At 40.5% G+C, this 72,089-nt stretch overlaps 3 protein-coding genes and 1 non-coding gene across 6 annotated transcripts in view; 2 read left to right on the forward strand and 2 right to left on the reverse strand.

The window, feature by feature from the left end:
* Nucleotides 1-5,900, reverse strand: part of TTPA (alpha tocopherol transfer protein) — a 16,230-nt gene extending 10,330 nt beyond the window's left edge. Inside the window, exon 1 of the mRNA XM_072998983.2 lies at nt 5,568-5,900. Coding sequence (XP_072855084.1) covers nt 5,568-5,774 — 207 coding nt within the window. The 5' untranslated portion in view covers nt 5,775-5,900. The remainder of the gene's footprint in view (nt 1-5,567) is intronic.
* Nucleotides 5,901-15,036: 9,136 nt separating this feature from the next.
* Nucleotides 15,037-23,550, reverse strand: RNF4 (ring finger protein 4). Of its 2 annotated transcripts, none has more exons than XM_020811746.3 (2): nt 23,414-23,550; nt 15,037-17,713 (listed from the first exon to the last, which is right to left on the reverse strand). In XM_020811746.3, exon 2 carries the CDS (start codon nt 17,671-17,673, stop codon nt 16,822-16,824), a length of 852 nt encoding a protein of 283 aa, XP_020667405.1. In that variant the 5' UTR covers nt 17,674-17,713; nt 23,414-23,550; the 3' UTR covers nt 15,037-16,821. The 2 variants fall into 2 exon arrangements, with proteins under 2 accessions (XP_020667405.1, XP_020667395.3); XM_020811736.3 differs by having other exon boundaries at nt 23,230-23,508.
* Nucleotides 23,551-23,739: 189 nt separating this feature from the next.
* On the forward strand, nt 23,740-54,090 carry YTHDF3 (YTH N6-methyladenosine RNA binding protein F3). Of its 2 annotated transcripts, XM_020811704.3 has the most exons (5): nt 23,740-24,060; nt 25,613-25,637; nt 31,536-31,621; nt 35,117-36,721; nt 52,944-54,090. In XM_020811704.3, the coding sequence occupies exons 1-5, from the start codon at nt 24,037-24,039 to the stop codon at nt 52,965-52,967; spliced, it is 1,764 nt and encodes a 587-aa protein (XP_020667363.3). In that variant the 5' UTR covers nt 23,740-24,036; the 3' UTR covers nt 52,968-54,090. The 2 variants fall into 2 exon arrangements, with proteins under 2 accessions (XP_020667363.3, XP_072855085.2); XM_072998984.2 differs by lacking the exons at nt 23,740-24,060; nt 25,613-25,637 and adding an exon at nt 28,575-29,944.
* On the forward strand, nt 46,585-46,740 carry LOC140707128 (U1 spliceosomal RNA). Its single transcript, XR_012087104.2, has one exon. It is a non-coding gene; the product is annotated as a U1 spliceosomal RNA (small nuclear RNA).
* Nucleotides 54,091-72,089: the final 17,999 nt, after the last annotated feature.

Genomic DNA, 72,089 nt, shown 5'->3' on the forward strand with positions numbered 1-72,089 from the left:
TATCTTTGCAATTTCTCAAACGGTCAAAGAAAAGTTGCTACATCCAGTAGTGATAATAGATTTTATGTCAGTCTTAGTAATAAAAAATGGTAGTGCACATAAATTTGTTATTGATCCAATGAGGAGTTAGGCAGAAGACCAGGTTTATTGCTTTGCTTGGCTCCACATATGAATAAAATCAATGTTGCCATTTGTAGCAATAATAGTTGTAGCATTTTGTTTTGTTCCAACTGTGAATCAATAACCACAGTACAGTACAGTACCATGAAAGGTTTGCAAGGAGGGAATCTGAATGGCAACTCATGCCCTTTAGAACTCTATTTCTACCTGCATTCTCTAACAGATTCTTAGTATGAACCATCAAGCTTGCCTATATGCACACGTAGCCACACTTATCAAGGGGAATAAACTTTAACACCAGTGGAGCAGGGAGCAAATACCATAATAAACAAGCATCTTGAGTTAAGAGTGTGATCAGATGAGCGTTTAGCCTGCTGTTCGGACTAATGTGGAGATGGGTGGTTCATTCATTTTGACAACAATCACACAACATAATCACTGGAGCAAACCAAATCATTCCCAGAGTGTTCCTACCTGCACTTTCTGGCCTTTATCAGTAGCTTCTACTTTTTTATTTTATTTTTTTACTACAGATAGGATTGCTCTGGTTTGATCCATTTCCAGTGCATGTGAGTTCTGGAAATGGACCAAAAGTGAGACTTCCTCTAATTTGTCAGTACAGTGGTGCCTCGCTTAACGAGCGCACCGTTTAACGAAGAATCCGTATAGCGATCCCTTTTTGGGGATCGTTATGCGGATCAGCCCCAATCGCCGCACTCGCTTTGCGATGATTGGGGCCTCCAGCGGCCATTTTGGAGCCGCCGAACAGCTGATCGGCGGCTCCAAAATGGCCGCCGGATGACCCGAAATGGCCCCTATCAGTGTTTTCGCGCCCTCCCCTTGCTTACGGAGATCGCGAAAACGCTGTGGGGGGGCATTTCGGGCCATCCGCGGTCATTTTAATGGCCGCGGATGACCCGAAATGCCCCCCGCAGCGTTTTCGCGACCTCCGTAAGCAAGGGGAGGGCGCGAAAACACTGATAGGGGCCATTTCGGGTCATGCGGCGGCCATTTTGGAGCCACCGATCAGCTGATCGGTGGCTCCAAAATGGCCGCCGGATGCGAAAACATCGCTGGAGGGGTAAGTTTCGAAGCTTATTGGAACGCATTAAACTAAGTTTAATGCGTTCCAATAGGCTTTCCTTACCCACACAGCAATGTTTTCGTATAGCGAAGGTTAATCCGGAACGGATTAACCTCGCTATACGGGGCACCACTGTATTGTGAAGTGACTTAAGAAGAGAGTCATTTCATGGTATTAACAAATTCATCACTTCCTAAGCTCCATGGTGGAGCCAAGGAAGTGATTTTTTTTAAGTGTGTATGAGGACAGTGAATATGTGCTGTATCACTTTAAATACCTAAAAGACTAACGGAAAACAAATGTGATTTAGGAAAGCAAAAGCATATTTTGACAGCAGGCAGCGCTGCACTAATACACATCTGCTTTCCATTTGTCTTTTAGGTATTTGAATTGATGCAGCACATATTTGCTGCCCTAATACACAGTATTAACTTCCTTAGCCCCCTCACAGAGCTGAAGAAGTGATAATTTGCCAATACAGTATCTCTTCTTAATCCACTTCATAAAACTGGCATATTGGCAGCAGGCTGCTGTGGGCCAAATAGAGTCACTTGCGATCTGTATGTCATTTGGATGCAAAAATTGCTCTGAATAGCATATCACACTTCCTAGTGACCATATCCAGCCCACTCAAGATGCCATGTAGACAAACCCTCATTTCATATGGCATTAAATGGTACAACCATGAAACTCTTCCACTTCTACCACAGAGTTAAAGCAGAATCCTTGTCACATGTGCAGATAAATCCTACGCACAAAAGGCCTGAATGGTTTTAAAAAAATCAGAGAAATCATTCACTTAAAATTGCTCAGACTACCCCGAATAAATGCATTCAAGTGGTGCCCTGCTTGATGATTACCTCGTTAGACGAGGAAATTGCTTAACGATGAAGTTTTTTAAAATGATCATTTAATAGGGAAAAATTGCTTCACGATGATTGATTTCCTGCTTCGGGAACCAATTCTTTGCTTACCGACGATCAAAACAGCTGATCGTCGGTCTTTCAAAATGGCCGCCTGCTGTGTAAAATGGCTCCCCACTGTGTTTTAGGACAGATTCCTCACTTTAGAGGCACCAAAAATGGCCGCCCTATGGAGGAACTTTGCTGGGCGCTGAGGTATTTTGCCCATTGGAATGCATTGAACCAGTTTTCAATGCATTTCGATGGGATTTTTACTTTCGCTTGATGACGATTTCATTCTACAGCGATTTTGCTGGAACGGATTATCCTCGTCAAGCAAGGCACCACTGTATATGTTTCAGAAAAATTTCAGATTATCCATACAACAGAAAAGATTTCTTAGTCACATTAGGTATATGCCTTGTTAGCATCTTCCATTCTTCATGACACCTCAAAAAACAACCTCCTCCTTTAATGGAGGTTATGTATTTTTTTTTTTTTTTGGTGGGGAAATTGCCTGCATCCTTTTCTATCCAAGCAGTAGTTATGATGTGGATGGTGATAAAGACAGGAGATTGAGGAACAAGAGAAGAAAAAGAGGGAAGACTGTAAGGTGTAAGTGAAATGTCAAATGGCTACTGGCAAAGGAAGAGAGAGAGAGAGCAAATGGGAGAGAATACTTTTGTCAAAGTCCAAGATATCACAAGCAGCCTCTCACTATGGACAAGGGCACCAGAACCCTGTCCACCATGCAGGGTATCCTTTAAACCTTCCCTCTTTACCACAGTCTTTGCATCTAGACCTACTTGGCCTGAGCCAACCTTAAGCCTACCTGAATGATATCAGCTCTATTGCTGGATGGACATTAAAAAGGTATTTTTTTACTCTCTTACAATAGGCCTAGTGAATAAGCAGGACTTTAATTAGTCAATCAACTCCGTTCTTTACTAATCTGAATGCACACCAATACTTTAAACACTAAAGCCAAATTAAATGTCTATTCTCTTCCCCACAATTATACAAAACATACATTTCCCCACAAGAGCCCCAATCATAGCACAATTAAAAGTTGTAATTAAGTTCTTCCTGTACTCTAATATACCATTTCCTGGTTTTATACCAACTTAGTATTTTAAACAAAATACTAAGAATTCTGGTGAGCTTATGGCAGGCTTAGGGTAGAGCCAATGGTATACACAGGAACTGAGGCAGTAGGAATTTTACAACTGTTTAGTCAGACTCAGGTTTTTTAATCAACTCAGTGGGACTTTGCTCTCATCTAAGTCCACACAGACTGAAGGCACAAGACATGTAGGTCACTCCTCCCTCCTCCATCATCTTTCCATGTATTGTGTAAGATTCCTGCCCACCTATACAGTTAGTATATAAGATTTTCATATGCGGGAAGATTATGACCAAAATGGACAGGGATAGACTCTGAAAGACACTTAAAATACTGAGTCCATTGGGAACAAATGACATATTTTCAGTTGCATATGTAAGAGGGAGCTTGCTGGATAGCTCAGTGGTTTAGGTATGTTGGGAGTCTGATTCCCCACTGTGCCCTTCGTAGGTAGAGCCAGCCTATGTAGCCTTGGGCAAGCTGCACAATCCCAGAAGAAGGGGATGGTGAACTACTTCTGTGTATTTTCTACCTAGAAAACCTTGGAAAGAGTTGCCATAAGTCAGAATTGATTCGACTGCACATGATGATGATGTAACAAGATGTGCTAGGAAAATAAGGTTGCCCAAAGACAGTTCCCTGTTGCTTAAGGATTAATTGGCCATCCATTCTAAAGTATTTAATGTTGATTGAAATGCATCAGATGCTCTGGGAATACAGAGATACCGTGTTTCTCCAAAAATAAGATGGGGTCTTATATTAATTTAACCACATTAGGGCTTATTTTCAGGTGATTTTTTTTCATGTACAACAATCTACATTTATTCAAATACAGTCATGTCATCTTCTTCTGGTTGCTGTACAAGGGTGGAGGGTGGGGTTTCACTTAACTGGAGCTTATTTTTGGGGTAGGGTTTATATTCCAAGCATCCTGAAAAATCCTACTAGAGCTTATTTTCAGGAAAGGTCTTATTTTTGGAGAAACAGGGGATGAAATATTTGCTATTTCTCTGCATTTCTGTTTGCTTGTTATATGCTATTACGCTTCATCCAACTTATAGCACTCCTAACAGGTACAGTATGTGAGATATTTAAGGAGTGGTTTTACCTCTGTCTCCCTTAAGTGAATTTGCAGGGCTGAGCAGGGATTTGAACCCTGGTCTCCTGAATCAGAATACATCATGCGAAAGGCCGGACTGGAGGAATCCCAAGATGGAATTAAGACTGCCAGAAGAAATATCAACAACCTCAGATATGCAGATGATACCACTCTGATGGCAGAAAGTGAGGAGCAATTAAGGAACCTTGTAATGAGGGTGAAAGAGGAGAGTGTAAAAAATGGTCTGAAACTCAACATCAAAAAAACTAAGATCATGGCCACTGGTTCCATCACCTCCTGGCAAATGGAAGGGGAAGATATGGAGGTAGTAACAGATTTTATGTTCTTGGGCTCCATGATCACTGCAGATGGTGACAGCAGCCATGAAATTAAAAGATGCCTGCTTCTTGGGAGGAAAGTGATGACAAACCTCGACAGTATCTTAAAAAGCAGAGACATCACCTTGCCAACAAAAGTCCGAATAGTCATAGCTATGGTTTTTCCTGTAGCAATGTATGGAAGTGAGAGCTAGACCATAAAGAAGGCTGACTGGCGAATTGATGCTTTTGAATTGTGGTGCTGGAGGAGGCTCTTGAGAGTCCCCTGGACTGCAAGGAGAACAAACCTATGCATTCTGAAGGAAATCAACCCTGAGTGCTCACTGGAAGGACAGATCCTGATGCTGAGGCTCCAGTACTTTGGCCATCTCATGAGAAGAGAAGACTCCTTGGAAAAGACCTTGATGTTAGGAAAGTGTGACGGCAAGAGGAGAAGGGGACGACCGAGGATGAGATGGCTGGACAGTGTCTGCGAAGCAACCAACATGAAATTGACACAACTCCGGGAGGCAGTGGAACATAGGAGGGCCTGGCGTGCTCTGGTCCATGGGGTCACCAAGAGTCGGACACGACTATACGACTAAACAACAACTCCTGAATCACAGCCCATCACACTACCCACTATACCATCTTGGGACTATTCTCTGGATTTAGGCACGCCGACGATGCCCACGCTGGAGCGGGAAGGGAGCCTAGGCCAAAGGAGGGGAGCCGCCACCAGGAAGACGGGCTCTGCTTTGCTCGCTTAAGGCCACGCCACACAGGAGGGTTTTTGCTGAAGGGGGAAAAAAAGACCCTCCACGGCAGACGCGCCTCCGAGTCAGCCCGGAGCGGCTGCTCGCCGGAGCGCGGGTGCGAGTGTGCGTGCGCGTGCGCGTGCGCCTCGGTCTCGCGCTTTTACCTTCCACGCCAAGTCGCCGTCGAAGTCTCGGGCTCTTAGGAAGCGGACCAGGTGCGTATCGGAGAGGAGGAAGGGAAGGGTCCGGATCCTCTCCTCCTCCCTGGCTTTGCGCCGGAGCTCAGCCACGGCGGCTCTCACGGGGGGCGAGTCGTCGGGCAGATGGCTGAGGTTTACCTGCGGCGGGGCAGGCGGCTCAGCGTGGCTCATGGCGCCGCCGCCGCCGCGTCCCGGGGGGGAAACAACGAGGTGTTTTCCGCCGCCCTCGCTCCCAAATGCGTGGAACCAGCGCAGAGAAGGGAGGCTCCCTCTAGAGCCGTTCGCCCGGCCGGGTTACATAAGAAAGAGGAGCAACTGGCACAGCCGGACTGGTCGCCGACCCCGCGGGCCAAACACTAGGGCCAAGGCCACGCCGCCGCCCCGAATTGAGCCGTGGCGTCAGTGGATCGGCTCCTCTTGCGCTTTGGCCGGCTCGGCGCCTTGCCAGGCTGCCTCCGCTCCTCTTCCCAGGAGAGAAACAGGGAAGGGGGATCCTGGACCGGTGACAGAATCTGGGGAGCCCCCCCGCAACCCCGGGCACGGGTGGGAGGGAAGAGAGGCTCACCTTCCCTCCCATAGGCAAGGCGAGCCGGACCGGAGTCGGGCCGCTCTGCTGGCGCGAACTGCACCCTGACACCCACTTCAGGATACTGTACCTCTGTCAGCGTTTGTCCCATAAGACGGGACAGCACTAGGAGCTAACCACTAGGCTTCCGGAGGGGCGGCGCTGCTATACGGGTCTTGTCAGGCAGGCCTCCGAGGGACATGTTCGCGATCTAGCCTGGGATCCGGATCGCCAAGATTTAAGTCTTCGCTTCCCCAACCCTCCATCAGTATGTGTGTGTTGGGGGGGGCTGTCAAAAGAGTGCCTCAGATCTGCTGAAGAGTGTTTTCTCCTTAACCAACTACCGCCAACACCATCATCAACAACAAAACTGCTCCGGGTTAGGCAACGCTTTTCTGAGCTCCCTAATTTTTGTAAATTTTTAGTGAGCCAATAAACATGTTGTCAAACTCAAAACCTTTCCCCCTTTAACCTGCTTTTGGGACAGGACTTTAGAGCAGAAGTCTACTTAGCAGAGTAAGGGGTAATGTTCAGGAAATGAGGCAGGATGGTTGCCACATTTTGAAATAAATTGAAGTAGTATATTATCATGCATCATTATGGTCTAAAAAGTGGGGGTGGCAGAGGTTGTAAGGCCATGGGGCTCTAAAGTGTTTTGGCCTTTGAACCCAGGAGTGAGGGATAGGATGGAAGGGCAAGAATGTATTGCTATGGGACTTTGAAAAGGAAGTTCATTTTTGTGATAGAGACTCCCAGCCAGGTGCTTTTCATCAGGAAAAAAAAATATAAATGATGCATTAAAAACTGCTGGGTAGCTCAGTGGTTTAGCTCTCTGGCAGGAGAAGCAGAAATTGAGAGTTTCAGTGGGGCTGGACCTGAAGATCGATAGGATCCCTTCCAGCTCTGCACTTCTAAGATTAGTATTAGTACTGTTATTAGCTCCAAAAACAAAACACCTCCAAGGAAGTCTGTTGAAGTGTTTTCTGCAACAAATTACAAGGACGTCCTAAGGAGAAGTGGTTTTAAATATATTTATGCGCTAACCGGCATAAATCTTCTGTCTGGACACACACACACCTCAATAAATAAATCTTGATACTAATTTTTCTGTCACACGCAAGCACTGTTTTCTTTATGCCATGATTATGATTGATGACGAGTGGGATAAGGGAGGTGCTGTGCTTCTCTGACCCTGGCACTTGGGTGCACATTTTTCCGTTTTCTCATTAAATTGTTGATCTGCAACCTTTTCACAAAACCTTTGATGTGGCAACTATGGTGTTTCATTCAAAAGTTTAGCATTTCTCTAATTTAAGAGGATATTCATTTGAGAACTGCTGTGTTCATATAATTAGATGGGAGGACACAGCAAATAAAAGTCTAAGCTGCTTGAATAACACTCTACCAGATTCTTTTTTATTCCCTGCATCTGTGCGTTTCACTCTTCATTGTGACGGTGTGCTTAATCTGACTAGTTTAGTTAATATCCGTGGGAACTCTTCTCAGAATTCTTTCCTGCCTCTGCAACTCCTCAGGCTTTCTGCTGCAGAAGAATCCAGTCAAACACGACTTAGGGCCCATTATTGGGCCTATTTTGTGGCAATACGGCCGGTGAAACAGCAATATTTCTCCAGCCGTATTGCTTTTTCAGAATGTCATCCATCAGAGCTGCTTTGAGTGGTCCGGGATCTTCTTCAACCAGGAAATCTGGTGAAGGCCCCGGACTGCTCATCAGCTTGCTGATGGGGTTACACTCCCCTTAAGGGAAAGGGTCCGCAGCCTGGGGGTGCTCCTGGACCTCAGTCTAACTCTGGAAGCCCAGGTGGACTCGGTGGCCAGGGACGCCTTCCTTCAGCTGTGGAAATTGTACCAGCGACGTCCCTACCTGGATGAGCGGAGTCTCATGACAGTTACACACCCACTAGTAACATCTCGTATAGATTACTGCAATGCGCTCTACATGGTGCTGCCTTTGAAGATGGTCTGGTGACTGCAACTGGTCCAGAATCGAGCTGCGCAGCTGGTGAGTGGTGGGGCCGCTAGGGAACATATCAAGCCTATTCTGTTTAAATTACATTGGTTACCAGTTGCTGCCCGGGCCTAATTCAAAGTGCTTGTTTTGACATATAAAGCCCTAAATGGCTTGGGCCCTGGATACCTGAAGGACCGCCACCTTATATATGAACCTACCCGGCAGTTAAGATCTAGCCAGGGGGCCCTTTTGAAAGAGCCATCCCTCAAGGAGGTAAGAGGGATGGTTTGTAGACAAAGGGCCTTTTCGTCACCTGCCCCCAGACTATGGAACACACTCCAGAGGGAGATTAGTCTGGCGCCGACACTGATGACATTTTGCGCCAGGTCAAAACCTTCCTGTTCCAGAAGGCTCTTAATTGAAATAATAGCAACTGTGGGTCCTGATGGCAATTTTTAGAGTATATATTTTAATTGTATTTTAATTATTTTATCTTTTTTACAATATTTTAATTGTTGTAAACCGCCTATATACCTTTGGGTAGTGTGGGTGGCATATAAATAAAATAAATAAGTAAAATGTTGCAGATGTTAACTGAAACGTGGTCATGGGTGGTCGTGGTGGTGGTAACTTTGCATAAAGTAAACATAAAAAAGAAGCAAGCATGTGAGGAGCTGAATTTTGTTAATATAGCAATATCTACCTCAGTATGTCATATGTACATGACCTGGGTTCAAATCCCTACTTGGCCATGGAAACTTACTGGTGTGTATGTGTATAATTATGTGGCATAATATGGGAGTAATTGGCCTATATAAAATTGCAAAAAGAAAAGAAAAATGTTAAATAATAGATCCATAAGTGAGTTATGGATCTATCATATCTCCTCTCAAGTCTTCTTTTCTGAAAGTGAAACATGCCCAGTTCTTCCAGACTTTCCTCATAGGGCTTGGTTTCTGATCATTCTTGTTGCCTTCTTCAGAAGTTATTCTAGTTTGTTGCCATCTTTCTTAAAGTGTGGTGTGAAAAACTGAACACAATACTCTAAATAAGGTCTAACTAGTGCTGAATAGAGGCAAACTAGTACCTAATGGGATTTGGAGACCACATTTCTGTTAATGCATCCTAAAATAGCATTTGTGTTTTTTGCAGCCACGTATCAGTTGGCTCATATTTAGCTTTAGATCTGCAATTCAAATATCCTTCTCACTTATCATATTACTCAGCCAAGTATCCCCAATCTTGTAACCATGAATTTGGGCTTTTTCCCCCTGGGTGTAGAACTTTGCACGCATCCCTGTTAAATTCCATAGTTGTATCAGCCTATCAGCTCAAGCCTATCCAGATACTTTAGAATTTTGTTCCTATCTTCCAAGGTAATAGCTATTCTACCCAATTTTGTATCGTTTGCAAATTGGGTAAGTATTCCCTGCACTCCCTCATCTAAGCCATTAATAAAAATGTTGGAGGGCACTGGGCCCAGGACTGAACCTTGTGGTACCCCAATTGTTACTTCCCAGTTTGAGAAGGAGCCATTGATAAGCACTCTGATTCTGTAACCAACTGTTTATCTACCTGAGTTGTTCTATCCAGACCACACCTAGTTAGTTTGCTAATCAGAATATCATGGGGCACCTTATCAAAGGTTTTGCTGAAGTCAAAATGAATTACAGTGGGGTCTTGACTTGAGAACTTAATCCGTATTGGAAGGCGGTTCTCAAGTCAAAAAGTCTGTAGGTCAAGTCTCCATTGACCTACAGTGCATTGAAAACCGATTAATCCTGTAACAGGCTGTTTTTGTTCCATTTTGGTTTTTTTCTGGTCTGTAAGTCAATTCTCAGGCTGCAAGTCAAACCTAAATTTTGCGGCCAGAGAAGTCTGTAACTCAAAAAGTCTGTAAGTCAAGCCGTCTGTAAGTCAAGGGTCCACTGTATATCTACAGCATTCCCACCATCTACCAGGGAGATTACTCAATCAAAAATGAGAAAATTCCAGTGGCATCAGAAATGTAACATTTTATTTAGGTATGATGCTGCAATTTAGATGGATTACAATTAGGAGTCACCATGACTGAAACTGGCATTCTGATTTAAGAAACCTCCAGAACAGAATCATTATTATAGTGATTCCCAACCTTGGGTAACCCAGGTGTCCCTGGACTACAATTCCCAGAAGCCTTCACCACCAGCTGTGCTGGTTTTCTGGGAGTTGGCATCCAAGAATACCTGGGTTACTCAAGGTTGGGAAGCACAACATTTTTGTCATTAGCTACTAGGCCAACAAAAGTATCCTTGGCAATCAAATGAAAGGTGAGGTTGCTTTTGTAAGAAAAAGGAAGGCTGTCTTATAGTGATTCATAAATGAGAAGCCTATTCAAACTCTTAGATAAATAACATTTAAACCAATGATTATGCTGTAAACATTTAGGCTTCAGAGTCACCATATGAAATCCAAAAAGGCTTGGAAGTTTTCCTGCTTAAAATAATCTAAGAAACAAGTTGATAATTAACTGACATTGCAACACTTTGTCTCACAACCCCAGAAATTTTAGAATAGATCATGTTTACTTGTACTTTAGATCAGTCACTAGCCTTGTTGGGGATGAATCTGTCTATAGCCACTAACTGTATCTGAGAAATTTTTAATAATTTACCTACCTCATCTAAACCTAGATCTAAGTCACTGTTGTTAACTGACATCAAGGTAGTAATTGTTGTGAGTTACTGATACTGCATTCCTTCTCATAAACTCTATGGTAATATTTACCTTTTAGCTTCCTCAGGATAGAAACTGTCAATTTAAAAAAGGCAATTGTCACACACAGGTAGCTGTGCTTTTCCTTCAATCCTTACAAGTTGAAAATGTACAACTCAAATGGAGCTGCTGTTCCAAGAAATATTACATCCCAGGCTTTTGCACACATCATGCATATCCTTTAATAATTCTCTGTCACCCATAATTGAAAAATTGGGTGGGTCGTGGCCCAAAACCTATTCTTAGCCCCAACTACAGCACATGCAGTGAGTCAATGGGACTTACCTAAGTGGTTCATCATCATTTAGCAATTGATTTAATGGTCCACTCCAGTTAATATTAGCAATTGTATTATGGCCATTGGTGCTGGTATACAGGGTGATGGTAGGGATTTAAACAAAGGGACAAGATATCGGTGGATGAAATCTAGGGTATCAGTACATTTCATATTTGGTTTTCCTCTTTTCCTGCTACCTTCCACCTCTCCCAGCATTAATTGCCTTTTCCAGAGAATCCTGCCTTCCCTTAGTATGTCATTATATTGTGTAAAAATTGGGTGGAAAAGGGAGGCAAACTGATTAAATAAAGTAGACAAAGCATTTACCTGGACAGCATATTTAAGCCACTTAGCTTCTGGTCTTCTTCTGAAGAGCTAAATACAGTGGTGGCCCGCATGACGACTATAATCTGTTCCGGGAAAATCACTGTTTAGCGAAATCGTCATGCGAAATCAGTTTCTCCATTGGAATGCATTGAAACCTGTTTAGTGCGTTTCAGTGGGGAAAATACCTCATTATCCAGCGAAGATCGCCCATAGGGAAGCCATTTTGCGAGCGCCGATCAGCTGTAAAAATGGCTCCCCTGCAAAGCATGGGTCTGAAAAACACAGGGCAGCCATTTTGCAGAGCAGGAAAAATCATTGTCTTGCGAACAAGCGGTTCGTGAAGCACGGACCTAATCAATGTGCAGCGAAAATCCTCCACTGGAATGACTGTTTTGCGAATCGCTATAGCGATTGCAAAGTCATCGTAATGCGGATTCGTTGTTCAGCGGGGTCATCGTCTTGCGAGGTACCACTGTATAATACAGTAGTGCCCCGCATGACGACGATAATCCGTTCCGTTAAAATAGCTGTACAGTGAACTCGTCATGCGGAAAAAAACCCATTGGAATGCATTGAAAACTGGTTAATGCGTTCCAATGGGGGAAATACCTGATCATCCTGCGGAGATCCTCCACAGGGCAGCCATTTTGCAATCACTGTCTTGTGAAAATCGGTCCGGAAAACAGTGGGGAGCCATTTTGTGAACCGCCAATCAGCTGTTTTAAATTGTCATTTTGCGAACAATTGGTTTGCGAAGCACGGACCTAATCATCGTTAAACGAAAATCCCCCATAGGAAACATCATTTTGCAATCGCTATAGCAATCGCAAAAAAGTCATCATCAAGTGATTCTGTCGTCATGTGGGGTAAGCGTCTTGTGGGGCACCACTGTTATATCAAAATGTGCAAATTATGCTACTGCTGCCAAGCTCTAGAATGTTCTGTAGGACTGATTGCACAGACAGAGCACCTATTTGTGTGCATACATAGAGACCATGATGAAGAACTTAGCTACTGGTTTTTCTATAAGGTGAGGCCACCCATGTGACAGACAAGTCCTAACCAAAGAAATAACTAGGTTTCTCTTGGGTACATTCCAACTTCTGGGTTGCCTCCAATGGCAAACGTATAAGGAGAATTTCCTATCTTTCACACTTGTAACTTCCCTATTCTCCCCTAAATGACATCTACCCATCCACTAATGCTACACCAAAACATCATCCACTAGTGCCATACCAGATGAAAGTCCGCCATGTTTCCTTTAACATTTCAGGTTGAAGCTATATAAAAACTGTACCATTTACTTGATGCACAATGTTTTTACTTCTGGACTTCACAACCCGTCATGTAGCTGGAGGTCTGTTTTTCTTTAACTCTAGCATCTTGAACTTTTTATTTACATAAATAAAATGAAAGAGTTCACAAAAAGTTGTTTTATCAGCAGTAAAATTTATTTGCCTAATTAAGATGCCAAACACAAATCAAATATACACACAGAAACATTTAAATAAGTAAAAAGCATTAATTCTATGTATTTACAAATGGGAAAAATACAATACAAATTTGACTATTAGTTCTCAAATCAGTGTAGCTCCTTATTAAGCCAATACCACTTGCCCTGAAAACAAATTTAAGATGAATTTTAAATCTATTTTTAATATTGAAAACAGTCAGGTTGGTGCACAATATTAAATTGTACTTTAGGCATTACATGCATGAATGTTGGCTTGAGAGCTTCCCACTCTACTGCAGAGGAAATTGAGGACTTCTGATTCCATTTTAAATTAACTACATTTCTATATCTGAATCCAAACAAAATGCAAGTATGTTTACTGAAATATGCCTGCTTTGTAAACTGAGATCTGAAATTGGCCTGTTTCAGTAAGGCACTAGCAAGACTAACCAGATTCAGATATACTATACTATAGTTATTAAAAAAAAAGAACACTTCTGCTCTCTTGAGAGAAAGGAGGGGAAACACACATTCCTAATGCCTCTTAATATTACATATAATATCATATGTCTAAATACAATCTATGGATTCGATTCTAAATTAGTGGCAATAAAAGCAGACCCCTGAAATCAGTGAATCTAAGGTTAACCAAAATGAAGATTTCACTGATATCAATGGTTCTATTAGCTGTTGTCTAAATTTGGTTAAATATCTCACCCAAGTTAGGGTGGTAAGTGATACAAACTGTTTTTTTTTTAATTAGCAGGACACTCAAAAATTCACTCCATGTCTGGATGTGTAACATCTGAGTACACACAGACCAATAAAAATTATCATACAATTCCATGGACAACATACTAGACTTTTTTCCAGATTAGGAAAGTTAAGTCAATTATGAATGCTGACTTTATGAATTAACACATTGTGACTTTATACAAAGGCAAGAGTAAGCTCCTGAGAGTTTACTGGGACTTATTCCTACATATAGGTCTGCATCTTCATTTTTCAAAATCCTATTCCATAAATTCTGATCTATGAAAATTTCATCACAGACAGTAGCAGATTGCCACTAATTAAAGGCCCCCATCTCTTTGATTCCTCATTGGGTAAATGTAATGTCACTGTATACAAATCAGGAGCTTCAGCCACAAAACAGAACTGAAGTGGAGACTGTCTAGTTAGTATCAAAATACAAGTGGTGCCTCGCACAGCGAGGTTAATCCGTTCCGGATTAATCCTCGCTGTGTGAAAGCATTGTTCAAAGGAACGTAAAAACCCATTGGAACGCATTAAACATGGTTTAATGCGTTCCAATTGGGCCGAATACTCACCGTTCAACGATGCTTCTCTATGGCCGGCAGCCATTTTCGCGCCATCCCCTCGCTTAACGAGGGCGCGAAAACGCTGCGTGGCGACCATTTTGTAGCCGCTGAACAGCTGATCGGCGGGTCGCAAAGCGAAGGTCGGTAAGCGATTTTCGCCCTATGCGGGCACCGTTTTGCGATTGCATTTGCGATCGCAAAACCGGCCTCATAGAGTGAATTCATCGCTCTACGAGGCGCCCGTTGTGCGAGGCACCACTGTAATTTATGTAAGAATCCAAAAGAGGCATTGTCTTTCAGATTTTTGCATGAATTAAAATGTTGTTAATTAAGCAGCCCTTATTTCAGTTCTATGCCATGCATGAAACACCTGGTTTATACATAATGACATTATGTTTAAATAACAATAAATCTAAGTGGGACTCCTTAATTAGCATTAATATGCCCTTAGAGGTGATATAATTTCTTGTACACTGCCATATTTATGGAAGAGGAATTGATCTGAGTTGATAAATAGCTAACTGTGATAGGTTTCTCCAGTTAAGAGAATATAACGTCCAAAACTTAAAGTTAATAAAGTTTTACCTTTTTTAAGGACATATGTATTCACAATATCCAAGAAAATTTTGCTGAAGTGGCAAAAATTGCATAAAGCATTTTAAAACCACTTTACCATCTATAAAACCTGTTAAAATTCAGTGCTATGGGAACTGCTTATTTGCAAACACCAGATGTGGCACTTAAATAACCAAACTACATGGGTTGGGACAAGCATATGTTTCATTTAGTTGCAACCCTCAATCATGTGGGAATGCTCATGGATATATAGTTCTGACAAGGCCAAGAAAGGGTTCAAAGGTTATATTAGAGAAAAACTCAGTTTTTAGATTGCTCTTTTTGTACCAAGGCAGGAGTGGCAACTTTCTGGACATTAAAAACTGTGAAGAACTTACAGATATTCTATCACAATCGAAACAGTCTGGAAGCATCTAAAACTTTCTCTAAATCTCTAATAATGGGAAAATATTCTATGTATAGTCACCACTTCAGTACTACATTAGTATAATGAGAAAACTCGCAATTGTTTATTTTGGATGCTTTACTAGTATTTGTATTATGAACAAGACAGCATTTTCAAAACCTTTCACATTAGTCCTCATGGTTATATGGTATGTGCTGATGACCAGTTGCATGCTAATGTAGTTAAAGGACCAAACTTTCCACTTTTTTCAGTATATTACTGAAAGTCTTCATTACCCTTCAGAACTTAATTCCCCCTGCATCTGACAATCACTGTGCATTACAGAGTAAAGAGCTGAGAAAAGGGACCTGTGGATGTACCACAAATTACATTGTGCTAAGTGTGTAGCAATCCAATAAGGCTAAAGCTTCATACATGTAACAGTAGTTTTTCTAAATATTTGCAACTCTGTACATAGTGCTGCAGTCAAATTTCACTGTAAGACCATTTTGACAATAATCAAATGGTAAGTTAATGAAGTTTTGGGGGCCTTTTAATTTCTTCATATACATCTGTTTGGGGAAAGTGCAAATGGTAGCACACATATTTAAGAAACCCACACAAATTATACTATATTATATGCTAAAGAATAAATGTATTATTTTCGGTGTCACCATTCTAAATTATTAATAGCCCATCAGTTATGCACCAGCAATATGCTGTTGAAGATATGAGGTCATCAGTACATTGTTAAGGATTTAGCCCAAAGCAATTTAGCATCATACCATGAATATTTGAAAGGGCAAAAATAAACTTTTAAAACCACAGCACAATTTTGTTTCCTCCCCAAAAGGGGAGAAGGCAGGTTTCAACATATGCTTTTGAAGATACAGAAGGACATGCACATAGATTTGTTACTATGGCTCCATAAATTCCTACATAAATCGCAGTCTTCTCCGCTGACTGGAAAATGCCTTCAGATAAAGTGTCTCCACATTTTATATAAAAATGTGTTACAGTATGGCTATAAAGTCCAGTTTTGTCCCCTTGGAAATTCAGAAAATCATGCATACCTAGAACCACTTTGATCATAACAGTTTGTGGAAGGCTGCTATACAAATAAAGTGACTGACAGAATGATAGACACAAAAAGCTTGTTTTAGGGAAACTGATTTGGACTGATTCTTACAGTGTGAAATACACAAAGACTTGATGGTTCCCTAGTTGTTTCCCAGTTTTATTTGCATTAGTATGAGCATAATGACTCAAGTCTTAAAGTGGAAGAGATATTTTGCAAAAGTTTCATTTCAGTTCTTCAGGAGAATTATGGCAACATCAGCTACTATCATGGCAAATGTCCTACAAACGTGTAGGCCCCAATGAACTGTAACGCCAACTTTCTAACAGAACGAGACAAAATCTCATATGCAAGGTAGACCAATTAAAAGGCCATCTAGAATCATCCAAAATTATTTGTCATTTTGGCATAAGTCTGAATGCTAATTTTTATTGTTTGCTGAATTAAAGATTTATGATGTATCCATGAAAGCTCAGTTCTTATTCTTTGGAGAAGAATTTATTAAGGCTTCATATATAAATTGGATGATACTGTTTGTAACCAAGCTTCTTCCTACAAGTTGGGCAAGAATTGGCATTTCTTAAAGAATCACGAAGGCATTGACTACAAAAGACATGACCACATTTTGTAGATACAATGAGCCGCCCACTCTGTACAATTTCTGAATATCCATCCATGCAAATTGGACAGCTCACAGTACCTGAACGTCGTGTACTTGAAATTCTATCTTCCAGTAATTCCAACTCTCTGGGCAATGTACTAGTCAGCACCACATCATTATCTCTCGATTCATCATCATCACTGCTTAATACACAGCTCTCAGGGGGTTGCTGGCTTCTTAATTCTTGGCTCTGCTGTTGACAAGTATTTTCTTCAACTATCACAACAGAATCATTACGTGTAAGATCAACCACTATTGGTTCTGAAGACTCACACGTGAGGTCCACTACTTCTTCACAAGTATTTTCTTCAAGGTCAATAGGCTCTGTCTGCGAAGCAGCCTCCCCAGCTGAAGTGTCCATTCGACTTCGCTTACAACTTTGTCTAGAATTAATTGTTCCTCCACAACGTTTTTTTGGAATCTCACTCTTCCCCATCCGTTCACTGGAAACCAAGGGAGCAGCTGTGGCAGTTGCTGCCAAAAGATCATTTCCAGCAGAAGGAGAAGAAACAGTAGCAACAGCCTGGAAGGAGATGCCCACAGAGGAAGTAGATGGAGATGATGAGGATGAAGTGGCAGCTGAGGAAGCAGTATCCACAGATTTGACCTCCACAGAATCCAGACTTGATTGGATAAGACAAGTTCCTCTCTTGTTCTTCCTACGCTTGGCACCACAACGCTTAGAATCAGTGGGGCTCATGGTAGAGGCACGAAAGGCAGAACTCCCAAATAAACTAGTACTGTAGAAATAAGAGAAATATGTGAGACCTCCTGACACATAAACTTGAAGCCATACATATATACATAATCCCAAGCAATAAGCCACAAAGGAACAGAACTCTAACCTTCCACACTGTGATCTGCGGATGTATGTTTAAAAAAGTGCACTTTCTCTCTTTGTTAGCCATAGTCTATTCTGTACTCTAGTTGGAACAATGGTTGCATTGTGGGGACCTTGGTGCATTTCTAACACCAAGCCACAATGATCCAATGACAGACTTACTGAGCACTGAACTACATGGGCATTATGTCCTCACAATGTGCATGAAAAACTGATTCTATGATATCAGAAGTAAGCTTATTTTCTCACAGACTCAACTATATAGGCATTATTGACTTCCATTTATCAAACAGTCATCAAAGCAATTTTTCAGACTAGAATTTAGAATTATTATGCAGTTACCCATTGTACTAAAATTTCAGAAAACACCTACAGATATTCTGTAAATCAAGCATCTCTAGAGATCTCCAATAGCAGGGCATGGAGAAGCAGGCAGAATGTGAAGTATAGATGCAAACATCAGACCAAAAGATCTGTGAATCTGGGAGGCTTCTGAAAGCAGCGCTTTGCCACGGGGGGGGCGGGATGGGGGGCAGGCCTGCCATCCCATGGCAAAGTGCCGCTTTCAGAAGCTTCCCCGGGTGCTTTTGTACTGCCTTTTTATCTGCTGAGGAAGCCAGGGGAAGCCTCTGAGACCGAGCTCCAATCAGCTGAGAGTCGGGGAGGGGGGAGCGGAGAAGAGCATAAAATGACTGCTGGGAAGGCAGGGGAGAAGCTTGAAATACTGTAAAATGGTTCTTTTCCCCTGCCCCTGGGAGGCTTCTGAAAGTGGCGCTTGCTGTGAGGGTGGGGCAGCGGGGGGAAGAAAGGTTCCCTGCCTTCCCCGCGCATTTTTCTGTTCGTAACTCAGAAAAAGTTCACAAGTCAAGTTCATTTTTTCCTAGTAGAGCGGTTTGTAAGTCAAAATGTTCATATCTAGAGCTGTTCGTAAGCCGAGGGTTAACTGTATGTTGTTGTTTAGTCGTTAAGTAGTGTCTGACTCTTCGGGACCCCATGGACCACAGCACACCAGGGCCTCCTGTCTTCCACTGCCTCCCGGAGTTGGGTCACATTCATGTTGGTAGCTTCGGTGACACTGTCCAACCATCTTGTCCTCTGTCATCCCCCTCTCCTCTTGCTCTCGCACTTTCCCAGCATCAGGGAAACATCTTCTCTTCTCATGAAATGGTCAAAGTATAGGAGCCTCAGCTTCAGGATCTGTCCTTCCAGTGAGCACTCAGGGTTGAATTCCTTTATAATGTGATAAGTTTGTTCTCTTTGCAGTCCAGCACCACAATTCAAAAGCATCAGTTCTTCAGCGGTCAGCCTTCTTTATGGTCCAGCTCTCACTTCCATACAGCGCTACTGAAAAAACCAATTTTGTGGCTGCTGTCACCATCTGCAGTGATCATGGAGCCCAAGAAAGTAAAATCTGTCACTGCCTCCATATCTTCCCCTTCTATTTACTAGGAGATGATGGGGCCAGCGGCCATGATCTTCGTTTTTTTTTATGTTGAGCTTCAGACCAATTTTTTTGCGCTCTCCTCTTTCCACCTTATTTAGAGGGTCTTTAATTCCTCCTCACTTTCTGCCATCAGAGTGATATCATCTATATATCTGAGGTTCTTGATATTTCTTCTGGCAATCTTAATTCGTTTTGGATTCATCCAGTCATGCCTTTCACATGATATATCCTGCGTATAAGTTAAATAAGCAAGGAGGCAATATACAGCCTTGTTGTACTCCTTTCCCAATTTTGAACCAATCAGTTGTTCCATATCCAGTTCTAACTGTTGCTTCCTGTCCCACATATAGGTTTCTCAGGAGATAGACAAGGTGGTCAGGCACTCCCACTTCTTTAAGGACTTACCACAGTTTGCTGTGGTCCACACAGTCAAAAGCTTTTGCATAGTCAATGAAACAGATGTAAATATTTTTCTGGAAGTCTCTGGCTTTCTCCATAATCCAGCACATGTTAGCAATTTGGTCTCGAGTTCCTCTGCCCCCTCGAAATCGAGCTTGTACTTCTGGGAGTTCTCGGTCCACATACTGCTGAAGCCTGCCTTGGAGGATTTTGAGCATAACCTTGCTAGTGTGTGAAATGAGTGCAATTGTCCGGTAGTTGGAGCATTCTTTGGCACTGCCTTTCTTTGGGATTGGGATGTAAACCGATCTTTTCCAACCCTCTGGCCAGTTGGGTTTTCCAAACTTGCTGGCATACTGAGTGTAGCACCTTAACAGTGTCATCTTTTAAAATCTTAAATAGTTCAATTGGAATTCCATCACCTCCACTGGCCTTGTTGTTAGCCATACTTTCTAAGGCCCATTTGACTTCATTCTCCAGGATGTCTGGCTCAAGGTCAGCAACCACACTATCTGGGTTGTCCGGGACATCAACAGCTTTCTGATATAATTCTTCTGTGTATTCTTGCCACCTCTTCTTGATTGTCTTCTGCTTCTGTGTGGTCCCTACCATTTTTGTCCTTTATCATGTCCACTTTTGCACAAAATATTCCTTTAATATCTCCAATTTTCTTCAGCAGATCTCTGGTTTTTCCTTTTCTATTATTTTCCTCTATTTCTTTGCACTGTTCATTTAAGAAGGCCCTCTTGTCTCTGCTTGCTATTCTTTGGAAGTCTGCATTCAATTTTCTGTAACTTTTATTATCTCCCTTGCATTTTGTTTCCCTTCTCTTCTCTGCTATTTATAAGGCCTTGTTGGACAGACACTTTGCTTTCTTGCATTTTCTTTCAGATGGTTTTTGTTGCTGCCTCCTGTACAATGTTATGAGCCTCCATCCATAGTTCATCAGGCACTCTGTCCACCAAATCTAGTTCCTTAAATATGTTCTTCACTTCCATTGTGTATTCATAAGGGATTTGGTTTAGATTATACCTGATTAGTCCAGGGGTTTTTCCTATTTTCTTCAGTTTGAGCTTGAGTTTTACTTTAAGAAGCTGATGATCAGAGCCACAACCAGCTCCAGGTCTTGTTTTTGCTTACTGTATAGAGCTTCTCCATCTTTGGCTGCAGAGAATATAATCAATCTGATTTTGGTATTGCCCATCTGGTGATGTCCATGTGTAGAGTTGGCTTTTGTGTTGCTTGAAAAGAGTGTTTGTGATGACCAGTTTGTTCTCTTGACAAAATTCTATTAGCCTTTGCCCTGCTTCATTTTGAACTCCAAGGCCAAACCTACCTGTTGTTCCTTTTATCTCTTGGCTCCCTACTATAGCATTCCAATCCCCTATAATGACAAGAACATCTTTCTTTGGTGTCAGTTCTAATAGGCTCTGTAAGTCTTCATAGAATTCGCCAATTTCAGCCTGTTTAGCATGAGTGGTTAGCGCATAAACTTGGATTACTGTGATGTTGAAAGGTCTGCCTTGTATTCATATTGAAATCATTCTATCATTTTTGAGATTGTATCCCAGTATAGCTTTTCCCACTCTTGTTGACTATGAGGGCTGCTCCATTTCTTCTACGGGATTCTTGCCCAGAATAGTAGATATGATAATCATCTGAATTGAATTTGCCCATTCCTGTCCATTTTAGTTCACTGACACCCAGGATGTCAATGTTGATTCTTGCCATCTCCCGTTTGACCACATCCTGCTTCCCAAGGTTCATAGATTTTACATTCCAGGTTCCTATGCAGTATTTTTCTTTGCAGCATTGGACTTTCCTTTCACTTCCAGGCCCGTCCGCAGCTGAGCGTCCTTTCAGCTTTGGCCCAACCACTTCATTAACTCTGAAACTACTTGTCCTTGTCCTCCGCACTTCCTCAGTAGCATGTTGGATGCCTTCTGACCTGAGGGACTCATCTTCTAGCATCATATCTTTTAACCTTTTCCCCCTGTTCATGGAGTTTTCTTGGCAAAGATACTGGAGTGGCTTGCAAGTTCCTGCTCCAGGTGGATCGCATTTATTCAGAACTTTCCACTACGACTTGTCCTTCTTGGGTGTCCCTCCACGGCATAGCCCATAGCTTCTCTGAATTACTCAGGCCCCTTTGCCACGACAAGGCAGCAATCCATGAAGGGGTATGTATGTAGCAGCCATCAATATAGCAGCTGCCAATGAAGAGATGCCATTTTAAACAAGTAAATAAGTTGATAACTACAAAGATAATGAAATTCAGAAAGAAACAGGGACAGGCTGTTTCAACACTGATATTAAAACCATGACCAGAAAATAAGAGCAACTTGCCAGCATAACTATATCCATTTCATTAAGATAGCCAAAGCTGTAAGACAAATGCTTCAGTGTTTGTGCAACAGGAACACACAAACTATAGGTCTTGAAACTCCTCACAATGTAAGAACAGTTCAGTAGCCAAAAGAAGCTTAGGAACCCTGGAATTATCATGACATAAAGTCACATTTTTGCTTTTAAATGATAATAATAATGTTCCATTAAGCCGCCTAGAGTGGTCTAATTTGATCAGATAGGCGGGATAGAAATAAAATAAATAAATGACTTCTGACTTATGGTGAACCTGTTCCAGGGTTTTCCAGGGAGAGAATACTTAGAAATGGTTTACCATTCCCTTCTTCTGTATGTTCCTTGGAACTGGGGAGTTTGCCCAAAACCATTCTGGATGGCTCTTCTCCAAGGAGGACATTGAACTCCCAACCTTTTTTATTTGACATTTGTGTAATGCCAAAAACTGCTTTCTTTATCCCACCATTTCACCCAGAGATAAAGGAAGTTGAAGGACTTGCCTATGAAACAAGAAGCCTTGAAACAAGAGACTAAACCACCAACTCCTCTCGTAGGTTCTTGAAGAAATCTCCTTTTATATTCAGAATTTAAGCCATGATTCAGCGAGAAAAGCTAGGCCTCTCAGCCAGCCCTTATCGACAGCAAGGAGCCCTAAAGGGTCGGATTAATTGGCGATTAACTGCTGGAGAGTACCCTGAGAAAAGGTGCGTTTCCTGCCACAGTTTTCATTCTTGTTTTTATATTGCTCGCAATGTAAGCCGCGCAGAGTAGATTCGTTTGAATTTACACGGGCGGGGTAAAAGCCAGTACGTACATAAAATAAATAAATAATACAGCCTTTCTGGCTAGCCACGTTCTAAACCGCCATTAGAACTCGCACCAACAGTCGCTGCTCTCCTGACTAGCTGAGTGCGGGGCGGGCGTTGTTTCCCGCACAAGGCATGTATGGTGAAGGTCCTCAGCTAGCTGAGGAGAGTCTGGGGTTGGCCCTCCAAATCCCGCAAGGCAAATGTTGTCACCTCAATAACCCCACACAGCCACATCCTCCATCGCCATTTCCTTGCCAGCCCCGCCTTTCTTTAAGTACATTTCCTTCTTTCTGTTCACGTCCTTCAGCCGTTTTAAGCAGGCCCCTAATGGGATACGAGCGGTGAGGACATTACAGTCTGTACCTCCCTGTCGTGAAATGGTAAGGGAATCAATGGTAGTACCTCAAGGAAGGAAGGGTCCTGGCAGGAATCCTCTCCATACCCCTCCACCTCTTTGCTCTCCAAACACGCCCCTCAAACACTGAAAGCCTATCGGACGTTCCTCAAACCTCCCTACAGACCAACGGTCTCTCCCAGCTAAACGGTCAGAACACAACCGTTGCCTCCCTTCAAAAAGCGCACAAACCTTTTCTTCTGGGTTCTTATACGGTTCTCTGTGCGGTTCTCGAACACCGAGAACCTTAACGTCACTTCCTCCTCTTCCACACCAACCGGCCACAGTTGTCACTGAGCCTGCGCTATCCCGTCAGACTCCCCAGCCCCATTTGCGGCACATACGGGTTCTTTGAGGCAGTTCAAGCGCAGGCGCTCTCATTGCCGGTCTTTCGCGCCCACGCCCCCCCCTCTCCTGGTGGTTCTTTTTTCCTTCCTTCTCCTCCCCTCGCCCACGTGACATGAGGCGGAGACGGAAAGGGAAAGGTCGGGCGCGACGACGACGACGACAACGTCGTCAGAGGGGGAGGGGGGAAGAGCGGAAGGTCAGGGCGCCGCGGAGCGGAAGTAGGAGCCGGAGCGCGTCCGCCATTGTGGGAAAGCGAAGCCCGGATCAGGGGAGGGAAAGCGAGTTGTGTCCAGCTGGTTGCGTTCGGCGGCACCGACCAGGGAAAGGGGGTCCGGGCTGCGAAGACAATCAGCCGACGGAGGCGGGGAGAGCGGCGGCCAAAGCGGCGGCGGGAACGACGACTCGAGGAAGAGAAAGAGGAGGCCCAAGCGGAGCGGGGTGAGGGGGATTGCGGCTCCCCGTGAAGAATGTCAGCCACCAGCGTCGACCAGGTAGCGCCTTCGCCGGGCCTTGGCTTTTCTGAGCGAGGGGGTGGCCCGGCCGGGCCGTCCTCGCCCTTTCGTCCCGCCCTCCTTCCGCTGGGCATAGCGGGGATCTGCGGCCGCTACATCCGAGGCCGTAGGACTCCTCCCCTGCTTCCAGGACCGCCCCCTCCGCAGGCCTCGAGGCCGCTGAGCCTCGGCCTGGGGCCTCCTCCCCGCTCAGGCTGGGAGGCGATCGTCGTGCTTCTGTTCACGGAGAGGCCCGTTTTGCCTCACGGGCTTCGGCCCTTGGCTTCTCCGAGGCTTTCCCTCGGGCTTGGCATTCGTCTCCCCCCAGCTGGCTTGTGCCGCCATCAGGTCACACTCCTTCCCTCATCCCAGCAGCTGGAGTTTGTAGCTCTGCGGGTTTTTGCACGACTCACTGCCACTCGCCTTCCTCGAAGGTATCTTTTTACACACACACACACACACTCGCTTTGCTGCTTTATTTAATTTGCGGTGTAGTCCGTTTACAGTGGTTTTCCTCTATGCCACGTTTCCAGTTCTCTTATTTGCGTGCTGATACCTTGCCTAAATATTTTTCATTTCTTTATTTAGTCGTCCTGTTTTTCATTCATAAATACTCTTCATTATTTTTCTTCCATATGGGTATTTTTCTAGTCCTGATCCTCACAAGCCTCAACCTTCAGATCTTCTCTCTTTCTCAGGCTATACATTGTTCTCAAAGAGATGGTAATGAAGGTGTTTTGGTTCAGGACAAATTGAACAAAATGTATAGGTTTATAACATGGAAGTCAGAGTCCATGTTTCCAGACTGATTACTACTACTTTAAACTTAGAAGCATCACCTTTGAAAATAACTTTCTTTTTTATTGGCCAGAGGTAGGTAAGTACAGGTTTTTCTGTATTTTGTCAGGATTGCATAATTTGAGGAAATCATTCCTGGGTCAGATTTGTTAAGCTTGGCATTGAAGTAAGGGAAAATACAAATGATATTCAATGATGGCAGTGAATAACGACATACAGTAGATACATGTGATGTTTCAGGCTCATTTTTTTCTTTAGACCAATAAACTTCACACTTCTGCTTTAAGTGGCAGAAATGGACAGAGATTGTGTTTTTGGAGTGTTATATTTGGTGCTTTATACAGTTAAGAAGCATCTTTCTATTAAGTGCTGAAGAGTAGTTTTTAGTTATGCTTTTAGTCTCTAAAGAATCAGGTATTGTACAGTTTATGATTTTTAAAACTTATGTCTAATTTAACCCTTTAGGTTGCCAAACACTTCTGTGGTCTGTTTTTTTGTGTGTGTGTGTGTTCTTGGATGGCAAAATATGGCAGTGACCTTTAATGCTTACAGTGATTTTGAGGTCTCAAGGAGTAACTTGTGTAGGATTCACCAAGTTAACTACTATTTTGTCATTGTCAAAAATCCCAAACAAACACCACAACAGTCTGGTTTGTTTGACACCATATTATTTGTATAAATCAAATTGGTAAACTTTGCAGTTTTTAATATCTGATTTGGTTAATTTTTTTTCTTTTTTCTTTATTACTAACAGAGACCTAAAGGACAGGGAAATAAAGGTAAGTTGGGTTGTATACTTTTTAGGTTCTCAGTCATAGAGAATACTCTATACCTAAATAATGTATTTCTGTTACAGTCATAGTTTCATACTGATATTGTAATTTCAGTAGGATGTATCAATGAAAAGATGTGAATTGCATTGTACTTCCCCCAAGGATTTTAGTAAGCTTTAATGCTGTTAATACTTTGCTCCTGCTGGCTATGATTAATCAGGTGATCAAATGACACAGCTTCTCTTTTTTGATCAGCTACCTATTTTTTTGTGTGTGAATATGTTGGTGTAGCATGTAGAATAACTTTAAAATGTTAGTGGAGCCAGTATAAGTATTGCAATGATATATTCAGGAACAATGATCTCAATAGTGTTTTCATATTGCTCAAGATATTCTGTCCCATCCCCTGGGTTAGGTGTTGGTTGGGCTAAGAGGTGAGAATAGAAGACTTCTGTTGCTCCATAAGTTATCTGAAGATCCAGGTGTTTCTCTCTTATATGTTCCCTTACTTCAGTCATAGATTTTTTCAAACAATTTTCTAAATGCACAGTTGTTCTTTCACTATTTTTTATTTTGTTCTTTCACCCAAATCGACTGAGTCTGATATATGTATTGATTATTGTCCAGACCAGTGGTTCTCAGTCTTGGGTCCTGAGATGTTCTTGGACTAAAAGTCCCAGAAGGCTTCACCACTAGCTGTGCTGTCAGGATTTCTGGGAGTTATATGTGAAGGTTCAGTGTTCATCCCTCCCCTTTGGTCAGATAAACCAGGAGTCTTTTTTAAACCCAAATCCAAACTAGTGTTTATTTCTTTATGCAGAGGTGAAGCTTCTTTAAACGGTTCATGTTGTAACTTTTCTTGCGATGCCAATGGGGCTCGCAAGGGCAACCAAAGTTCCGAGTCAAACGGGTTCAAAGATTTAATGTCCCAAGGTCCAGCAACAAAGGAGTCATAGTCCTGAACATCTGCTTCAGTCTCTCCATCTCTCAATGGTGGGGAGGTTTCATTATCCTCGTCCCCTTGCCATACCGGGTCTCTCTCACCTGCAGGTTGTCCCCATGGTCCTGGAGGTACATCATCCTCCGCGCCTCCTCGGCTTGCCATGCTCAACAACATTCTTCAGCTTCTCTCACCGCTGCTTCCTTCTCTTCCCTCAGTTGCCGCCTCCACTTTCTCATTTTGGACTCACCCCAGTAAGATGGGCGTTGGGGAAGTCCTCTCCTTCGGCGATAGTCTGCCTCCTCTCTGGGTACATTCACCCTTTCCCATTTCCCAGTCCAAGGGTCTTCCACCCAGATGAGTTCCCAGCCGCCCGCGATATTGTCGTTCTCTCTATTTATAAACACCATTCCCGCCTCTGCCATGGACCTCCCCTTTTCCTCCCTTCCCACCAATTCTCTTTCCGTTTGGGTTGCTACTGTCAGACCCCGCAGGCTTGTTTCTAGCTCCCAGGTGTCTGTCCCCTGGTGTGCTTTCCTGGGAGGTGTCGGCGGTGGAGTGGTCTGCACCTCCTTGGCGGTCTTACTTGTGGATGGCACTCCAATGAGAGCCTCTATGCTCTCATCCTGTTTATCACATTATAATCCAAGAACATCTAGGACCCAGGCTTGGGAACCACTGTTTGAGACTGAGCTCTATATCAGGGAAATATGCAGTGTGAGGATAGAGAATACCTGTACACAACACCATATATAGTGCAATTCTTGAATTAGGACTGTGTGCCTATACGGACATGGGTATATGGATCACCAGTGTCAACCCTATATTATTATAGCATAATAACCTGCAGCAGTAACTTATTCTAGCACCTCTGTTCTCCAGCAAGCAAGGCTCCTCTAAGGTGTGCAGCAGCATGAGCAAGAGTGATTCCACCCTCCTCCATGCACTCACAGCAATAGTTTGCAGCCCCTTTGGTTCTGGTCACGATGGAACTCTCAGAGAATGATGTGGAAGGAGTTTAATTAGGATTTTTATAATCCATACTTTCACTCTCAGATAAAAATAATTAAAGAGATTTTGCATCAGTTGAGTTAAGAAAAAGCCATTAAATTAATTAAATCCTCAAATTCAGTAGAAACAGACAGGACATGGGAAGTTTGTACAACTTGCAAATGCATAAAATTACTTTAAACATTGTAAGCCAGAGGGCTATGCACCTGTTGAAGTGTGAAATACTTTTGTAAGATTACAGTGGTGCCTCGCTTGATGAGGATAATTCGTTCCATTTAAATCGTTGTTAAGCGAAATCCTCTTCAAGCGAAACGAAAAAGCCAATTGAAATGCATTGAAAACCAGTTCAATGCGTTCCAATGGGCTAAATACCTCATCATAAAGTGAAGATCCTCCATAGGGCGGCCATTTTCCGGTGCCTGTATAGCGAGGAATCCGTCCTAAAGCACAGCGGGGAGCCATTTTGCACAGCAGGCGGCCATTTTAGAGCTGCTGATCAGCTGTTTTAAAATCGTCATCTAGCAAAAAATCGGTTTCCGAAGCAGGGAACCGATCATCGTGAAGCAAAATTTTCTTATTAGAACATCGTTTTGTGATCTCAAAAGTGATCGCAAAAGCCTCATCGTCAAGCGGTTTCGTCGTTTAACAAGGTAATTATAAACGAGGCACCACTGTATATAAAATGATCAAAGATGGGGATCTTCTGTTTACATTTGAAAAGGATGCTTAAGTGTCAATATAATAGCAACATCTTTCACTTTAAAGTACTTTTGTGTATTCTAGTCCTTGACAAGTGTTCTAATGTTCTATTGTAAAAGAAGAATTTCAGGAGTAGATTACTTTTAGTTAAACAAGGAAAGAGGTTTGTATTGGTTAAGTCTCCTGTATTCAGAACTTTATTCTTCTAGGTATAACAGTTGCTTACTTGATCATTCTTTTTTCAAGGAAAAAAAAGAGGAGAATAATTAGTATATGATCTTTTTTTTTTTTAGTGAGTCAGAACTGATCCCCTTTCAAAGATTCTACCATTTGAGGAGAAACTATCATATCTCTGCTGAGACCTTAGCAATTGGATTTTGAAGTTTTCCTTGCAGTTGAAGAAAAAGTCAATGTCTTTCTCCATTAATTCATCTTTACCAATACAAACGGCTTTTCTTTGGGAATGAGTTCAGACAAATTGTGTTTCCTTGCTTTATATCTCTTTGATTGTAAATTAGTACCTGCATAAGGTTTAGGTCTTTGAAACAAAAATTGGAGGGAAAATATGGCTGACACCAGAAATTATTGGGATTCCTTTGAATATGATTTTTTTGGCTTATGGCTGCCCATTTCACTTTCTGAAACTTACATTAGGAAATGGATATTTCTCTAACATGGAAATGCTACCCCCCCCCCAATCCAAAAATACTCTGAGTGTGCTTCCTCCAAAAATATTCTGAGTTAAGAAAGTCTTTCCACTGTGGCTTATGATGTCTTATATGAAAAAAACAAGCAAAGGAAATATAATTATGTGCAGTTGAGAAATGTGATTAATAACATGAGGGAGATATACAGGTAGTAGCCATTGGATGGGATTATTTGATTTCATGCAAGATTGAAATGAGAATTATTCAATTTTGCTTATTTTTAAAAATTTTTAGTCTTGTAACAAAGAACAAGGCTTCAGACATCATAAGCTTATTTACTGAAACCAAAAATTGTTTAGAAGAAATCTAGTAAGCATAGTGTTTCTGTATCCTTCCTGTACAATATTAATTAGTAAATCTTAGAGGAAGTCTAGTAAACGTAGTATTTTATAGTCTTAACTTACAATATTAATTAGTAAATACCTCTTCATCCTAGTGGAAATCTGCTGCTTGTTGTAAGAAAGAGAACTTTCATTTGGAATTATGTCATTAGGTGTTGGATATTAAATTTAACCCACTTGCAGTTATGTTTGAGCTTTCTCTAGATGTTTGGGCACTTCATGCATTTTTCTGTACAAGTATGTGAGACAGAGATGTACAAAAATAAAAGCAGATATTCTTAATAGATCAGAACATTTCAAAGTTCAGCTGTGTTAGAAGCATGGTTGAACTTACCAGTGCCTCTATGTACAATTTATCTGTATATATATATTTTTAAAAGCTATCCAACGATTTGGATGCCGGTTTTGAAGTTGCATCTTGCCTAGTTTTAAATCACTTATGTCCTTTTTTATATGATGCTTGAACATGACAAACATGACAGATAAAAATCTGAACTTTATTAGATACTTCAAATCCTTTAGAAGTGATTTAGTAGTTATATTCCACTGTTAAATGCTTGAGACAATGACTGTTTTTCCTTATGTAAAATTACATATGGTGTGATGGATCTGAAGGTAAGTTATTTTTAATGGTAGGCAATTGTTATTCATGCTTTTCCTATTAGTTCAATTCCCCCGAATAGGGTGTGTTTGACAGAATTTCTCAGAACATATTTTTCTTATTAATATACATATGAACATGGCCTCATGTGTCAGTTACAGCTACATGGTTTTGTGTTGGCCCAGTGAATTTGAAAAAGTAAAATGGCCTGTTCCCTGCTCAGCAACAGATAGGGCACAGGATAAAGGGGTAAACCGATATTTATTTTTCCCCTTTACGTAGCAGATTATGGTTGACTTCAGTGCACCTCTGTGGATTGAGGTTTGTCAATTCATATTTTGGAAGAATGCAGTCCTTGCTCTTTGTGGGTAAAATGCAAGCAGTGCTTAGATTGCAGAAGTTTGCAGTAGTTTTTTTTATATTGACATGGGTTGAGAGCCCTAATGTTGACAAAACAAAAACAAGCTCAGATGTTGCACAGTTGCAGAACTAAGTCATGCCGAAGTTCTAATATCTACATATGCTTCCATTGAAAGCTGTTTTTTGTTGCTGGGAATAGTCTTAAGTGCATACAGATGATCAAAAGTAATCGATATATAGAAACTACCCACTTGTAGAGGTAGTCTGCAATAACCTGGTTGTTTTTTATAATCTGAATGTAAGTGGGACAGACTCACAGAAAAATAATTTGTGTAAAGTTTTGGGTGTGAACAGCTGTGTAGATAACATGATATTTGGTGTGGTTACTTCTGTAAAGTTAGCTGCAGATTTCATTTCCGAGGCAAGTAGTTGCTATAGATTAAGCATCCTGGTCGCTAATACTGATGTTTCAGCAGCCATTGATATACTACAGTCTTAACCACAGAGAGTTAATGTGGCTGCTTTATACATTTCTTGTTTGTTGTGTTGGTGAACTTCTTTAGTCCTGCAGGATAAATGGTTTGCTTGTCTAGCCTTTTGCATTATAAATATCCCACTGAGTATTTCTGCAGAGGTTCTGCATAATACCACTCAAGAGTACGTTTGGTTGAAGTTAGTTGATCGATGCAATTAATCTTTCTTCTTACATATGAATCCACAGAACTTTTATTCTGAGAATAAAACCAGACAAAATTGTTCTCTACTGTTTCATCAAGAGGCTCTTGAGAGGTAGCAGTAATCCAATACAAATGCAGGAACTGGTGATACCTTTACTGGACCACTAAAAAAACAACCCCAAAAACCCACAAACAGCGAGCTTTTGATGATAATTCATCTTCTTCAGGCTGTGATAAAGGTATCACCTTTCCTGTATTTGCATTTTAAAGGCCCCATGCCTTTTCCTGATTTTTTGCTGAGTTTGCAATCCAATTTATAATTTTGAAAGTATATTTACCTCTCAACATCTTCCTGTTCACATTTTTTTCCACAATGATAATGTAAATATATGAGATACCAACATGCAGTTCTAAGATAATGATGATGATTTTGGCACTACTTGCTTTCTTTATTCTAAGCTGTTTTCCGTGTTCTGGTTATCAGTTGTATTCTGATTTGGCAACACATCAGGTGTTGCAAGAACTAAGTAGTCTTTCTAAAAATGTTCTGATTTTGGTTGCATTTCAGTTTCAGTGCAGAACGGTTCGATTCATCAAAAGGATGCTGTAAATGATGATGATTTTGAGCCATACCTAAGTAGCCAGACAAATCAGGTGAGTATTTCTGAGAACATGTTATATATGATTGAAAGCTAACTTGTGCGGTTTAGTGTTCCATAAGAGAATTAACATGAAACTGTTTTAAGGATGCTATTAAATCATTGTAAGCTTGAAAGTATTCATTTCAAGCACTTGTAAAGCACTGATATGCTGAATGTTTGTGTGTGTATTTGTATGGATGTATAAATTCACTTAATCTTCAAGACATTGCTTTACTTAAATTGTAAATCAGTGGTCATCTTGCAATAAATATTTCTGTTACATTTGTGTGATATTGATATGGAATTATTACTTGATAACTCACTTTTAAATTCATACAGGCTTAATGGCCCAAGTAAATAATGCACCTCATTTTGGAAATGTGTGTTGCATATTTTCTATTACTCTTAAAGTATGTGATTGGATTAGCTTTTTTTGGAGAAAGAATTAAAAGAGAGATCTTTTAGAAATCTTTTTTAGTCCGTTCATAAAATCCAGTTCTGTTCTGAAGGAGTATCTTATCCTACTGCTGTTGTTACTACCTTTTCACTTCATTCTGTGAAGGAAGTCTGCTAGATAATGGCACATAACCTTTTAATTTTATTTTAAATCATATATTGTTTAATTTGTCTTTAAATATTTAACTTAATGTGCTTTTAATTGTGTGAATTTTAATGTTCTGAGCTGCTTTGGGTCCCTTGTTGGGAGAAATGTGGCATCATCATCATCATTATAAACCACCAAGATACTGTAATTCTAGTTCCACAGTGGGGATTCTATGGCTGATAAATTCAGCAAGAATTTTGTATACTGATGCTGGATTCTCTACCAGAAACAGTTCTGCCATTGCTACTACTTAGCAACTGATGGATAATTATTAATACAGTTTTAAAATTTCTCTCTGGCATTGGTCTTGAGTATTGAATGTAATTACATTCTAGAATTTAACCTCTCTGCCAATAGATGTGTGGACACTTTCTGCAATATTGCCAAGGTTTATTCTGTCATAAGCTAATAGTTTATCTTACAAGCTTTAGTAGAATCTTATTTCATCAGGGGTCTAAAGTCCTACATTTTAAATTGTTGCTTGCTAATTGCATTTGATAGAAGCCATGGTTGGAAACAGAAAGTGCTGACATAGGGAGATTCCGTCTGCCTTAAAGAATTAAAAGTAAGCAAAGCAAAGCAAAGCGTGCTGTTTATACACTACCCCATAGTGCTTCAAGCACTCTCTAGGCAGTTTACAAGTTAATTATGCAGGCTACACATTGCTCCCCCCCCAGCAAGCTGGGTACTCATTTTACCAACCTCAGAAAGATAGAAGGCTGAGTCAGCCTTGATCTGGCTACCTGGGATTGAACCCCAGGTTGTGACCACAGTTTTGGCTGCAGTACAGCGGTTTAACCACTGCGCCACGAGGCTCATAAAGTAAGTAAGGCACATACTCTTGAAGAATGCTGTTTTAAAAATCTAAAATATTTCTATATAGTATCTCAGCAGAGTTTCAGAATAAGGTAATTAAACTTAATAAACAAATTTGATTCTTCTGTGATGTGTGCCATACAGTTCCTATGTGACCTCCCATTTGTAGTCCTTTTGATCAGCAATTCTTAAATTCCCTATCTTTCAAAGAAGGATTTTCCCATCTTGGAGAATACGTGTTTGCAGGAAGTGCGCATTAAAAAGAAAGGTATAGCGATGTCTTCAGTGTGAGGAAGTGTTATTTCTAATTTATTGTATGCTAGCAATGTGATAGCCAGAGGTAGAATTTTTATGTATACAAACATGCATCTTTATGATTATTAGCGGTTACATTGCTCATGTTTGTACTTGAGAGTAATACAAGTCAGATGTGCTAATGACTTTTTATTGAACCAGTAGAGTTGCCTTACATTTTATCATAACTTAGATCCCTTGCTCAAGTCACCCTGTAGTTATATGCCAGGGCAACATAGTTTTATGTAAGCTTTAGAGCAGTGGTGGCGAACCTTTTTGAGCCCGAGTGCCCAGACTGAGGAAAAAATAAAACAAACAAACAAAACCAACAACAACCCAGCAGGCAGCGGCAGCTGAAGTGATGGAGAAAGCAGGAATCCCGGGCACAGAGGTGCCTCCATACCCCAGTCCGGATCTGCCTCCGGTCGTGCCCAACCCTGCCACTACCTATAGCTCGGCCTGCGCACCACCGCCAGCACCAGTTGCTCCGGATCCTGGCCTGCCGGGGCACTAGCAGCTACCTCCTCGGGTTTGGCTGTCAGGGTAGTGATCTAGCCACTTACGGCTTGCGTGCCCACAGAGAGGACTCTGCGTGCCACCTGTGACATGCGTGCCATAGGTTTGCCATTGCTGCTTTAGAGCAATAGCAAGTATTCTGATACACTGTGGCTGAAATCCTATTGCTATAAGTTACAATGCATAATACTGATGACATTAGCAGAACCTGTGATTTTCTCAGAAATTAGACACTTCTGGTTTCTCCTCTGAAGGTCCTGAGACTCCTGTGTAATCAGCTTAATCTTTTTTTGCAAAACTGGTTCTGCTGATCTAACCAGTTTTAAGCAATGTAACATACACAACAGGACTTCAGTCAGAGTCGTAAGTGTATTTATGTTTAAAACAGAAATTGCCTTTTCCCTGTAGTATTGCAGTGTGAATATTGGTGCTGATAAGTCTCCCAAATAGAACAAAACTTTTTTGCAACTGCAAAAACACATAAACTAGGATAGATAAATTAATTGCTTGAACAAGTCTGCAAAATAATAATGCCCACCAGTACATATTGATGCTTGTGGCTCATGAAAGACATATAAAACCATTCTTATCTACTTATCTAGAAGCAACATTTGTTTAATACAGCCAGTTAAATTTGTGGGTATTTCTTAGCCTGCTAATATACCACCCAGCTTGCACAAGGAACCTATTTGTAACTTAGTTACAATAGTTAGACACTTCAAGTGCAGGCTATACATCAGAGTCATTTAGCTTAGAAAAATGTTATTGTACTTGCAAGTAGACAAACAGTGCTGATCATCTGTTCAGTGTAGGAAGGAAGAAGAAAAGTGTAAGAATGAGAAGGAAGCCATTAAAAAAAGTAGGTATAGTACGGTATCTAGAATAATTCTTAATTGGCAAGATGCTCAAGTCTAAAAGAAAAGTGTAAACACAGTCTGGTTATAATCACTTAGAAAATATAATTGTACCAATATAATTAAAATTATGCAGAAGTGGTTCAAATTGTGTGCTGTTTCCCTAATTGCTGTAACTTCAACCAATTTTTTGGGTGTGTGTGTGTATGTATGTATGTCTGAACAGAAATGCATGCGCTTTAAATTGCCTGTTAAGTATGCTGCTTTGAACGTTCACTTCAGAACTAGATTTCTCTGTTTATAAAATTAACTCTGAGAAATGGAACAGCATTAGATGTCTTTAAGCATAGATCTATTCGCAACTGAACATTGTACTTGTAGCTTTAAAATCTGAATCTTAAGCTGACTTTCTGTTTTCCTGCAGAGTAATAGCTATCCACCAATGTCAGACCCATACATGCCTAGTTATTATGCTCCATCCATTGGATTTCCATACTCTCTGGGTGAAGCTGCATGGTCCACAGCAGGAGATCCCCCAATGCCATACTTGACAACTTACGGACAGATGAGCAATGGTGAACACCACTACATCCCTGATGGTGTATTTAGCCAACCTGGGGCATTAGGAAACACTCCTCCATTCCTTGGGCAGCATGGATTTAATTTTTTTCCTGGGAATGCAGATTTCTCTACATGGGGGACAAGCGGATCTCAGGGGCAATCAACTCAAAGTTCTGCCTATAGCAGCAGCTATGGCTACCCACCTAGTTCTCTTGGTAGAGCTATAGCTGATGGACAGGCTGGATTTGGCAATGACACTTTGAGCAAAGTGCCTGGCATTAGCAGCATTGAGCAAGGCATGACTGGATTGAAAATTGGAGGGGATATGACAGTTGCTGTAACAAAAACTGTTGGCTCAGCTCTGAGTAGTGCAGGTATGACAAGCATTGCAGCAAATAGCGTGCCGGCAGTTAGCAGTTCAGCACCTAAACCAACCTCATGGGCTGCCATTGCTAGAAAGCCTGCTAAGCCTCAGCCTAAACTTAAGCCTAAAGGTAATGTGGGAATTGGGGGGCCTGCTGTACCACCACCCCCTATAAAACACAACATGAACATTGGAACTTGGGATGACAAAGGGTCTGTGGTCAAAGCTCCCCCAAACCAACCAGTACTGCCTCCTCAGACTATAATTCAGCAGCCTCAGCCATTAATTCAGCCACCTCCAATGGTGCAAAGCCAACTGCCTCAGCAGCAGCCTCAGCCTCAGCAGCCACAAGGACCTCAGCAACAGGCTCCACCACATCAGCTGCAGCAGCAACAGCAGCAGCAGCAGCAACAGCAGCTGCAAAATCGCTGGGTGGCTCCTCGCAATAGGGGTGTCGGCTTCAATCAGAGCAATGGAGCTGGCAGTGAAAACTATGGTATAGGTGCTATACCAGTTAGCTCTTCACCATCTGGTGTAGAAGTACACCCAGTACTGGAGAAACTAAAGGCCATAAATAACTATAATCCCAAAGACTTTGATTGGAATCTGAAGAATGGTCGCGTGTTTATAATCAAAAGTTATTCAGAGGATGATATACATCGTTCCATTAAGTATTCTATCTGGTGTAGTACTGAACATGGTAATAAGCGCTTGGATGCTGCATACCGTTCATTGAATGGAAAAGGCCCACTCTATTTACTGTTCAGTGTGAATGGCAGTGGACACTTTTGTGGAGTGGCTGAGATGAAGTCTGTGGTGGACTACAATGCATACGCTGGAGTCTGGTCTCAGGATAAATGGAAGGGGAAGTTTGATGTTAAATGGATCTTTGTTAAAGACGTTCCGAACAACCAGCTGCGGCACATTCGCTTGGAAAACAATGACAACAAACCGGTTACCAATTCAAGGGACACTCAAGAAGTACCCCTAGAAAAAGCCAAGCAAGTGCTTAAAATAATTGCTACTTTCAAGCATACCACCTCAATCTTTGATGACTTTGCACATTATGAAAAGCGTCAAGAGGAGGAGGAAACCATGCGTAGGGTAAGTTCCAAATGTTAAAATAAGCTTTTGCTTGTTTTTTAGAGATCACTTTTTAAAAATGGAACTCAAGTTTGTCTTTTTAGCAGAAATATTTAAACTATCAAGTCAGTAGAAACAAGTTTTTATAATAAAAGTTGTTGTCTTGTAATGTACTAGGTAATAAATGTGTAACTCCATGTCTCAATACTCTTCCATATAGAAAAGAATACTTGAATTGTGTGAGTTTATGGATTATTGGTATTAGAGTTAGCAGAATGGTGAAATTCACTTCTCCTGCAGAAGAGTGGATTTGATTTAAATCATAGTTAAAAAATTTTAAATTGGATGTTCAATAATGTTTCATTATTTAGATTAAAAATCAATTTAAAAATAATTAAATTGTGGTTGATATCAATTTCATTTTTTAAAAAATCATTCATTTCATCCATCTTATACTACGGTATCAGAACCCTGTGTCCTGAATGAGTACAGCTACCCAAGGTGTGGTATGTCACTTTTTGATATCATAGTGTGCCCCCAAAAATGACATGGAGAATTTAATTGTTAAAAACGATAAGGGCAATTTAATTGTTGTTGTTCTTCTTCATGATGAGTGCGATTAACATATTTTAAAAAAGAAAACCAATGACAAAATGTAATAGAATTGCTGGGACATTTCCTGCAGGTTTTTGTCTTAAAAATTTGGGGGTGGGGTGTTATTTTTTATTTTATTTTATTTTTTGATCAGGTGCCTGAGATTTTGGGATGTTGCTGAGAACTCTTCAGGTGATCACGAGCCAAACCTTGTTGGTGCAGTTCAGAGGGTTACTGTGTTGGCTACATAATAGGTTTATTATGTTGCCTGTTTTCATTTGTGGTGCTGACACAGAGTGTAATAGTGTTTAAAGTAGTTAATGTATTGGATATTAAAGTTATACCAGGCACTCCCTTAAAGTCTTTGACTAAGAAGGGGGCAAGGCATCTGAACACCACAGTTTGTCTCATGTCCAAAGTATGGTCTTACCATCTTTGTGAAAGGTAAATAACATTTTCCAGATGACTACAATGGATAATAATAACCTATAACTTTTTCTGCAGAATTGGATGGAACTTGCAGTTACAATAGCATCTTCTTAGGGTGTGAAGGTTGCCAAATTTCATACAAAGGTTTTTTGTACTAGCTACCTTTAAGGTTTAGGACATTGTTAAAAATGAATAGGGTCACCGCCACCCCACTCCAATTTGGAACTGCTAATTCATTAGAGGGACAGGTAACAGTTTAGGCCTGGACTATCTCCCTGTCATGCATGCCTTCAGTTAGAGCTTCTGTTCATCAAGGCTGCACCATGAAGCATTTGTAAACTTCACCCATTTCAAAACACTCTTTTCTGTGTCTGGACAGAGATGGATGGCTGGGTAAGGCATTGTGGGCTAAGTGCAAACCATCAAGGCAGTTTTTGTGGCCCTTAGCCCTGCCTAGACAATAGTATAAAATCAAAATAAGGACAACCAACCATTTTAAATAATAATAATAGAAATAATATAAAGCAGGACTGATAATCTAAATGTTAAGACCAAACACTGTATTAAGGTGCTGTAAGGTCCGGGAAGACTAGAAATTATTCATTCATTTGTTAGTGTTGTACCTTGCTTGTCTGTGAAGGGGATTCGGACTACTCAGTACAGTAGTGCCTCGCTTAACAATTTTAATTGGTTCCCAAAAAAAACATCGCTATGTGAAAACATCGTTAAGCGAAACACCATTTCCCATAGAGATGCATTGAAAACCGGATAATCTGTTCCAATTCAACGGATTACCATCCTTAAGCGAAAATCGCCCATAGGGAAAATCGTTAAGTGAAGCACAAGATCACTCCGAAAAAGCCATCGTTAAGTGAATTTTTCGTTGTACGAAGCAATCGTTAAGCGAGGCACCACTTTATATGGTCATTGCATTTTTGTTCTCTAAGAAAGGCTGTTAGACTGAGAGACTGGTGTCCAGATTGGATAAACTGTGGCCTAAGAGTCCTATAAAATTTTTTAGGCCTTCCGTTGGGGGGGGAGGGGGAATAAGAAGTCTGTTTTTTTTTCACAACTGGCATTATTTCAAAAAGGGTTAACTTTAGAATAAAACTAAACAATCCTTGACAGTCAGATCAGAATTTACCTATCAAGCTGTTAAGTCTTTACATCTTTGTAATGATTCCAGGCAGTGTCAACGTGTCTAATTTTACAAGCTTTATTTCTTTACATTGCTCTATGTTCCATAAAGACAAAAATAATTCAGAGTTTGAAAAAAATCCCAAAGTCTTATACCTATGAAAAAAATGTAGTCAGAAATACTTAACAATAAGTGAAAACTAAACTTAAGTTATAGGCAAATACTTAAGGTGGACTTCAATTAAAAATATAGGGGCAAAAATTCAATAAAATCTTGAAAAGGATATTTTAAGTTACATTTAAAAATGCAAGAATTTATAGCTTAAAAAGGCACATTTAAAAAACAAAAGATAGAATACATTTCTTAAAATATTAAATTCCTTAAAAGTAAGAATATATAAAAAGAAAACTCTTGACTTTCAAGCATATTAAAAACACACAGAGAAAAGTTCATGGTGTTTGCTGGGTGACCAAGGGCCACACACCTCCATAAATACTCGATTCTCTCTTCTCATTTCTCTTTAATTTATTTTTACTCTGTTTTCTTGGTTTCCACATTTTCATTTGTAGATTTATGTAACTATGTGTTTTTATTAATTGTTTGTATTATATTGGAAGCCATTCAGAGTGGTCGCATAGACCAGATGGGCGGGATACAAATCAAATCAAAACAAACAAACAAACAAATAAATAAATAAATAAATAAATAAATATTCATGTAGCACCACAGGAGTGAACGATCAGTGTGGCTTTCCCTCCATAGATGCAAACTAGCACAAGACTGGTTCGGCTGGGTTAGCATTTAAAATTTGAACTGGCAAGTTGCTGACCCTTGGTTACCCAGTAAGCACCATGGCTGAATTTGAGATTTTAACTCGGTTCTTTCCAGTTCTGGTTCAACACTAAATCACTAAACCATGCTAGAAGAGAAGGTAGTAGAATTGGTAACATTGGTCAGTCACTCAAAATGTCAGTCTGCTGACCTAATATGTTTCTTATTCTCAATGTGTTTTCAGAGAACAAGCACCTTTAAAATAATGTAATTTTTTTATTGCCTTCAAAAGGTAGCTCATACCTATTTCATTTCTTGAGCACTCTGGAAAATGGATACTGTGAAGTCATTGGAGACATTTAAAAGTGCTCCTTTGAAGATTTTTTAAATCTTTATTTGTTGGAAAGGAAGAATATCTTAGGAAATATATTGACACAGCAGTTCTTCTGTTCCAGTTCCAGCTTTAAAGCTGTCCCACTGTTCCTTACTGGTGTGGAGGTCAGTCTTCCCTTGATGGAGCATGTGACTCCTTGTTACAGGTTTCAGCTACAGCCAGGATATTGTGCCAACTTGTTTGTCCATCACAAGACAGCAGTTGGAGTTTCCCCTTCCATTTTTGTAGTTCCAAAGTGTTAACTGTTTCCTTTTCTTAAAAGTAACAAACGGGGTATGTGAAGTGTTTTAAAGATGAAGTACTATTTTTGCCCCTACAGTAAGAAAATAAGGAGCATTACTGTGGGAGTGGGGCAGGCCTTTGTTAGGAAAGAATAACTAGTATGTGCTCTTCAGGTAGGTTGTAGCTGCCAAAAGACAGTCAAATCACAAAGCAGCCAATGTATTCCTTCTGTGTCCCTTTAAGAGATATGAAGGTCCTGTGGAAAATTTGTCAGAAGAACAAGAGAATGCTTTTGATTGGGATGAGGGGGATTGGGATTTTTCCAGTGGAAAAATTGGAAAGTTGGGGGGGAAACCCTCTCCAATATGACAAACAACAGAATTGTTACTACAGAATGAAGCTTTTTATGCTCTTAAAGCAATAAAATGCAACAGACCCTACAGTTGCTTCTTAAGTGCATCTTGGAAGATAATGCTTGTATACTCATGGGAGTTGTTGTTAGTCAACCCCTTTAAGTATAATACTATAAATGGGGGGCTGATTCCTGAAAACCTTTCATGCCTTAGAATGAACATAAATGGAAAATAAATAAATCTCAAGTTTATATAATTTTTAGGGGGAAATATTTAGCATTTAAGTAAACAACTTTTCAATGTGCGGATTTGAACTTGAATGCAAAGTCATTCACTTTCATCTCCAACTCACGCTGATTCATAATTTCATGCATCATGGCCAAAGTGATGGGGTTAGGGGGAGGGACAGGGTTTCTCTTAATATCTTCTGTGCTCTAACATGGTACTCTTCTCAGTTGTGTTCTGTTGCTTTGAAGCATGGCTGCACACCATGTCAGCTGATTCAGTCTTCTTGTATACTAATTATAGTGGACTGATCCGTCTTGACAGGTTTTGGACATTACTAGGGGTTGTTGTTCTTAAGTCATGCCTGACTATTTGTGAACCTGTGGACCAGAGCACGCCAGGCCCTCCTGTCTTCCACTGCTTCCCAGAGTTTGGTCAAATTCATGTTGGTAGCTTCGATGACACTGTCCAGCCATCTCGTCCTCTGTTACTAGGAATATCACCCACTATTAGAAGAGTTGCAAAAGTGTGAGAGGGTCACATGGTAAGTTGTAAGTTGAAAGCCTACTGTAAGTTTAGGATTCATGTAAAAGACAGGTATTAGATATATTTTAATGGGGTGTAGAATTCTTCACACGTACATGTACATACACAATACACGTACAACTTTGGATGAAATCTCTTTTTCTTCTGTGCCTTTAAAATTTCAGGAAATTCCACATTTCTAATCCCTCCCCAAAGCATTGTTGATTGGAATACAGATTTTTCATACTGAAGTTATTCATGACTAAGAAGTCTCATTTATTTCTTTTTGCTTACTTGTAAGTGTGGAGCTCATCCTGTTACTGGAAAGAAATGGAAAGCTGAGGCAAAGCCATTTCCTGTTTGGAACCTAGAGTTAATTAGTAACAGAGTTTGTCCTCTATGTGCCATATAGTTTTTAGTTCTTGGAGAACTAGAGAAGTTTGAGGCAATATGTCACTGTGAGCACATGCCTTTTTAGTGGACATTTCTCATCTGTCTTGGGTTCTTGTGCCCAAAGCTAACTCCGGAATGCACCTAACAGCTCCTAAAGGGAATAAAGGAATTCCACAAAAGATAGTTTTATTTCCCTCTAATTGTCAGTCCTGCTGGATGGGGCTCCGCCTCTTTCTCTCATGACTTCACCTCTGCATGCGCGTGTGCCTCTTCCCCCCCCCCCCCGCATGTAGGGTTCTGTCGTGACCAGAAGCAAACACAGTTACTGCATGAAGGAGGAAGAGAGCTGCGCAGAGGGAGTCAGAATTGTGCACCCTGCTTAAAGGTAACCTTGTTTTGTGGCCCTTTAGGGTGTGGCAGGAATCTAATAGCTTCCCTTACGCAATAGATTCATGTTAGCAATTAAAATACAAAACAGCTACACTTTATTTTCAAGACTTGAATAGGACTGTCTTTCAGATATTTGACTTTACAGATCTTCTAAATGTTTCCTGAGCTTTCCCTTTACACCATACAATTCAATCGCCCATTCCGTTCACACTTCCAACTTTCAGCAATAGCACCATCCTCTTCCTGCCCCATGGCCAGTCTACCGATCTAATGGATGTCAATGCTGACATAATTTGTCATCCATTTTTGAAAATAACCCAAGCCTAATAGAACTGCCATGGATCTAAAATATTGTTTGATTTGTGAGCAAATGTGATTCTTCATCTTTTCTTTCCACATAAGCATATAGTATTACAGTAAGGTTTTAACTGAACTCCTTTGGAGGGAGAAATAATCTCACTGTATGATCTATTTATTTCTAGTGAATTTTTCAGCAGTTACAGTAGGAGGGTTTTCATTGAGCATGAATGCTGGCATAATAAACATCCCTCCAAAATCTGTGCTGTTAGTTTTTTATAATGAACCAGCCATCTAAATGTTAAACGTTATACGACGAAATCACTTGACGATGTTTTTGAGATCGCAAAACAATGATTCTATGGGCAATTTTCGTTTGATGATGATCGGTTCCCTGTTTTGGAAACTGATTTTTCGCTTAACGACGATCAAAAACAGCTGATCATCGGGGTTCAAAATGGCTCCCCACTGTGTTCAGGGCGGATTCTTCGCTATACAGGCACTGGAAAATGGCAGCCCTATGGAGGATCTTTGCTGGACTGTGAGGTATTTCCCCCATTGGAACGCATTGACCCGTTTTCAATGCATTCAATGGGGGTTTTATTTCGCTTGACGACGATTTTGCTCTACAGCGACGGATTATCATCGTCAAGCGGGGCACCACTGTACTGTAATCCAATCAGATACATCACAGCTTCTTTTGTGTTTGTCTTAGATCCTTCCCTCAATGTTTTGGGGTATTACTCCTCCCCCTGCACTTTGTGTTGCCATATTAATCTCTTTAGGCAGATTTTATTCTTAGTTTGTAGTTTGCAGTGTTTAGTGTCACAGTAGCTAAAGGATATTTAACAATCCACCATGTCAGGAGGAGTTATGGACAGGGCATAACTGGATATAGTAGATCTGTGAATTTTACCAAATTGGGGAGCACCACTGATTGAATTATTTTTCAATTAGAAGCTCTCCTTTAAATAGAATTTCTTTCCCCAACTGTTTAACCCAAATTGAGCATCTGAAGAGAAGCAATGGATTTGCCCCCCCAAATCGTGTTAATATACATCTGTAACTACATCTATACATCCAGTATATAAAAATAAAAAGTTTAGCATATTCTGTAATATCTAGCTACTTGATTTCCCTGGCAGCAGCTTGCTTTTTCAATTCAATATATATCCTGCTACAAGTCAGAGTCTTTGAAATGTACAGTTTTGTGTTACAACACTCAGAATGCTGGCTGGAGGATTCAGTCAGTTGTGATAAAAAAAGTAACTCTTCCAGGCTCTACAGTGGTGCCTCGCATAGCGAGGTTAATCCGTTCTGGATTAACCATTGCTATTCGGAAACATCGCTAAACGGAATAGAAAAACCCATTGGAACGCATTAAACTTCATTTAATGCGTTCCAATGGGCCCCAAACTCGCCGTTCAGCGATGTTCCTCCATAGCGCAGGCATTTTCGTGCCCTTGGTAAGCGAGGGCAGGTCGCGAAAATGCTGCGCGTGGCCATTTTGGGTCTTCCGGTGGCCATTTTGGAACCGCCAAACAGCTGTTCCCCCGACATCGCAAAGTGACGATCGGTAAGCGAAACGCTTACCGATCGTCGCAAAGCGATTTTTGCCCATTGGAACCATTGGTATGCAATCGCATTAGCGATCCCAAAAAATGGATCGCTATGCGAATTCGTCGTTAAACGGTGCACTCATTATGTGAGGCACCACTGTACTTCAGAGAACATATGAAAAGTACCCAGTGTACAATCAACCTGAATTTTTCTAGAAGGCTTACAAACACATCATATAGTAAGAAAGGCATTAAGAGGAAAGCAAAAGCAAAGGCTGTACAGTTAACCAAACCTGAGGTAGAAGTTACAAAAGTCTGGGAAAAAGAAAACTTCATCTTCTCTTCAGGACACTTTATCAATAACTTGGAAAAAAATTGACAAACACAGGATTATGAGATACTCTTCTGATATGATGATGTTAAAAATTTATTAAATGGAAGCCACCTATGTTTTTGTAAGTTCATGAAGCTGATAAAAATGAAGTAGAACTGCTGATAATAACCATTTGGAAAATCAGATTGATTAGACAAGGTTTAATGTAGCATGCAGGAGGGGGTCATGTGTGCATGTGCACCCATGCATATGTTCGCACATGCATACGCACACATTCCTGTTCCTTCGGCCCTCAAAAACTTTGAAAATATCCAGTGTGGCCCTCACTGTGAAACGTTTGGAGACCCCTGTTCTACAACATTTGTGGTGTATTTTCTTAATTTTAATTTTCTCCTGGTTTGTTCATAATTGTCAAAAACAAAGGTGCTTGGATTTCAGCAGCTTCTGGCTCTATTTGTAACAAAAATTAAAGTAAACCTAGATAATAAATTTGTAATTATTGTGAATAGCATTAAGTTCAGCATTCATAATATACAGTAAATTAATGAGTAAACCATGTTAAACATACATTTCACATTCCTGATATAGATACCGTATTTTTTGCTCCATAAGACGCACCGGACCTTAAGACACACATAATTTTTAGAGGAGGAAAACAGGGAAAATATATTCTGAACCAAATAGTGTAATAAAATATTTAATAAACTATAACAGAATAACATTTGAACCATGTAAAGTGAACAGCAGTCAATAGTGGCATTAAGAACCATTACCACTGTCATTAACAAATGGAGAGACTTAAAGCTTTGTGTACTCTAGTTTATGTACCATAAATTTGTGTACCATAAATTTAATTCAAGTACATATAGACCATTATCAGCCAGTGATAAGACCTATACCACACTACCTATATTTTACATTTCCTTTCATCCACCTCCTCCCCATGCTTATAGAAATGTCTCAATGACAGATGAGATTGTTGTGCAACTCTGCCCATCTACAGCTCAAGCCTATATTAAGTTAGAAATGGTTTGTCTGATTTGGCCCTGCATTGAGAGGTCCCTTTTAGTTGTGTAGGGGATAAAACTGAAATTAAACTATTTAACAGCTGGTTTTCCTTATTTACTTTAGGTTATGCAAAAGAACAGCAACACAAAGCTTAACCCATTCACCAGCAGTAGCACATGCTCAGCATGAGACCAAATCTCGGGTTTCTGACATAATTGAACATTTATAGCATGCAAGGCACAACAGCCATGAACAACGTTCTTGACGAGCCAAAAAAACTGAATACAAACTATAGTAGCTGAAATCAGGAAGCAGGTACTGTAATCCAGTTAGAAGTCACGAGGCACAGTTAGTTTCCTTGCTGCAACACCCTTTGGAAATACATTCTCTATTAGATGCCCAGAACTAGTTGAAAAGTTTGCAAGTCGAATCCAAATTTCTCATAAGAATCCATTGAAAATTAATTAATGCATTCTTATGGGAAAAAAAGGACAGAAACTTTTAAAAAATTTCAAAGAAAGTCACCAGGTGCTGTAGACTGAGCCCAGCTCTTCACAGTACCTTGGTAGACCCCAGAACAGTAAAAAAAGAGCCCCAAACAGCTAAAAGCCTGCATTTTGTGCTCTTCTCCGCTCCTGTTCCCTCCCCTCTCCCCACCTAACAGCTGATCGGCGCTGGTCTGAAACGCTTCCCAGGCAAGCAGGTTTCAACTCAAACGGAGCACCTTTTCACCCAAGGAGGGTTTAACCCAAAACAAGCAGCTTTTAAAGAAAAACAAGCAGATTTTTAAGGCAAGCATGAACGTTTGTACACAACCAGGTTTCAACTCATACGGAGCACCTTTTCACCCAAGCACGGTTTAACCCAAAACAAGCAGCTTTTAAACTAAATTTTACATTTTAAAATGACAATACCAGGCAGTCCCAGGTCTGTCTCCCAGCTCTCTAACTGCTTGGACTAGCAAGGAAGCAGACAAGCAGCCTCTTCACTAACTGAAAGTTTGAATTTCCCCGCTTTCCCTGCCTTCCCCGCATATTAGGTATGCTAATATCTGTGCACTGGAGGATTGTGGGAGGAATATCCAGCCCCTGATGGTCCTGTGGGGCACACCAAAACACTGAGTTAGGTCTCTTGGCCTCTTTCAGGACTGGGGCTGTGCCGCCCTGCTCTGATCAGGAGGTGCAGCCGGGGTGTCACCATGCCTTTGGGGGACAGGACACAGAAAGGGGAAGAATTTTCAGGGGCCATTCTAACTCATACCTGGCAGGGGAGATACCATTATTGTAAAAGTGGTTTTCCCAGGGTAAGGCTCATCTATTGCACTTTGGATGTGCTGACCCCTGTGGTTTCCCCAAATGTGGGAAAATCAACTGCCTAAAAGGGGGGACTGTGTTTATGGTTTCCCCTGGTCTTTCTAGAATCACCCTTTCCCCTTTGGTCCTTGGCTGTTTTCACTGCCTGCTGCCGTTGGCCTTGCTGGTTTTCCAGGTGGGCTGCAGGAAGCAGATCCTGGAAAGCTAGCAGTGCAGAATGGTGAGGTCCAAACAGCAAGCAGTCTCTGGTGCCAGTTCAGAGGCCTCACAGCATGGCAGTGGAAGGTGGCGGCGGTGGTGGTGACTGAACCCTTTTTTTACTGTATTTACTCCCTAAGATGCACATACTTTCTCCCCCTCTATTTGGGGGGGGAAGTGCGTCTTATGGAGCAAAAAATACGGTATATAGAGTCTGCCCTATTTCTGTCATCTTCCCTTTTCTCTGTCGCTCCCAAATATTTCCATCTGTAGCCCTTTCTGGTTACTAGATCCATGTGAAACCTCTGTATCCAATGAAAGGAAGTAGTGGCAAGCACAGTCGTGCTGTGGTGTTCTTCTGTTTCCATGTTAAGAGGGCAGTTGTTTGCAGCAGAAAGCTTCACTTTGAACAGGCATTCCAGTCCTTCTGAGAGCCTCCAAGTACATTTGCCTTTTGCAGGTGCACTGAAGAACATTTGCCCTCTTCATATGGGCAGTGATGAGAATAGTGACAGAAGTAAATGCAAAGCTGCTATCCTTATCTCATATACTGGGGTTAATAAATGTGTTATAATAAATGGGGTTAATAAATTTTGATTAATTGAATTGACATTGCATGCATATGTAAAAGCCATCCATTGCCACTCTTGGATTCACATTGAATAGTTAATGTCCCTTATGAAGGGATGTGAGATGTTTGATCCATTTCTCAGCTGGTGGTGTGAGAGCACCCAGAAGAGAGCAGAAGCCAGAAGAATAAAAACCTCTTTGACTTAAGTTGTCACCTCTCTTTATACACTTCATGTACATGTGAGGTGGTGGTAGTGATGGGGAATCTGTAAACTGTAACTGAATAAACAACATTGTTTGGAGAAAAAGTAGAAAAATACTGTTGTATTTGGAAAAAAAGTTATCTTCCTTTCTGTGTAGAGGATCCTAATCAAAGTTCATAAATAAAGCAGACCCCTTTTGAATTGTCTAGTAATGATGTCAGTAGAAGATACAGAACAATCTTTGTTGCTCAGAATCACCCTTTTGGTAACAATATTTAATAATAGTTTATAGATTCCTTGTTGAGATTTATCTAATGGCACATTGCCACTGATACAAGTACAACCAGCTTTGTGGTTGTCTGTTTTCATATATAAGCTATTTAAATTGAAATTTGAGTCAATTTAATTGCACTTTATTCCAATTTGCCTCTATTTGCTTCCATTCAAAGATTGTTACTGAATTAGTTATTTATATGCCATGTTTCTTTCCATAGGGCACCAAAGGCAGCCCATTACAGTTAATAGTATACGACAGTGATAGGTTTAAAACGCTATGCAAGACTGTTTTTTTTTTTTTTTTAAAAAATCAAGATTAAATCCAAGATTAAAAACAAAAATATTTTTAAAACCTTTTAAAAATATCTGAATTTCATAAGCATTCAGAACAAGCATCTCAAGGAACAGCTGCAGCTGGCACACTAGCTTCAGCTGTCAAAAGGTACTCCTGGCCATTGCTGAGATCTGTGCATGGTTGAATCCAGGAACACATTCAAGTTTCAAATTGGCTTTTTAGGGAGAGTGTAACCCTGTCCAGTACAGGCCATATCCCTATCGCCCCCCCCCCCCCCGCATTTGTCTTATGACTGACCAGGAGCACCTATGTTTTGTTTGGATTAAATATCAGTTTGTTCTTACTCAGTCCATTACTGACAACAGACATTGGTCCAGGTACTGAGCGGCTTCCTTGGAATCAGATGGGAAGCAGAGAGACAGTTGTGTGTCATCAGCATACTGATGGCACTGAACCCCCTAGGAGTTTCATGTAGATGTTGAATAACAGGGGGACAACTGAACCAATGGTCAGGGTATCAAACCTGTGTTATGTTTGTGATCTCAGAAGGGTTTGGATTAGAACAAATAACGATGTGATTCTGTGCCCTTTCAAGTGATGGGAATACCCTTATTCCTAAATGAAATATGCCAACTTATCTTTCAATGTTTATTTCTTCTCATATCTTTCCTATAGTGACTACTGTAGGATGACCTTCTCTTGTATTCTTGAGTTTCATTTCAAGAGGTGATGTTTTGCTATGACCGAAAGTGGCAGATTTTATCATGCAGTCCTTGTTACTTTATCTAAAGATAATTCATCCTTACAAAAGTTCAGGGCTGGAGACTGTTTGGATCCATATGTTAGATTTCTAATTCACTATAATCTTCACTAACCTAGCTGGGGGTGAAGTGAATTGCAGTTCAGTAATGTCTGGAAGATGCACATATGGGTGAAATTCCATGAGAACACCTTGCTGCAGTTTTATCAGAATGCATTCTCACCCAGATTATAACGTGCTTATCCATTAATTGTGTTATGTATCCATTATGTGTGTAACATGATTTCAACTTTTTTTGTTCTACACCGGAAGTCAAACTACAGTGGTGCCTCACAACATGAATTTAATTCGTTCCGTGGTTAATGTCTTGCAAAAAATTCATCTTGTGAACTGCGTTTTCCGATAGGAATGCATTGAAATCTAATTAATGTGTTCCTGTGGGCAACAAAAGTCAGAACAAAGGGTTTATTAAGTGCTCTTTAATATATATTGTGCAGATGATTTAAAAAATGTCAATCAAAACAGTTAGCTTTTTGAACATCATAGAAAAACATTTAAAAATCAGCAAACATGAGGCAGGAACATAAAACGGAAAACATTTGTCTTGCGAAGCACAGCCATAGGAACATTTGTCTTGCGAGTCATCAACCCCATTGCCAAAACCATTCGTCTTGCAAGTTTTTTGTCCTGCGAGGCATTCGTCTTGTTAGCCACCACTGTATTTATATTTTCTATCTTGGTTTGGTTCTGCTTGAAGTCAGTAACTAATTCAGTTGCATTTCACGGGGGAAAAGTCAGATGTCTACATTATAGTGATGATTTGCTTTTGTAGTACAGTGGTGCCTCGCTTAACGATTGCCTCGTTTAGCGATGAATTCTCATAACGATGTGTTTTTTAAAGAAAATAATATGCACCGTATAACGATGTTTCCTATGGGTGATTTTCGCTTAGCGAAGTTTGGGACCATGCTTCACATAACGAATGCGATTTTAGGTCCCCTGCTTCACTTAACGATGTTTCTTTTTTTCAATTAAAAAAGTGTCTTAGAAGGGTGAAAAACGGTTCTAAATGCTTGGATTCGTTAGAGGACCCCCTAGGTCATGTGCAAACCTGATTTGGCTTTGATCTGACTTTTCGTTAATTTATGGTTAATTTTTTTTCAGCCCATAGGAACCAATGGACCTGTCAAAATCTGACAGCTCCATGCTTTCCTATGGGGGAGAAAACAATTCGCCATAAATTAACGAAAGTTCAGGTCAAAGCCAAATCAGGTTTGCACACGACTTAGGGGGTCCTCTAACGAATCCAAGCATTTAGAACAGTTGCTGAGTCTTCATTAATTTTTTGTGAATTTTTTCTTCCCCCATAGGAAATAATGGAGCTGTCAGATTTTGACAGCTGTCAAAAGTTGGGGGAAAAAATTCACCATTAATTAACGAAAAGTCAGATCAAAGCCAAATTAACTTTTGCATCCGTTTTAGAGGGTGCAGAAGCTAATCCAAGCATTTAAAACCATTTTTGACCCTTTTATGACACACTTAATTTTGCAAAAATTGACTTCGCAAAGCCATTGAAATGTATTGAGTCAGCTTCAATACATTCCAATGGAGGAAACATTGTATTGTTTAACGATGTTTCCTATGGGTTTTTTCGCTTAAGGACAGCAATCCGTGCCTATTGGAACGGATTAACTGGTTTTCAATGCATTCCTATGGAAAATGGTGTTTCGCATAACGATGTTTCACATAACGTTTTTTTTGGGAACCAATTAAAATCGTTATGCGAGGCACCACTGCAATTTATTAATTGAATCAAACTTCTAATGTAAAAAAAAAAACAGGGAAGAATATTGGAGGAAAGTACAGGTGTTGGCTTGATATAGAATGATATACAGTGGTGCCCCGCATAGCGAGGTTAATCCGTTCCGGATTAACCCTCGCTATGCGAAATCGTCGCTAAACGGGTAGGGGAAATGTATTGAAATGCATTAAACTTCGTTTAATGCGTTCCAATACCTGTGTTACTTACCCGTTCAGCGAGGATTCCAATTGCTGGCAGCCATTTTCGCGCCTTCGCTAAGCGAGGGCAGGGCGCGAAAATGGCTGCCGGCAGCCATTTCCGGGCTTCCGGCAGCCATTTTGGAACCGCCGATCAGCTGTTCGGCGGCTCCAAAATGGCCGCCGCAATACCCGATCTTCGCAATGCGGGTTTTCCCCATTGCGACAATCGGGTATGTTTCCGTATAGCGATCCCGAAAAAGGGATCGCTATACGGAAACATCGCTATATGGTGCACTCGTTAAGCGAGGCACCACTGTAATAGGAACTCTGAAAACAAAATCAACATTAGGATAATCAGTTTGCAATTATTAAATCTGTTCACCATGTGGTCCATAGCTGGAAGTTACAGTGAACCACCTGTTGGATTCTCTTTTAATGTATACTCTGCTACCAATAATCTTCCACAAAGTGTTGAACGATTTCTCAAGAATGCTGATTTAAATAAATTCCCTTCTCACTTCATCTTTTTGAAACTGGTATCTGCAGAATACAAATCAGTTCATCTTCATTAATAATGGATTGTTATGGATTTAAACCCTGAGATGAAAACAGAAAGAGCATATCCTAGGTGGGGTGTGTTTCTTTTAGAAAGAGATACTGTACTATATGCCTACTTTGTTTAAGAGGTTATTGAAAACAAATATTCTAAAACAATATGTAGTTTTAAAAATGCTTTGCATACATCTTTTGCATTGATACATTTGCCATGTTTCATTAACTCTTCTGATAACAGCATTTTGGACACCGTATTTATATGAGAAGTAATAGAGTTGGATCTAGAGCTAATGCTCAGTTGACCCTGCATTGGAAGCTACCCCTGGAACCCAGATCCTTGTTGGAACCTCCCAATGCAGGAAAGCAGCATTACTTTACCTGGTATTCTAATCAGTCTCCCCAGGCGTGAGGAAGGGAGGCTGGGGTGTGTGGAATGAGTTGTGCATGAGGGAAAGAAATTTTTCCACAGTGTATCCAAAATTCACTAGTTAGCAAACTGCTGAACTACAAGGACTTTGAGATGTTACTGTAACAACCAGGCACTGTGGTGGGACTTGTCCAGAACTTATTTCTAGATGTTTTTACATTAGTTTTGCAAATTGGTAAGCTTTATAGCTTTGCAAAATTGGTAAGCTTTCTTCACAGTTTTCTTAGTTATGCGGCTGAAATCTAAAGTTTTATCTTGAAGTATTAATGATCCAAGTTTTAACTGTGATGTGACCCATGGAGTATTGGCAGGCGGAACTAGCAAAAAAAAAAAAAAAAAGATTTTGCTTTATGGTTCATGTCATTATTGTCTAATACCCTGATTCCCTGAAAATAAGACCTAACCTGAAAATAAGCCCTAGTATGATTTTTCAGGAGGCTCGTTATATAAGCCCTACCCAAAAATAAGCCCTAGTTAAGTGGAACCCCACCCTCCACCATTGTGCAGCAACCAGAAGATGACATGACTATATTTGAATAAACATAAATTGTTGTAAATGAAAAAAATAAAACATCCCCTGAAAATAAGCTCTAAAGCATTTTTGGAGCAAAAATTAATATAAGACCCTGTCTTATTTTCGGGGAAACACGCCAGTGTTAGCCATGGGGTTAGTGTGAACACCATCAGGATATGGGCTTGCATAGTATGTTTGCATAATGTAACATGCCAATGCAGTATATAATTTATGCAAGTTTTAAAAAGCATTATAATATTGCTGGTCTTTTTCTTGAAATGTGTGTGATGATTCATACAATTATCAGATGTTTATAACTTAAGAGATCTTTACGCTCTAAAAGTTGGACTAAGAAATAAATTTCTCACTCTTCATTTTTCTGTAAAGTCTTCATGCTTTTATGAAATATTTATGATTGAACAGCTACCATATCCTGTTGCACAGAACACATATTTTATGACAAAGCCCAACTCATTTTCCTTTCTTGTCTTCTCTACAGGAGCGAAATAGAAACAAACAATAACTATATGGAGGTGATCCTGCTAGAATTACAACACTAATGATGTAGACTTTGGAAATGCCTAATATGTCTAAGAAGACGTTATTAAAGCTTTGTTCCTGCTTAAGGTGACATCTTTGAACACTTTAACACAAAATTGACTCTTCTTGTAATGGTTCTCATCAGTGCATCTGCCCTTATACTCTCTCACCAAACACACTTGAGAACTGTAACTTCGTCAAGCACTTTCTGTCCTGAAGCTTTTACCAGTATCTGCTGTCTTTTGTAATTATGCATCCTAGCTAAGGCACAGGAGATGGAACGAATGCAAGGATTCATTAACTCTTTGAATTTGTTAAATACTAACAATTAACCATCATAAGTGGTTCAATGATGTGAGATTCACATTGCTTCAACTTATTTTTCTTTGATGTAGTTTTTTAATTGTCAGTTTTTAGCTGTTCAGCAGAATTAAAAGCAAAATCATGCCATATTTAGTCCTGGAGTAAAACTCAAGTCTAAATGTTCATGTGAAAATTATTGTAGTAAACTTTAATATGGCAAAGCAACTTTGAGCTACGGTTTAGCCAAATGAATTATAACATGAAATTATATTAGAATGACATTTCCCTTGTTTCAAACTGTTTGGTGTAGAGAATATTAATATATGCAGCTTGGTGGGCCGCACCAGTTAATGCACATTTCCTTTTTTTTTTCCTGTAACATGTATACTGAAAAAAAAGTGCATTTGTCTGAGGAACTGTTTGTTTGCTACCACTCAATCTCAGTTTTGAGTACATGTACCTCAGTCTAAATCAGACTTTTTATGACCTTTATAACTACACTTAAAATCTTTAATTCCTATTTCTGGGTGTTTGCAAGCCTGAAAAGATTGCTATCATGAAAGTGAAAATTTATTCCTCTAGGTGATTCACTAGCTAAATAAACATAATTCTTGTTTTAGCAAGCATATACTCAGTTTCTCAGATTTTGTTTGTTCCCAGCTCTGAATATAATAGTCTGGTATTCTTTCAATTCAAAATACTTTGGGAAATAAACGTTTATTCATGGTTTCAGTTTGTATGCTCTCATGGCTGTGTTTACATGTTACCTGTTAGTACTATATAATAAAAGCCTAGGTACCATATTCACCTGAATATTTCTATGCTACTTTTTAAACTTTCCATTTAATATTTTCACTAGCACACCCACATGAATAAATACAGCAGCCATTTTAGCAGCATGAAATACAAAGCAGCTGCACTCTAGTATGCTAAGACCTGTCTCTTTTTAGAAAACCCATATAGAAAATGATACAAATAATTTTTTAAAAAGCTATTGTGTAAATGAATTCATCTGTCAAACATATACATTTACACCATGTCTGGAATGTTTTACTGACAGTCTCAATTTCTGAAGTTTGGGGGATTTGTGAAAATAATACTGGGGGGAGGGGGCAGTTTTCTGATCTTGACATACCAGATGTTGTCATTACCTTTGAAAACATTTTTTGCACGCTGTATGCATCCTACACATTTACTGCTCTACATAACGGAAATGGAGAGAGGAAGAGAAAGACTCTTCAGCAGAACAGCTTTTGGCTCCAAAGTATTGTCCAGTTAAGGCAAATTATGGCCACGTATGTGGAGGATGTCTCTAGAGAGCAAGTAAATATATGCATGTATTTATTTGACCACTGGTCACTCCCTCCCCTGCAGCACATTTTGGAGTAGCAACAGTGGCAAATGTCTTTGCTGCCATAATGAGGAGACTTGAGACTTGTCTGTCTTTCTCTGCCTGTTGACAAGCAAGTTCTGCAATAATCCTGTGACCCAGGATATCCTCCTAGAGATTATAGAATTGCACACTAAATTAAAAGCTGGAAAGACTTTCCTATATTCTTGGATATACTCTTAAGGTCCACTGGGACTTCTTTCTTTTCATCCACAGTTTCAATAAATTATATGTTTCAGTATTTGTAATCATTTTGCAATATTGGTTTTATTTCAAATATACCGTAACCTCTGTTCGGTTGCCCTGTGTGAAAAATGGGTTATTTAAGCTGACAATTTTATTTTGCTCCATTGAGCATATGGAACAGTGATTATTAAGTCAGAACCACAATAAACATAAAATCAGTTGAAAACATATTGGAAGTACAAAAAACATGGTGAAAAGTCAGTTTGTGAAGGATAGTAAAAATAATACATTGCATTTAAATACTAACAAGCAGTTGCAATATATCATAAAAGCAACTGGACATGATTAAAGCTTAAATTACAAAGTTGAGTCAAGTATATTAAGGTAAATCAGTATATTAAAGTAAAAGGAAAAACAAATCATTAGGGGAATGCAGTAAAACCTTGCTCTAGCATGCTCTCCAGCCTTGCTAACTTTAAAGCATTGTGAATTCCCAGTTTAAAAGAAATATATGTATCCTGGTCCAGTGGAGACTTCAGAATCCTTACATGTTTTTAGTTTAAAAAAAAGTTCTACAAAGTGTTCTAAAAGATTCTCCATGCAGAAGTTCAAAAAATATTCAGAAATAATCCTTTAGCATTGATGTGAAGGAAAAAAAACAACAGGGTCCTTCACAATATGTGGCCGCAAAGCTGAATTTAGAAGAAAAGTAGTTGCTCGCAGACGAGCAAACTTCAGGCCCGTCGGCAACTTGTAACTGGAGGAGGAGCACCTTCCACCAAACTTCATCTGAGAGCTACTCCTGTCAAGGCTGCAGGAAAGTTGCACGTAAGGAGAGAGAAGATCTGAGTAGGAATATCTAGAGAGTGACACTGCCAGTCTTTCCATAGTGAGAAAAGGCCTGAACAGCATAGCTAGAATTATTACAACTAAGTAAATAAAGATTCCCAGTACAACTAACCCAACCTGTACTTTGCTCAAGTAAAAATTGGCTCTATTCTGGTGACATCCTAAAATTTCTCTGTATGGTGATTGAATGTCCTGGCATTCCAATTAAAATTCACCCTGTATTGATTAGAGAACTAATGTTTAGCAATTTATTTTTTTCTTTTTCAATTGCAGCCTTAACTTCCATAATTAAACCTCAGAATCATCCTCCCTGGTACTATATCAGTTATCATAAATCTTGTCATCCAATTTTTAACTGAAACTGTCAGAATTTTTTTTTTAACTTTAAAGACAAGGTATAGTGTCTTGATGAGAAAAACGGGATAACTGAAAGCAATTTTAAAAATAGGTAAAGATTCAAAATTAACATTTCCTTTCTGTAATATTTTTCCATGTATAAAATGACACTTTTCCCTAAAATAATTGGAGGAAAATTGAGTGTCGTTTTATACATGGAAGGAAGCAGTAGCGTGCGCGTGTGTGCTCAGGCGCCTCTTTCCGCTGCTGCCGCTGCCGCTGCCCAGTTGCCTCTTCCAGAGCTCATGGCTTGTCCCCTCTGGTGGCCATGAGGGAGCAGCAGCAGGAGGCAAAGGAGCATTCACACGCGCTCGGGTGCCTCTTGCTGCTGCCTTTCCCAGCCGCCCGATCACCATCTCCCGTGGGACTGTCGGGGCTAAGCTCGCCTTGTCCCCTCTAGAGGCGGAGGCAAACAAGCACGCTCACACGTGCTTGGGCACCACTTCCTGCTGCCACCACTGGATCACCTCCTCTAGCAATCTTCCTAGGGCAGGGGACACGGCAGCAACTGTGAGCTGGAGGTGAGCCCCGGCAGTCACACTGGAAGAGGTGATCGGGCAGGCAGCGGAGACAGCAGCAGCAGGAGATGGAGGTGGAGGAGCAGTTGCCCATTAACTGCTCCTCCGCCTCCATCAAGGGTCAAAATTAGGGGGTCGTTTTATACATTGGGGGGGTTGTATACATGGTAAAATACGGCCATTTTTTAAATGTTAAAATTGTTGCGTGAGATGAGTATGAAGAAAACCATGAAGTACAACATTAACACATAATTTTAAAAGCTTTGTATTGACAATTTCATATTGTTCAGAGATAACCTATTTCCTACAAAGTTAACTTATTTAAAAGGAGTTTCCAATGCAGGATAATGCAGGTGGCACATTATCCACAAATATTTCTCATTTGTTTCAGTTGAAAACTATATGGTAGTCTTACCCTGCCAGATACCATCCAAAGACATATCTGCACTTTGCTTTCTGTGCACTAAGGCCAAAGACATTCCATCATGGGTTTTATGTTCCAGAGTTTCAGCTTGCCAAGAGGTTGACACCTTGGTCAAAATTTTCCTTGTTCACAATCCTCCAACATAGCATTGGGGGAGGGGAACTGACCCTGCACTCATGTCATTCAGAAGGTCTTCCCATAAGAACATGTTCATAGGTTCTTAGAAAGTGAGTCCAAAATAGGATCTGGGCAACAAGTGTAATGCAACCATGAGTTGACAGGGTAAGTAATTTTGGTAAGTGGTTCTTTTGTGACTTTCTGTCACAACAGTACAAACGGGGGGGGGGGGGGGGAGTTTTGATTCTGACAGAATCTGCCTGAACACAGTGGCAACCAGTTTATACAACTTTTCCACATAAGCTGCTTGGCTGTTTTTAGTAAGTGTTTCATATATTAATTGCTTCGTATATAAACCAGATTTTGATATAAAATGCAGAGCTGGTCATAATTTACAAAATGAGTATAATACCAGATAATTCAATTAATTTGTCTCATATGCGCACACATATTTGGTAGTTAATGAGCATGATTTCCTGCACTTCTCTGTTTTATTCATCATAAACTGCATGTTTTATTAATCTTTGTAACAGTGTGAATATCTAAATAAATTTGCCTAATTTGTATGTATTGGATGCACAGAGGGCTTGCCATCTGAATTTCAGTAGTAGGAATAGTGATTTTTCTGTCAAATACGTTTTGGCATGAGTGTGCGCACAAGGCAGCAACTTGCTGTCCCACATTAGTACTGCAGAATGGTGGTGGCTATATGAAAAAAAAAATCAGTAATGTATTTTTGTCTATTAATGCCTGTTTCTTTGTACTTACCTCAATGAAAGTCAAGGTCCTGTATATAAGCGCCCCATGGTTGAAATCCTATTGGGCATGATTCACCTGCAAATTGAAAGTGCTGTCATAGATGGTGGAAGATTACTTCTGATTAAAAGCATCCTTTTTGTACTTTCAGAGTGCACACAACTTTATCACGTATTGTAAGCCATGTGCATTCTGAAATTGGAAAAGAAAGCCTTTATTCACCAGCAATCTGCCACTCCTGATAACATCACTCCTGATATGCAGGCAGAGCTTCACAATCGGATTTCAGACATAGTTTTGAATTCTATAACGAGAAAATTCTAGAATGTTGGGTTTATTAGCTAACTTTGCATAACTTTATTGTCGGATGTAGGCATGGAGCTATATATACAGTACTTTAAGACAAGTCAACCATGTTCTGTTCTTTGAAACTTTCTGGGAGTTTTGCACTTATTTTCATGAAAGCATGCACATTTTTACATCCTAACCAAATGTTAATAGACGCAGACTGATTGGATGTGCTTATTTCTAATGCCACAAAGCTCAGTATTCCAGTCTGGGAAACAGATGTGTACAGTCAGTAACCATTGAGATACACACTGCCCATAGTAGTGGCCTTTGCTGGCATGTAATAAATGCAGAGGAAATTCCAGTTGACATAGATGGGGTATTTATAGCTTTGGACATGATGGAATTTAAAAGCATGAGAGTTTTAAGGAACATTACTCATTGATTAAATATAGTACCAGTGAGAAAGAATACGTCAAAGCAAGGCAACAGCAACTTTCTTAATTTGTCATGTGTTCTGAACAGAACATAAGTAGCTGATCTCTTTAACTTTATTAACTGAAGGAGTTCAGAAGTGAAATCCCCAAAACATCTATTGCCTGTAGTAATTGCACCTGCTTTCCTTCCTGGGGGCTGGTGTACTGGCTATTACACCAACGTACTTTGAAAATTATGCCTTTGGAACTTACACTTGTGTTTTTTCCAAGAGAAGACTAGCAGTGATAGGTAAGCTGCTGGATGTCAGATCTTTTGGCAAAACGTGCATATAAATCTGAAAGCAGAACACTAATGGTTTGCTTTCTAATATCTCCAAACATACAAAAGACATTTTATGTGGCTGATTATTTCTGCTAAAGGAGGATAGAATTTCTGTTACTCAACTGATTCACTGTGAGGCATTTATGTAACCACATGTCAGTGTACGGAGATCATATATTCAAAGAAGGATCACATAGAAGTATTTGTGTAAGAGGTGGTTAGGATCTTCAGATGGATCAGTGGGTGGTAAGTATTAGAATGGCAAGGCTTTAACTCCTAATTGTCTAAGAATAACATCAACTAAGCTCCCACTCCAACTTGGATGGGGGGAAGGAACCAGAAGTTTATTTTCAGAGGCTTGGCAACCCTCCCAAGCCACGGGTTTTTTTTACCTGACTCTGGTTATTAGAACATTGGGTTTAATAAAAGTTAAACAATAGAAGTAAATACTGTAAGCCTGAAGTCTTCAAAGTCCTATTTTTCTGGTAATCTCTATATTGCATTTGAAAATAGTGACAAGTGTTTCGATGATGTTAATACAGTTACTTGATGTATTTTTTTTTAAAAAAGGGTAATGCAGTAGGTGTAACAGAAACCAAATGATACCAGTTCTGACGAGCCTGCCAGCACATGCCAACTTAATTATCCATGGGAGGAGGAGAACAAGGTTGGTAGCAGAAGGTTGGTAGACAATCATCAGGAGCAGAATTGCCCCTTTCTTCATGGTCATGGATTAAGACTGTTCATTATAAGTCCTTTCACCTGTCAACGTTCAATGAGTTTGTGTGTGAAAGAGTGTGAAAGAAATGGTTTACACTGGAAGGTGCATATAAGCCTTTAAAGGTAGGTAGCCGGCTCAAGGTTGACTCAGCCTTCCATCCTTCCGAGGTCGGCAAAATGAGTACCCAGCTTGCTGGGGGGGCAATGTGTAGCCTGTATAATTAAAATTGTAAACCGCCCGGAGAGTGCTTGTAGCGCTATGGGGCGGTATATAAGTCAAATAAATAAATAAATAAATAAATAAATAAATAAATAAATAAATAAATAAATAAATAAATAAATAAATAAATAAATAAATAAATAAATAAATAAATAAATAAATAAATAAATAAATAAATGTTCTTTGGCTCAGAGCTTTATAGATGAAGTTGCCAAGGAAGTGGATATTACAGTAAATTAAGATGGTGACGGAAGGGAAGGTTTCTATATCTGATTATATAGCATTAATTTCTAAGCCTCGCTTCACTTGTACAGCCTGTTTCCACTCAATTCTCTTGTGAACCGTGTTAGTTAATTACCAGACTGCATTCACACACCTTACAGCAAGGTTGCTGAAATGTTTCATATTAGGTATTGCAATATAGAAAACAAATTCTGGATATTTCACCAAGTTCTGAAGAATACACACAGACCTCCCTTGGCATTCAAGCAGTCCTTTGGTGCACATCCAGCCTTTTGGCTGTTGATGTGGACCACTGTGGCCCAGCTGCCTCCAGTGGAAGCCTCGGGAGGGACAGAGCATTGCCTGTAGGTGATAGTGGAGTTATTAGGATAGCACTTAATCCAGAAGCATCAAAATTACCATGCCTAATTTCAGTTATGGAGAACAGAAAGCTTTATGTCTAACATGAAAATGTGAAAAAAAAAATCAAGCATGAGCAACCAAAGAATCGTAATTTATTGCCAAATATTTATTGCTTTGAATCCTATTATACACTTATGCCAATATAACTCCAACAATACAGTTTTTAGCAGAGAGCTGCTACCAATTACGAAATCAGTCTTTTGTTGTTGTTGTGACACACCAGGGCATGCCTCTGTATGAGAAGAAAAACAAGCATTGACTTTTTAACTGGTGGCAATTTGCTGCGGAAAGTTATGCCATTTGGAGTTATACCAGGCACAGGTAACATGATATATTTTTTATTTGTAATTAATCATATTTACATCCTGAGGTTCTTCCAGTCAGGTCAAGGAGTGGTTCTCCACATTATCATATTTGTCATATATGATAAAATATACATTACTTTGTAAAAAGACTTACAAGTAGCCTTTTTAGTATTGAAATTTTCAGTGCAGCATACTGTGACTAGAATTCTGTTGGTGCATCTTTCAAACGTCCTGAAAAATCTTCAGAAATGGTCAGGAAAGAAAGAAATCTGAAATAATTGTTTTGCTCACGTTAATGAAAGGAAACAAAGACAAAAATGGGTTTGTAAGAATAGCTTGCTAATGACTTCTAGATTCCGTTGAGGAAACAGCTTTACAACCACTTTAGTTAGCCAGTAGATGGCAGTAGAGTAGGAGTTTCAAACTTTCTTAAGAATCAGCCCGGATGGTGTGTGCTTGTTTTTAGGTAACCTGTTTAGATGCACATTCTCTGGTGTGATATCAGTATGTGATATCAGTATTTCTGAATACTGCAGGAAAGCTGTCTTTTAGAAAGGTACCCATCCCATTTTGAAGATAAAATTGACTTTTGGATATGAGCCAACCAAGAAAGTTGGTCCGAATGGACTTGTTGATTTGCAGTGTTTACTAAGGTTGTGCAGGGGTCTTCCAGTTTGGTTTGGAGGCCAGTTGAGAAGTTCAGAATGGATCTTGATGTGCTCTGGGTCTGAGTTGATTATAAATTCCCTTTGATGTATACTGCAAAGTCAAAGTGGCTATATCTGTTTCGGTTTCGGGCTGATACAAATGATTTTAGATATACAATATACCCTGAAGAGGGTTCAGACTTCATGACGATTCATTTTTTTCTTTAAAAAAAAAGAGATGAAGCAACCTATTAAAATCAATCTACAGTATGCTCTAGTCTAGACACAAATCAATTTGTAAATCTGCTTTGCTTCAGGGGAACTGCTGGATAGCTCAGTGGTTAGCCAGAGGTTTGGAGTTCAAGTCTCCACTGTGCCTCCTTGATAGGGGCTGGACTCAATGATCCATAGGCTCTCTTTCAGCTCTAAGATTATATTATACTGCAACTGAATTTGACCATTCAACCAATATAGATCATAGATCATAAATTGAATTGGAAGGGGCTTATAAGGCCTTTGAGTCTAAGGTAACGGTAAAGGTTCCCCTTGACAATTTTTGTCCAGTCGTGTTCGACTCTAGGGGGCGGTGCTCATCCCCGTTTCCAAGCCATAGAGCCAGCGTTTGTCCGAAGACAATCTTCCATGGTCACATGGCCAGTGCGACTTAGACACGGAACGCTGTTACCTTCCCACCGAAGTGGTCCCTATTTATCTACTTGATAGCTAGGTTGGCGGGAGCTGGGACAAGCAACGGGCGCTCACTCCGTCGCATGGATTCGATCTTACGACTGCTGGTCTTCTGACCCTGCAGCACACAAAGGCTTCTGCGGTTTAGCCCGCATCGCCACCATGTCCCTTTGAGTCTAACCCCCTGCTCAATGCAGCTATCCTATGCAGGATCACATACAGATTGGCCTGAATTGGGCCAATTTGGTTAGTAATTCAGGTTTTGGCCAAATCCAGTGCACAGACCTGCTGTTTTCACTTACAGGTGCCGTAAGCCAGTGTGGCCAACAGTGAAGAATGCTGGATGTTGTAGTCTAACAAAATTTGGAGGACTCCACTTTGCCAGCCCTATTGTCAGGCAGAGGGAAACACTTGCTTCAGACAGCAGATGGTGCATAGTGTGGAGAGTGGCAACATGATGGCTTCTGTTGGAAGAGTGAATTGTGTGTTCAGTAAGGCCTGTCTTGAGTCCTTTAAACTGACCTGCTGCTTGTTCAGTGAGGTGGAAAAAGCTGTATCAGCAGCAGGATTGAAGGAAGATTCAACACACAGTCCAATTTCTATAGCTGGAATGTCATGGAGGGGACTTTGACTTTCATCTCAGGCAACAAAATGTGAGAGGAAATAAACGCATCCAAAAATTGTGAGAAACAGCTACACTGCCTTACTGTAAACAGTTCTGTTAGACCTTGCAAAAAAATTCATGTAGCACTATGGCAAGATGTTTGTTTGTTTATTTATTTATTTATTTATTTATTTATTTATTTATTTATTTATTTATTTATTTATTTATTTATTTATTTATTGGACTTATATACCGCCCCATAGCGCTACAAGCACTCTCCGGGCGGTTTACAATTTTAATTATACAGGCTACACATTGCCCCCCCAGCAAGCTGGGTACTCATTTTACCGACGAGAATGCATTCCAGAGTGACAAATTATTAGTTCAGAATACTTAACCTTGCAACCTGGTCTGTTATTCACCTCTATTCTCTGCCTCCCATAGTCAAGGAAAATACCCACATGCATAAACAAAGCAGCAAATTCACACTGCCTTCCCCTAAAAATGAAAGAAGAGGAGAGAGGCTGCAGACTGTACACTTATTGTGTTAGTTAGGTATTGGTCCAGATGTTATTGGACTACAACCCTTATCAGCCCTCACCATTGGCCAAGCTGCCTAGGGCACATGGGAACCGCAACACTAGGAAAGCTACACCTCTCCCATTCCTGATCTGCTTCCTAAGGCGGGTTGGGGAGCATGCAGCCCTCCAGATACAGTATTATGGAACTATAGCAGCTTTTCTTAACCTTTGGCCAGTATAGCAAAGAATGTGGTCATTTATTTATTTATTGATTGATTGATTGATTGATTGATTGATTGATTGATTGATTGATTGACTGATTGATTGATTGATTGATTGTATTTATACCCCGCCTATCTAGTCATTTCGACCACTCTAGTGGGAGTTTGGACCCAACAGCCTCTGGAGAGCCACAGTTTCCTTACTCTTTTCTTAGGAGAAAGTCTTAAGTCTTATTTGATGTCAGAACAGGAATCATTTGAAGTATGCTGATCTCTTTTCTAGGCAACAAACCCTGGCTTCTTTTGAAACTGTTTTTGCTCTTACAAATGTATTCTCATTCCCAATTCAAAGTATCGCACTGAGAACAATGAAAATAACACAACACTCTACCAAAGCAGGCTGAAGGACTGAGGAGGCACACCTAACCACCTTAACAAAGACCTGCACACATTTACAGCAATGTCACCTATACTTGTTGTCAACTGGGAACAAACTGCAGATTTATGCAAGTTTTTAATAGTAGCGTGCCAAGAATGTCTGCATGCTTTTCAAAAGGAATCTTCCTTTGTGTCTTTTGATATTTAAAGAGCTATAATTACAATGGCAAAGCTTTGAATTCTCCCTCCCCCCTTCTTTTTTTCCCCTTATCCCCTTATACACATTAAGTTATGAACCAATCCGACATTACAGACAAGCTAATGAAAGAACCACAGATTTCTTTTATATTTTGTTTCTTTTATAGTTTTGTTTGTTCGGATAAATGCAAAACAGTTACTGCTATAAATAAGTATAATGATGTATCTCTCTCCTTGGTTACTGGGTGTTGATGCAAAGTCCCACAAAATGGGGGTGGGGGGAAGAGGCTGAATTAAAATTCTCTGATTTTTTTGGTACATTCTAAAAGATTTATATTCTTAATTGAAGTATAATTTATGGTTCCTCCTTTTATATTCATGGCTTGCAGCATTACATGCTTGTTTTGTGCATGTTCAGCCATGTAATTAAACAAACCGCACAAAACCAAGCAGAGATATTGTTTCCCCACTTCATATACCGCAAGTAGGTTAGTCTGCCAAAATTCAAACATTCATTGTAGGCAAAGAGAATCAGTTCTCTTGTGGGGAAGAGGAACTCCTTCTCCGAGATCTTTGTTGCAAGCAAGAGAGTAGGCACACAGGATGTTGAAATGTTAGACACTTCTGTAGCATAACTGTTGTTTCACACAAATCTGAAGTTACAATTTTCTTAGAGCCTCATGGTGCAGTGCTGCTGTACTGTAACCAGAACTGTGCTCCCAACCCAGTTTTCAGACCTAGGTAGTCCGTTCAAGGTTGACTCTGCCTTCTATCCTTCCAAGGTCAGTAAAATGAGCATTTAGCTTGCTGGAGCAATGTGTAGCTGCCTGCAGAATCAACTTGTAAACCACCCAGTGAGTGATTTGAACACTGTGGGGCGGTATATAAGCAGAACACTTTGCTTTGCTTTAAACTGATGCCTGATCTACTTAGCCAGATTAAAGTATGATCAGGAGGATATTAAGCCACTGAATGCAATGATGGATGATTCTGATGCACAGAAATGAAAGGAAGGCAAATAATACCCTCCTCTTCTGCAAGAAGGGTTCCAAGCTGGCTTGGACAGGTAAGCACTGCACATTCCTGGCCCTGAGCAAAAGCCAAGGCTGATCTGTGAACTTAACACATTTCATTTTTCCCAACTCTTCTTTCATGAGCAAGTCAAGAAGTTCATCCTGGGCTGGTCCTATGCTAAGTGCAAGAATGTTATCCCTTTATAGACAAGGTAGGCGGCAGCAATGTTGTTGGGCAACTCATGCACCTCCATCCTCATGGTCATATCTTCCCATGTGATCACCATGATGCACCATGATCGCACATTTCTTCAATAGGGACAGAATGTGAAATAAACTGGAACATCAACTTTATGCCTCCTCACTTACTGTCAGTGTTGTAATAAGTGCAGCAGTGTATTTAAAGTAACCTGGGGAGTGAAACAGACAGAACTGCCAGGTAGACATGGGCATCTTGGAATCCTGGTTTTCTACTCCTTGCAGATTGCTAGATCATTCCTCCCTTGTTCAAGGAATGAGTTCAATTCCTGTTCTCCTCTGTCTGCAACAGAGGGTCAGCTGTAAGGGTGCCTCTTTGTCAATGTTCAGCACTCTTGTGCACACAGAAGCCAGCACTAGCAGCTCCTATACTCAAGTCTTGGTTTTATCCAAATGAATTCCTTGGAATAACAAAGGCGATTCCCCCCCCCCTTTACCTTACCATGAGCACTCTGAGTCATTAACTTCTATTCATCCTCTTAGTTCATCTTACTGGCTTAATCACAACATATTCCTAGAGCCAGAGGTAGTAGCAAAAGGCCCCCAGCAGCTGCTGGGCTTCTTGATAAGTTATCTGTAACAAATCTCATGCATGTAGAACTCCTGTTCATTCAAGTGGGCAGCTGGTCACATGCCTGCAAAAAAGCACAGCTTGGTTGCAGCTAGTTGCAAATAATAGGTTACAGTGGTGCCTCGCTAGACAATGATAATCCGTTCCACTGAAATCGCTGTTTAGCGAAATCATTGTCTAGTGAAAAGCATTTTCCTATTGGAATGCATTGAAACCTGTTTAATGCGTTCTAGTGGGGAAGAATCGTCATTGTCTAGCGAAGATCGGCCATAAGAAAGCCACTTTGCAAACCGCCGATCAGTTGTTTAAATAGCTGTCTTGCGAAGCTTAGGTCCCGAAAACACCCATCTTGTGAGCGCGGAGGGAGCTGTCAAAATCGTTGTCTAGTGAAAATCGGTTTGCGAAGCAGGGACCAAACAATGTGCAGCGAAATTCCCCCATAGGAATCACTGTTTTGCGAATTGCTATAGTGATCGCAAAAAGTCAATGTATAGCGGAAAAACTGTCATGCGGGGTAACTGCCTAGCAAGACACCACTGTAGTTCCTTTCCCCAAAGACAAGAGTTATGAGTGTAGCTTAACGGAGAATAATGTTACTCATTTTATATTTCTATTTGTCCTTTTATGGTGTAACAGTAAGTTTCTGTGTTATTTCATAGTTACAATGGTGTGGCCTCACTACTGAGTGCTGGATGAATTGGATCACAATGTTTGAGGGCTGGCTTGTGCTGTGTCCAGGTTACAGAGCCTGGGATAGTATTTTCATGCTGCTTTGGGCTGTGTTGTAGATTTTGAGGAACTGCAGGGGAACCAGGAGGAGAGTTTGCTTTGTGCACCTGCAAAAGGCTTGTAGAATTCTGATTTTAAAAAAAAAGAATAACAAAAAGTAGAAATTTTAGTTACTTTCATGAAGTGAGATAAGTGTAGAGTTACTATTTTAAAAAAGTAACTATAATGATAGTTAATTACTTGGGGAGGGATTTTAATTATGACTCACTAATTACTTTTTGTTAAAAAATACCATGCTCTGTGCAAAAGGCTATATACCTGGAGCTCTCTACTCATTCCAGGGATTGGGTAGGGTCCATATATACTTGGCCAAAATGTGATGTTCCTATAAAAATGTTTTGTACTGCCAGCTTTAGGGTTTTTGTTTGTTTTGTTTAATATAGAGGCCCATTAACTTCAGCGTGTGTGTTCTAATTACAGTTTCATAATATGAAAATATGTAAATGATGCTGGCAGATTTCTTTGCCTTTGGGCAGTAAAGAGTAAATATTTCTCTGTTGAATCTATCACTTCTCATTTGATGAAAATTACTTGATTGTGTGACTCTGAATGTTTTGTTGGTGCTGTAAAGAAAACTGATCAACAAATAGGGTGGAAAAAATGACATAAACACTCCATTTCCTTGCTCTATATACGATTAATACAAATCAACATAAAAGGAAATTATGTGCCCTCTAAAAATGCATAAACTGATCAGCCCTCCTGTCTAAAAATTTCAAGCATCTGATGGGCACAGCATGTCAAATGGCAACCTTATCCCCTGAAATATAATTGACAAAAATTGTTGTCTTGGAGGGTTCTGACTGACAGCTAAGTGAAATTATGTTTACACAAATATCTGCATTTTAAGGAGAAAATCAAAGATAAACAATCAAATCTTGTATCCTTTACTTCTGTCTGCACCACACTTTTATATCGCAAGGACTGAGGACAATGAATGACACTCTGATATCTCTTTCCTGGAGAACGTGGGTATTCTAAAGTCCTGATGCTTTCCAACTCCATGGTTTTTACTCAAATAGAGAGGGAGGGGCTTTGTGTGTTTGTGCCCATGAAGTACACAGTGCACACCCTCTTCACCACACCACACTACTTCTTTCTTAAAAGTAGGCAAATGATTTCATGTGTCTGTGTCCAGCTTTGCTGTTATTACAGACTGAGGGTGAGAAGAATGAGAGAAAAATAACAGGATATAGAAATAAAGGACAAATAGGGAAATATTCAGATTCTTGTAAGAAGATAACCAGAAGTTCTTCACAACCATTTTATTTCAGTTACTTTAATAATTACTTCAGATCACTTTTAAATGTAATGGTGGGTTCAATCGTTCTAAACTACAAGGATTCAACAGGGCAAGGAAGTAGATACAGAAAGATGCAGGGTGCTACCAGGTGTGATTTCTAGGGTGTAGTCACCCCGCTTTGCTCATAGAATTTCACAGAGGCTGCAATAAAAATTGGTGTACACTTAGAGCCCTATTCTGTTCTTCCACCCCCCGTTTTCCATGGAGTAACTGCACAATGCTGCTCGATCAATAGCGCCCAGTAGAGGTCTGGGACTGGGAGAAAAGAAATCAGAAGGCAAAAGAGTCGCCTTTCGAGTGCCATTGTCTGCTTCATTCCATGTTTATCAGCTGGGAAGAAGGGACCCTCTCCCCCTCCCTACCCGTGAGAGGTTGCTTCCAAAAGGCACACCATTTCTGTTAAGCTGGTGTAATTAAGCAAGAGGATTTCAGCTAATGATTTGAATATGCAAAAGAATGATGCAAAATGAATGCTATCTGGTGGCTCCAGCTATTATCAGTGGATATTCTGCAATGAAAAATCAATTTTAAGCAGGTTATTCTGAAAAAATGGGAAAGGAGTGGATTCCTTCTTGTACTATAATAAAGAAAGATATCATCTGCAGGCAAACAACAGATTTTTCTTAGATCTGTACAGTACATCCCTGTGGGACCTGGCTTCACAGAAGTACTGGCCAGCTGTATAGCAGGAGTCAGCCTTTGATCATGGTGGTGATGTAGCTTCCTCTTCCTCTTTCCTTCGTCTTTCTGGTGCAGGACAGGGAGTTTCTTTACCTTTATTTATTTATTTATTTATTTATTTATTTATTTATTTATTTATTTATTTATTTATTTATTTATTTATTTATTCATTCATTCATTCATTCATTCATTCATTCATTCATTCATTCATTCATTTATTTATTTATTTATTTATTTATTTATTTATTTATTTATTTATTTATTGGACTTATATACCACCCCATAGTGCTACAAGCACTCTCTGGGTGGTTTACAATTTTTAATTATGCAGGCTATACATTGCCCCCCCCCCAGCAAGCTGGGTACTCATTTTACCGACCTCGGAAGGATGGAAGGCTGAGTCAACCTTGAGCCGCCTACCTGGGAATTGAACCCCAGGTCGTGAGCACAGTTTTAGCTGCAGTACAGCGTTTTAATCACTGCGCCATGAGGCTCTACCTTTGCCTCCTCCCCCTCTTCCTTCAGCCAGGGGTTGGCAGTAGGGTGGCACTGCTACAACCACCTCCTCCCCTTGCTCAGCGGGTGAGCACACAGCATGGGCTCCATTGCTAACTATACTTTTGTAGCCCTCCTCTTTTTTATACTTCTTGGCAAAGGGTGACCACATTCACAATGGACCAGAGTTCCCAGCCCTGATGTATTGTGCAGAGCAGTGGTAGCTCTCCATGGTGGCAATGACCGTGGTGTGGGCAGGCTGGAGAGTGGACCAGTGGGTGCCTCTAATGCCATCACACTCATTTTGCCTGATAAAATGCATCATGCAGTTCATCTTACTTCTCCAGGTTGGAAGAAGCATAGAAAACTTCTTCTCTGGGATTTACTGAAAAACTCAATTATTATTTTTGTGTGGGAATCTTCCTGCGCTACTGTGCTCCCATCTTTGCAATACCTGCTTTGCAAAACCTTTTGAAGTTGAACATTTAAAAATACTGGCTGAAATCATTTTGGTGTGACTTCATGCTGTGCAAGTATGATGACATCATCACTGTCTGATAGTAATAGTTAATATAATTTATTTGAAAGCCTCCTATTCTCCCCTTCAAGCTTCAAGGCCCCCAATGGCTAGCTTTCGACCACAGGAAGCCTTTGGGAGCCTCAGGACCGGGTGGGTGGGGTGGAGGAAGCCTTTAATATCCAAAGACACTGATGCCAGCAGTCCCATTACCATTGGTGGTGGTAATCCAGTAGCAACTTTTTGATATGCAAGGCCTCGTTCAGCCTGAGGCTCCCAAAGGCTTCCACTGGTCAAAAGGGGACCCTAGTGAAACTCAGAAGGACATTAAGGGGGGGGGAGGAATAGGAAGGTTTCAATAACCTCAAACATAGCTAAACTCTCCCATGTTCTATCACTTCGAGGAAACAAACTGTGTAAAGGTTGGTTTGACTTTCTCAAAGAGAAGAGAAAAGGAGCGAGAAAAAAAGCACAAACGTCCTCACACTTAAAACTTCACAATCCCCTGCTCAAACAAATGGGATTGGACAGGAATAGAAATGGGAGTTTTTCACACTCACACGTAACACTGCACCCACCTAAGATCTTGCAACACATTTATTCTGTTTCCCACTTCTTGACTGATGCTCTCACTCCTCTGGAAGATGCATCTCAGAATACACGTGTACAGACACAAGCGATCTTTTGCAAAATTGTCTTTGCTTTACTGCAAAGTACCATAAGTTATTTGGTGCATTTTTGAGGTTATTGCATACCAAGGGATGGTCCATATTTGGGGACGGGGAGAGAGAGCAGAAAATGGCAGTGCAAACAGGCCTTTAACAATTATATCTGGATCCATATACCATGTGTCTTCACCAGTAAAAAATGGATTTCCACAAAATTTTGGAGCAGGAGTGACAAAGTTTGGATCTTGCTGGACAACAGTTTCCATTAGCCTGAATGAGTACAGCCATTGATGAGGAAAGCTGAGAGCAATCCCAAAAAATTTGTACAACTGGACATTGGCCATTCCTGGCTTAGTCAAAAACAAATATGCATTAATTTAATATATATATATTTTAAAAATGCATTGTTCTCTATACATTCATCCTAAGGCAGATGGGCTATAGTTAACACAGTTAACTCTGGGCATATATTTCTAGGAGCACATATGTTTGACTTACAAAATTACCTTTTGCTGTAATCAAAATCTGTATGCTTTGCTTATAGTCATGGATGCACAGCCCTGCAACAAATTTACTTCACATATTAAGGTTTGGATTCAATAGTGACAATATGCTTGTACTCCTTCCAAGATTGTCTGAGGAGGCATCCAGTCTCTCAACAAGTTGGTGCAACAAGTTGGCTTAATTGTTGATCAGACAATTAAGGGCACAGCACTGCCCTCTTCCAAACCCAGAGAGCTACTAATTTGCACAGATAAAGCTGCTGGAAGCTCCCAGCCAAATGCCATTATTGTCCACCAGACAACAACTAGGATTCTGCCCTCTCTCTTCTCCTTCTGACTTTTGGCAGACCTATTGTTTAAGCCTGGGCATAAGGAGGGAGAAGGTGGAGGAATGGATTGGAGCATCTGGGTCTGAACACTTGATGGTCATATTGGTTCTGCATTGAGCCTGCTGGTTTTGTATTTTCTTCTGCCCAGAAAAGAAGGGCTGGATGTGGGATAAAGCACCAGGGGTGGCGGAGCTGTTTGCACTCTTCCAGCAGCAACTACCAATGGGTGAGAATGCCCCCCTTCAGTGGCAAATATTTGGATCCTCTAAATTTCAGAACCTCGAGTCAAAACATAGTTATGGTTCTGGCAGAAGGTATATATTCTGGTGAATGTTAGCAGAACCTGGTGTCAATTAGTGCTTTCTATGGTTCTTGCTTGGTGAGCATGTTTGATTCTCCCTTGTCTTATGCTACCTTTTCCCCTCAAGCAGGAAGAATGGATGAGGACACTTCTGCAAACAATTGTGTGCCAACTGTAGACTTAACTAGTGTCTTATGCCACATAGGATTTTACCCAGAGCTGGAAAAGTTACTTTTAAGAAGAATTAATATAATGAGCTACCAAAGCTGTCATAAAATGTTTGTTGTAAAATGATGGTCTGTGACCCAGAGTATCACCCTACCATTGGTTTATTATGAGCAGCAGCAGCATCTCTTACATTCATTCATCTTAAACATAACTTTCTGAGCTTGGATCCTACTACTACGAGCCACAATCAATATAACTGTCCTCCTCTTTTTTTGTCAGTGAACGGTAAGCAATTTTGACCTTTCATCATAAGATTTATACGCTGGACATTTCTTCCCTCCATCCTGAAATTTATACTCTGCCAACATGCCTTTAAG

The sequence above is a fragment of the Pogona vitticeps genome, chromosome 4 (genome assembly GCF_051106095.1).
Source record: "Pogona vitticeps strain Pit_001003342236 chromosome 4, PviZW2.1, whole genome shotgun sequence".
NCBI lineage: Eukaryota > Metazoa > Chordata > Lepidosauria > Squamata > Agamidae > Pogona > Pogona vitticeps.

What these genes read in the sequence shown, in the direction of transcription:
- RNF4 (XM_020811736.3), bottom strand. Translation starts at nt 23,267, where the DNA reads ATGGAGAGGATTCCTGCCAGGACCCTTCCTTCCTTGAG. An exon ending in AGGACCCTTCCTTCCTTGAG is followed by an intron (nt 17,714 to 23,229) that starts GTACTACCATTG and finishes TTATTTCTACAG; the next exon opens with TACTAGTTTATTTGGGAGTT.
- YTHDF3 (XM_020811704.3), top strand. Translation starts at nt 24,037, where the DNA reads ATGTCAGCCACCAGCGTCGACCAG. An exon ending in TAAGTAGCCAGACAAATCAG is followed by an intron (nt 31,622 to 35,116) that starts GTGAGTATTTCT and finishes GTTTTCCTGCAG; the next exon opens with AGTAATAGCTATCCACCAAT. An exon ending in AGGAGGAAACCATGCGTAGG is followed by an intron (nt 36,722 to 52,943) that starts GTAAGTTCCAAA and finishes TCTTCTCTACAG; the next exon opens with GAGCGAAATAGAAACAAACA.